The following is a 71,635-nucleotide window of genomic DNA, read 5'->3' as shown; positions in this document are numbered from 1 at the left end:
AAGGTCTCTTCCAACTCAGTAATTCTGTGATTCTGTGTGAATTCTGTATTTACATTCTGGTGATAAGGGGTAGATATCAGGGATATGCACAGGGAGCCCTCACACCACCCATGTGAAGAGCTGAGGTCCTGCACCCAAGGCCAGCCCTCTGCCAGCAAACAGCAATTAAACAAATGTACAATTAAGATGTGCACATCTTCCCCTGCCTTCAAAAACTGGATTTTACAGAGTGCTGCAGCCTGCAGTGTCTCCTGATAAAACACACAGAAAAACCCAGGCAAGAAAGTGTAACACTCACAAGAACTGAACCCAAATGAACTCATGGAAGCTGAACTTGTGCACAGAAAATAAATCAGGGTTGAGGTTGGACAGGGCAGCCCAAAATGCTGGCAAGAGCTGCAGTACTTGGCCAAGGAGGTGGCAGAGAGGGATGCTGGTGTCACCATCAGCAGACACCGTGGCCAGCTGTCCCCTCCACCAGCAGGGTCAGGAATTGCACACCCAGATGTTCACTTCTTCCTCTCAGTGCTCTGTTTCAGCTCCACCAGCTGCATTCACCCACCTTTCCCCTCAAGAGCCACACCTGCTGCTGCAGCAGGCAGTCTGAGAACCCACTCACCTCCATAATTCCTCTCAACTTGAAACCCAGAAATAAAACTTGTGGTGCCTTCAGGCTGCCCTGCCTATGGTCAGAGTTCACATTTGCTATATCTGGCTATAAAAATGACCCTTTCTTTCCACTGGAAAAACAGTTCAGCTGTCAGATACGATGACCAAAGACAAGCACTGCTTTTTGTAAACACAAAAGCTTTTAAAACCTGGCCCGTGGTTTAGGTTCCTGAGTCAGTGTGAACCCCAGGGACGACGGGGGAATTACAAATATTTTATGAACTCTGGTGAACTCACACTGTGTACATTCCTTATTCATTCCTCTTGACAGAGTACTGCTCAAAACTTTTGAAAAGGTACATTTAACTTACCTGAAACTCCAAGCTCTTACAAAGAAACAAGAATGGGGCAGATTTCAAGGGCTCAGTCTGGAGGATGTTGACTCTAATGAACAATCAGAAGGTCTGCTAGCCAACCTGGACCTTGGTCAAGGGGAGGCAGTGCCAGAGGGCAGGGATGGATGGGATATTGGGAAGGAATTGTTCCCTGGGAGGGTGGGCAGGCCCTGGAACAGGGTGCCCAGAGCAGCTGTGGCTGCCCCTGGATCCCTGGAAGTGTCCAAGGCCAGGTTGGACAGGGCTTGGAGCAGCCTGGGATGGTGGAAGGTGTCCCTGCCATGGCAGAGAGTTAGAAAAAGATGAGCTTTAAGGGTCCTTCCGACCCAAAATATTCTGATTCAATGCACTGAGACACATAGGCAGGCAGAAATTCAGTTCAGCTGATGTTGCCCCCCCTTGATGCCCTGTGAAGGCTGACCTAGAACAGAGACTAGACAGAGTTGAAGAATAAAGCAGGGATTTATGAAAAGGACCTCATCAATGGATCCACCTTGGGCAGCACAAGAGCCTGGGCAGGGCTACACCCAAAGTGAACCAAAATGGTCACAAAATGGACAACCAGTCACAGGGTCTCTTACTTTTATAAGTTTTGGTCCATTTGCATCTTGAAGTTCATTGTCCAATTACAGCTTTAGGTTATGAAGTCCCACCCTGCTTGTTTTTCTCTCTTCAGCCCAACTTGTTTATGCTCTTGGGTCTGAGATTTGGATCATTTGTCCTTGGTGCCCAGCTAGAGAATGAATTGTTTTGTCTCCCTGCTCTGTTAAAAAGAGGAGAGACAACACAGAGAGAGAGCTTACCAACACTTAATGTGAAGCTCAGAAGTACACACTAAAGCAGCACAGAATCTGAAAAATATAAAAGCTCAAACCTGAGGCATCATGCTGGCCAGGCCACATCAGTTTACAGGCAAATTGTCATCCATGCACTTTGAGAACCTCGGTGCTGAAATGTGATCCAATCCCTGAGGAAAGCACTGATCTGCAGGACGAGAGGGAAGTGACACTGGCCCATGGCAAAGAGAACACAGAGCCAGTGTCACTCAGTCCTGCCACAATCACAGCACAGCCACCACGCTGGCATGGAATCCTCACACACAAATGGCAATTCCTTCATGCCAATTAAATTTGGGATTAGATTCCACCCCCCCCCCCTCTATTTTGCCTTTCTCCAGGATCTCTTGAGGCTTCAAAGGCACCTTCTGCATCACACCAGGATGTTTTCTCATTACAAGGAGCAAGCTTATCAAACAAGTGCTGCTTAATTCCACCCTTCAGCCCATAGGCAGTGACCCAGATTCCTGATCTCCATCAGGAGAAGTTGGCCCCTGAGAATTTCAGGCTGGATAAGCAGACAGGGAGGCTGCCAAAACAAGGACATGACGCAGTGAGAGGCAGAACGAGCCAAAGCAGGGCTGGAGTTTGGCCTTCCCAGTGGTCACAGCCAGGTCACTTGCACAGAGATGGGCTCATTCCCTGAACTCCAAGCCCAGGGAAGGGATATCCCACCCTCACAGGCTGCTGCAGGCACACACCCAGCTGGAGGGCTGCAGTAAGAGCAGAGGGATCAGCAGAATACCCAAAATGACCCAGGAATGGCACCAGTTGACTCTGGTTGGCCAAGCCCTCTCAGAGCCTTGTTTCCAGACTGGCAGGCTCAACAGGGGGAGGTGGAATGTGAAATAAAACATGGAGAAGTTACAAAGAAACCCAGAGAGGCGGCCAAATGCTGCAGTCACACTGGGCTGCGAGGCTTCATCATAAATCACAATTCCTCCCCCAAATGTGTTTTACACACTCCAGCCAGCCCCTGAACTGTTCCTCTCTGCTGTGTCACACCAAGAGAGTCAGGCTACTGCTGTCAAGCTGTGCCCCACACCTGTCCCCAAAGAGGATTTGGGATTAAATCCCCATGTAATGGATGCTCCTGTCAGGAGGGTTTGCAAGCTGTACCTCCTGAGCCAGGTGAGAGAAGCACAGCTGGGTGTCCCAGCGGAAGCAACTTCACCCCGATGTAGGAGTGCCCAAAAGATAGGGACAAATTTTTTAGGTGGATCTGTTGCCATGGGACAAGAGCTAAGAGACAAATCTGTCCAACAGCACCTTCAGGAGGGTAGAATCACAGAATAGTTTAGGCTGGAAGGGATCTAAAAACTCATCCTATTCCAGCCTCTACCATGGGCAGGGACACCTTCCACTATCCCAGGCTGCTCCAAGCCCCATCCAGCCTGGCCTTGGGCATTTCCAGCTGTGTTTCCTTTCCAAGTACCAGGCATACCTGATTTTGCAGCCAGCTGTGAGGCGCATCTCACACAGAATTAAAAGCAAACCCCTTTTGCCCAGACAGGATGGTGTCCACAGGGAATAACTCACACCAAACACAGAGTGTGATGCTCCTGGCTGTGACTCTGCATCCAGAGAGCTCTGTCTGGGCTACCAGAGCAGCCACCAGCACCCAGGCTGGTGCTCATCCTGACTCCAATAGATCATGGCAGCCCAGAGGGACCAAACAGAGTCAGATTTGGCAGCCTGAGTGTGCATGGAGGATCAGAGCTTGGCCCTGCAGCCAAACAGATGTGCAAAGCTCGGTGCAAGGACAGGCAAGGCACAACAAAGCTTTAAACAGCTTTTTTGCTATTGCTTTTTTGGGCTTTTTTATAAACCCAGTCAGCTGCTTAATACCTCAGTATCCCATCTGAAGCACAGGCAGGGAAATCCCTCTCTCCAGAGCCAGCAGATTCAATCCTCTCCATCCTACATCCCTGTCACTGCTCACACTCAAAGGCACAATCAGTGGGGGAAATCATGCTCCTTTTCAAGGTCAGGCCAAAATTTGGGGTGAAATGTTGGAACATCATGGCAAACAGAGAGGCAGGTCTCCACCTGGCCTCAGCAGCTCCAATTGGACGCACCCAGGTGTATTTCCAACCAACAAACCTTGGAGCCCTGCTTCATGGAGAGCTTCCAATCTACCCCAGCCACTCCAGAAAGGCACAAATGCCAGCTTCTGACACCTGATGGGCAATTTTATAGGAAAACTTGATTTCCCTGTGGAAGAGGAATTGCAGGATTGGTCCCTTCCCAGCTATCTGAGCCCCAGAGTATTTCATCTGCTTCCCTAATGGCTTGTCTGCAGCAACATTTTCTTTGAAGGCTGCTCGCTGAAAGAAGCTAATTGCTTTAGAGCAGCCAGAATTATTCATTTTGAATCCTCCAGTGCATACACACCCTTTAAAATTCAGAAAATAAACCACCACCCTGCTCGTGACTGGCTCACAGAACGCACACGGCAGCGAGCGATCATCTCAAGCGCTGCAATCCCTGGGGATGTAAAACTGGGATGTGTGGAAATCTGTTATCCTGAGGGAACACAGAGCTGCTTCTGGGGGAGGAACAGGCTGGCTCTGGAGGTTCTGCCTGTGGATCCATGCCTTGGCTGAGGCCAGTGCCCCTGCCCTTCTCTAGGCTGCAGGGACACCCTGCCAGAGGCCCTCCTCCCTGCACCACCATGCATTCCCAAAAAGTCAAAATTCCCTCTGGGAGGAAGCCTCAGTCTGTCTCCCTTCCCTCGCCAGGAAGAGATGCCACTCCCCAGGCCAAGGCAAACCCCCAGTTTCCTTCTGGAGGCCACCCACACCCTTCTCAAGAAGGCGCTTGAGAAGCAGCAAGTTGGACAGAACTCACAGCAGCAACAAATTTGGGCAATTCCCAGTGGTGCAAGACAAGTTTCTAGAGGAATCCATAGAAATTTCAAAATGACTTGGATTGGAAGGGATACAAAAGACCACATAGTTCCAACTAGGGACATCTTCCACTAGCCCAGGCTGCTCCAAGCCCTGTTCAATTCAGCCTTGGATATTTCCAGGGATGGGGCAGCCACAGCTCCTCTGGGAAACCTGTGCCAGGGCCTCACCATGCCTGCCAGAAACAAAAACAGACATGCCAGATCCATGCCAGGATGTGTCCTTCCAAATAAGTGTCCCAGAGAGCAGGAAAGGATTGGAGCAAGGAACAAGCATCATTGATGGGAGAGGATCAGATCAAGGAATGCTTAAGCCAACCAGGTGTACATTTGTCCATTGCCACCAATAAAAAGACAAAAATATTCAAAACAGAGGTGACACTTCATGCCTAGAGACTGGAGTGAGCCAGGACATCAGAATTCCCCTGAGCAGCTGATTTCCCACGTTTTCAATGGCTGTGCTAAATCATTAATAGAGGTTAGTGCTGAACTCACCCCAGGAACGCTGAGCTGACTCATTGCTGTTCTCCAACTCCAGTTTATCCTTGCAAATCAGCTCGAGATGAATGGCTCCCTTATTCTGCACCCAAAAATAGAACACATGCCGAGGCTCACTGCCGAGCAGGTGCTGATTTGTGGGATCAAGCACGTTCAAACGGATCTGATGCATTCAGCCCTGCACAGGCAAAACACTCCATGAGAACCAAGGCTTCCCAAGCCACAGAGGAGGCTTCTCATTGGGAATCAACTCCAGCCTCTGCAATTCACCTAGTGAGCCACACAGCTCCCTCCCATCTGTCTTAGGCTGGAAGATGTGGCTGGGGGTGTGTGTTCTATCCCCATCTGTTAGAGGGGGGGCAGTTCTCTGCTCTTCATTGGGCAGTTTTCTTTATCTCTCCCACAAACCAGTCCTCCCTGGGGGAAATATCTTCTGTTCATGGGCCAGTGAGTGTCACTGCATGACTGATAAAATTACATCATCCCATTGGGAGAAGCTCCACCCAGGGGGAGGAGCCAAGCATTCCTTCCTGGGTATAATCTGAGGGTTGGAACACCAAAGCACCTTTCCCACTGGACTCCCAGAGGAGCAGCCCTTTCCCACTGGATTCCCAGAGGAAGACCAGACCAATCTACACCAGCACTGGATCTTCAGAGGAAAACTCCACCCTTCTACAGGATCAGTGCTTCAGCAGAACCACACCTGTCTCTGCAGGAGCACTGCAGCCACCATTTAATGGGACTCTACCAACAGCCTGACACACAGGGAGCCAGGCCATATTCTGACTCTGGCAGTGTTGTTTTGTGTTCCTGCATTGTTTTTGGGTTTCTTTTCCTTCCCTACTAAAGAGCTGTTATTCCTGCTCCCATATCTTTGGCTGAGAGCCCCTTAATTTCGAATTTACAACAATTCAGAGGGAGGGGCTTCACATTTCCCATTTCAGGGGAGGCTCCTGCCTTCCTTAGCAGACACCTGTCTTTCCAAACCAAGACACAGTCCCACTGGTGTCCATGAATGAATGATTCCCTCTTTAAGGGGCTCTCCAAAGGGTTTGGTGTCACCCATCCACATGTCATGGGTGACAAAGGAGGCCCCTTCTATGGCAAATCCATTCCAGAGGGTGAAAAACAGGATGTGTCCCATCAGCCATTATTGATAGCCAAGTCAACCACATGTGTGGGGACAGGAAAGCTGACCTGGAGAAATCAGCCTTAGATAGGAAAGGAGATACGAGCTGAGGGCCTATAAAGCCAAAAATTGCTGATGCACAGGCTCTGCCCCCCATTTACACCTCCCTCCCTGCCCCAAAGTAACAACGCAACACTCCAAAAGGAAAAAATTACAGTAAGGATTTTACAGTCTCTCCAAGGGCAGTGGATTGCTTTGGAAACAAAAGCAACTTCTCAGTTCTGCAGCTGGAAAAGTTGTCCCACCATACACTGAAGATTAGGAAGAAATTCTTCCCTGAGAGGGTGGGCAAGCACTGGCACAGGGTGCCCAGAGCAGCTGTGGCTGCCCCTGGATCCCTGGAAGTGTCCAAGGCCAGGTTGGACAGGGCTTGGAGCAATCTGGGACAGTGGAAGGTGTCCCTGCCCATGGGAGGGGGTGGAATAAAATGGGCTTTAAGGTCCATTCCAACCCAAACCAGTCTGTGGTCCCATGATTTGTCCCAGAAATAAATGTGGTTGCATGGATCACATCAGAACAGCATCACTTTCACAGAGCCTTTGGGTAAGAAAAGAAAAAAGTCTTAATAGTCCCCAGAAAAATATCTGCTGTGAAATCATTCCCTCTGAGGATGATATTATGGAATAAGTGATCATCAGCCAAAATTACTGCATGGAAGTCATCGATTACAGAAATACCCTGACATTCTCCAGCAGTGGCTGCGCAGATGTTACACCAGAGCTGCTCCACAGGCTCCTCTCTGAGGGAAAGCTCTGCTGTTGTCATGGTTGCTTCATTATCTCAAGTCTTGGGTGAGTATCAGAGCAAAAGTCACAGGATCTGACTCCTAAACACTTGTAAGAGCAGCAAAAAGCCCAGCACTGGGGTAGATTCTGGTTGCTGATAAGCAAACAATCCTGCAAATTGCTTGCACTGCCAGTCTGACTCATGCTTCTGTAAGCACAGCTTATTTTTCACTCCTCTAAATGAAAAATGAATACCCAAACCAAACAAAACACACAAAAAACCCCAAACAAACAAAACACCCCCCAAAAAACCCCCCAAATAAAACCAAACCAACCCCCTCCAAAAATCCCCCCAAACCCCTCCCCCCCAAAACTGCCCAAAACCAAACCAAAACAAAAAAACACCCACAAAAAAATCAAAACTTCCCCAAAATCCCCCCCCAAAAAAAAAACCAAAAACAAAACAAACAAAAAAACTACACACAAAAATACCCACACAAAAAACCCCAAAACAACAACAACAGCAACAAATTTTAAAAAAACCTAAACAAGCAACCTCCAAGTGGTTTTTCCATCAGGCAAAAGGTCTTGGGACACTTGAGGAATTGCCAAGATGGAGCTGGTGGCTCTGTGAGAGATTCCTGCTTCTGGAAGGACAAGAACTTGCAGAGAACCATCCCCAAAGAGATGGAGTTCAGCTCCAGCCCCATCCCTGCACTCCAGGCAAACAGGCACTGCTGGAGGCACAGGACAAAGGCTTTTCCTGCCTCTCCACATCCTGGTTCCTGCATGTCCAGCACCATCTGCTGGCATTCTCTCCAGGAGCCAGCTCCTCACAGGCTGAGCAGCTGCCACCCAGGGTCAGGGAGTCAGGCACATCCTGAGACACGGCCCTGGTGCAGCACAGCTCCAGGATTTCCCAGGAAAAAGCCCGTTCCAAAGCAGCTTTCCAGCAGCTGAGACTCACCTGCTGTGGGTCCATGTCCACCACAGCCTCGTGGTGCAGAGCACCCAACAGCAGATGGGAGCAGGGCCCCAGGGGAGTCCCAGCAGGATAAAGAAATCCCACACAGGAATCCCAAATCCCAGTGATTTTGGCTCAACTTTTTCATCAGGCTCGGCGAGATCTCAGTTACATTCATTTGAAAATCAGCCCATCATTAATTGGGAAGAGAAAGAGCAGCAGGACCTAATTCCTGCTTTGGAAGGCACGAGTGATCCCTCCAGAGAATCCCAGAATAGTTTGGATGGGAAGAGACCTTAAATCCCATCTCATTCCACCCCTGCCATTGGCAGGGACACCTTCCGCTCACCCAGGTTGCCCCAAGCCCAACCTAACCTTGAGCAATTCCAGGAATGGAACATCACCACCTCTCTGCTGGATGATTGCAGGAGCAAAAGATGAAAAAACCCAAACCCTGTGCTCAGCCAGAAACAGGCTGAGGGTGGGGTGGAATTATCACTGAGCTGCTGCTCTGCACAGAGGGGGAGTTAAAGCACGACCTGGCACTTCCCTGCCCCAGCCAAAGCTGCTTTCCACCCAAAGGAACTGCATTTATTTGTATTTTCTTTGAGAGTGACACTCAGAATTAAGTGCACCGTGCAGATAAAGAACATTCTGCACCATTACACACGGGGGTCTGAACCAGACAGAAATCCTGGGATATTCAATCTGTGCAATTAACCAAAACAGCCTGAGAGAACACCAAAACACACACATATTCCTTTTGGGAACAGGTGTTTCAGGAACAAAACATGTTTGAAATGTCACACTGAAAGGAAGAGGAGGAAAAAGGGCAAGCATGCTGCTTTTCCTGGTTATCCTGAATATTTTAACTGTGATCCCACAGAGATAATTCAGAACTCCACATTAGGATATTCTGGGACTGCAGCTTGCACTGGGCTGGGGTTTTCAATGACTTTTCGGTTCCCCACATCCAGCCTCTTCCTTTTACACACCCACCCAAGGTTTTTGTTGGAAGAGGAGAAGAGAAACTCAGCAGGATTCCGTCCATGGGATTATTTTGGAACAAGCCAAGCATCACTTGCTGTCCACTGATGGGCTTTTAGGTCCCTCCTAAACCAAAATATTCTACATGTTGAAAAGACACACAAATGTGCTATCATGAGGAAGAACCCAAACAAATCCCAGATCCTGTATTTTTTTTTTCCCTACTATTATTCTAATTCTCCAGGCATTTACTATGCTAACCATGGCCAACACAGTTTTATATTCCAGTTCTTGTCAACTCTTGGTGTTGACTCGAGGCAAACCCACGTGTGAATGGATGTAAAGTGAAATTCCCTGCTCTCCCTGGCAATGACTTCCACAAGATATCTCTGAACTCCCATAAAAATGATAAATGAGTTTAAAACTGCAGCCATTCAAATGGAAAATCCTGCTGCAGGCCTGGTAGAACAGAAATAAAGACAGCAGAATTACAGCTGCAGAGCAGAAAACCCTGCAAAAGAGAGCTCTGGAAGCATTAAAGCAACTCTAGAAACCAAAATAAAATAAATATTGCCATGCAAATGGTTGCACCAGTCAAACCTGAGCCACATTTACTGGGTGCTTGTCCTTCTGCTGGGCCAAAGGCAAATGGGAAAACCATATCCAGAGCTGTCAGGGTGTGACAAAGCTGGGAAAAGACCCTGGGAAGTGCTCCCTGATTAAACAGCGGCCCTGAGCAAACAGCCCCAGCCTTGCCTGCTCTGTGATACATCTTCTTCTCCAAATGGGAAGAGGACAGGAGAGAAAACATTGCTTCCAGCTCGTTATTTCCAGGCTGTTTCAGCTGTCAAAACACTGCACTAGATCCCTGTCACCTGGGAAAAAAAGCTGGAGGGCTCAGATCCAAGGGCCAGGTGTGGTAATCACGCAGAGCTGGAGCTCAGGATGTTGGGATGTCCCATCTCCTGTGCCTCCATAGTCAACAAGGATGGACATTCCTACATCCACTGAAGCTCTGGGAATGCTTCTTCAGTGGGATGCTTGATTTCCTGCCCCTGAGGTCACTGCTCCAACATCTCCCGAGGTCTCAGCAGAAAGAGATCTCAACAAGGGAAAAAAAACCCCAGAAACAAGACAAAAAATCCAAACAAAAAAAAACCCCAAAAAACAACAACAAAAAAACAACCCCCCCCAAAAAACCCAAACAACATCCCCCAAAATACAACAAAAAAAAAACCACCCCAAAAATTTAAAAAACAAAACAAAAAAAAGACCAAAAAAACAAACAAACAAAAAACCCACAAAACAGCCCCCCGAAAACCCAACCCCCAGGAAAAAAAACCCAAACAAAAACACTCCCGAAAAACAACAAAATAACCCCAAAAAAGAAAAAAAAAAACCAACTAAAAATTAAGAAAAAAACAAACAAACCCCCCCCCCAAAAAACCAACCCAATCCACAAAAAAAACCCCAAAAACCAAAACAAAACAAAAAATAAAAATAAACAAAACAAAACACCAAAAAAACCCCTATCCTGAGATAAAGAGACATCAAAAGATGCTTCAGCAACATAGGATATTCCACAACTCCTCCAAGCTATTTTTAGTCTCTTTTTCATGGTGAGAACACAACATCCAGTTTCACCACTGCCCCATGTCCTCCACCTCCTCTGGGAGTAGACCTGCAATAGGGCAAGGTAAGGGCAGGTAAAAGTTCTGTGAGCTGAGAGCTAAAAATGAAATTTGGGCTCTGATAGAGGGGTTTTCATGGCTGATTACAGCTCCATGGGGATGGGGTGCTCCTGACCCCTGATCTGCATGGAATGGTGGGAAGAGTGGAGGCAGAAGGAAGTCAGGGAAGGATTTATTCAAGCATGGCTAAGACAAGCAGCATGTTTGTAGTGAGCTGGTTTATTCCAACTCTTTCAGCTGTGAAATGCTCTGGACTGGTGTTCAGGACTCAGGATGAAGCCCACAGCCTTCCCAGGCCTGCAGGCACACAGTGGGAATTCTTGGGTTGTGGCATTCATATTGTCTGGAAAAATCCCTTCACCCAGGATTGTTCTCCTGGGAAGCTGAGGAGCCTCAGAGAAAAGGAAAACAATTCTGATCTCATTTGCTTCTCCTGTGCTGTGCTCATGTGGAATGTGTTTGGAGATTGTTCACCCACAGGTGATTGTTTCAGTGCATTCTGCTGGGAGTTGTTTTGGCTCTTTGGCCAGTCAGGGCCAAGCTGGGTCAGGACTCTGGAGAGAGTCACCAGTTTTCATTGTTATCTTTTAGCATTCAGTAAGTGTCTTTTCTGCATTCTTTAGTATAGTATAGCATTCTTTAACATAATATAGTATCATAAAGTAATAAAATAGCCTTCTGATGAGATGGAGTCAGATCCATCATTCCTGCCTTCATCAGGGCACCTTGTTTACAATATTGGGGATGTCCTGTGCAGGGCCAGAAGCTGGGTTTCAATCCTTCTAACTCAGGATATTCCATATGGTGTTATTCCTGGAGCTTCTCCATCCTCCCCTGCAGCTGGACACCAAGGGGGGCATGAACAAGGTGATATTCAAGAGGTACCTGGCTCAAAGACAGATGCTCTTCCCAGCTCCCAGAACTCCTGCAACACACCTGGGGCTGCACATGGATCTGCTCTGCTTCTCCTGCTTCCTGCTGAAAGGCACATCTTCTGGGATCAGTGCTGAGCACATCTCTTCCCAAAGCTGTAGGTGTCAATCATCTCTGCGTTATCGTTGTCTGAGGGAATCAAAGGTGCTCATCTGGAATTTATGTCCCCAGATCCCTGTGCCAGGAGGGCTCTGACTGCCACAGTACCAGCTAGGAATAAAAACCAGACTTAAAAGATACAGGAGGGATTGTGTTGGACCAGTTGGGTCTTCTCCAGAGGCAGTAAGGCTGGAAAAGGATCAGGGATATCTCCAAGGAATCTGCAATGCAGCAGGATGCTGACTCCAGCCCTCTGATGGACACGAGGCCATAAAAGCAGAAATTGCAGACACTGACTTTTTCCCACTGGGTGAGAAGGGCAATCCGAGGTGGAATATCTGGAGAGGGACTTTTTAAATTTGTGGTTTTAGCTCAGAAGAAACCAGTTCAGGGGGTGTCCAGACTTGCTCAGTGGATGTGCCTGACATTCACACCCAGATGTTGAGATCCCAGTGCAGCTGACAAGGCTTGTATTAACTCAAGACTAATCTGCACCATCTGTCAAAGTCTAAGGGGAAAAGAGCAACTTTTCCAGTGTGGGGTGAGATTCTCTTACTGCTGCTCTGGCTGGAGTCATTTGCAGAAGAGAAAATCTTGGTTTTTATGAAGTCTTCCACAAAAAAGTATCCTCCACTAAAGGAGCCACTCCATGTTTTGAGCAGCCTTCCAGGGCTCCATCCCCTGCACGTGGCTACTTTAGAAGGCAGGAACAGAGCAGAGATCCCCTGGGCACAGCAGCATTTACAGATTCCTAATCCCAAGTTTTTGGGAGGGACAGGAGCAGCTGTTCCAGGCTTTTCTATGGTGTAGAAGAACCATTCTGCCCACTGAGGTGGAGGACCAGAATTCCAGACTCAAGGATACAAGCTCTTCACCTGCATCTTCAGGAGGTCTAGAAGGGTTTGTTTTAGGGCTGCCTGGAAGTTTTTCACCCCACAGGACCTAGACAAACATCCCAGGCCCACCTTATTTGGTTTTCTGCCAAAGACACTGAACTCTAGAAAAATTCCAGCCCCAGAGAGAAAAGCAAGCAGAAGAAAAGGTCAGGTATCAGCAAAAAAATAGTCTTTCTTTTCTGACAAGCATTCCTTGCATGGAAAAAACAGCAAAACTTATTCATCCCCTATGGAGCCTGAGATATTCTCCCCTTCCTGAGGGCTCTGGACCCAGGATCTCCTTGTCTGTCAGAGTTTTACATCTCCTCCAGACAAATCTCAAGAAAATTTTCATCTACCCAAACAAATCCATGTATTAACAGGGGCTATGCTGGGTTCTTCCACCTTGGATTGGAATGCTTCCACCTCCCTTCCCTCACCAATCTGTCCTTCCCTGAATACTTGAACTGGAAAGCACCAGACCAAGGGATCTGCAGGCCCTGCCTGTCAGTGATCCCTGCTCACAGTGGGGCACCAGAGAGACCCTTCAGGCATCACTCAGCAGGATTCTCATCTCTGCACTCAGACCTGCCCAGCATTCCAAGCAAGGCAGCCTCCAGCTGGGCTCTGCATTCCCTGGCCGGAGCCACAGCTCCTATTTCCATGCCTGCCCTAGTTTCTGGTCATAATTCTGTGGTGCATTAAGATCAAGGCTGCTCTGACTACCTGTGTGCATTTAGAGAGAGAGAAATTTTACCCAGGGGGAGCTTTTAAAAGCAACAGTTCACCTGGATCAGGAGCCAGCCCAGGTATTAAAACTTAAAAAAAACCAAAAAAAACCTCTCCACCACTAAGTTACAAAGAGAAAAAAAAAAATCTGATTTGTAAACAGCAACAAGCAACAGAAAGAACTCCAATATTGGTCAAGGTGTCTCTGGACTTAAGGAGTCCCTGCTCATGGATGGGGTTGGATTTATGATCCTGAAAGGTCCCTTGCACCTCAAACCATTGAATGGCTCTATGATAATCACGACAGGGTACCCCATCCTACATGGAGCATCCTGGATAGTGATAAAAAAAGGAGGACGTTTCAGACAACTTGCTGCTGCAGAAAAGGGTCGTGGGGAACAGGCTGGGTTAGTGGCTCCTCTGGGAGCCTGTGGGAGGGAAAAGGGAAGATTTCAAACAGGAGAAGCAAAAATGAAAGGAGAAAGAGGGGAGGGGAAGGAGGAGGAAGAGAAGAGACAACAAATGACTCTTCATTTAGCACAAAGAAACCAAGATGTCAAGAACAACATTAATCAAGTCACCAAGGGATGAGACAAAATTCTGTAATTGCCTCTACCCTGATGTGAGAAACCTGGGTAATAAACAAGAGAAATGGGAATTGCTCATTTACAGAGCATAAATTTGACCTAGTTGGTATCACAGAAACCTTCTGGGAGGCATTTGCATGATTGGAATGTGTAAAGAAGAGTCAGTGCTCATAACCTGTGTGGGAAGGGGGAAAGCCCTGGCATGGCCTGGAAGGAGAATATCTCCAGTGCTCCTGAGCTTTGGGATTGTCACTAAGCTCCTTCCCCACTAAACCCTCACCAGGGGAGCAGTGCCAGACATCCACACTGACATTTCCAAAGCTTCCCCAGCAAAGTCTTATCTAATTTTTTTTTTTTTTTTTTTTTGGTCAGAATTTACCAAAAATGGCTCTAAAGCTGCTTCCCCCTCCCCATGCACAGACTTTTGTCTGGGCAGGGAAATCAGGAGCGACAGCTGAACTGGAAGGCAGCCTCTGCTTCAGAGCAAGCAATCCCACTAATCTTTTAATGCACAGACAAAGCAAATGCCAAACTAATGAAATACCGGCTTATGCCTTCAAAGGGGAACATTTCAGACCCAGCAGAGCCAAGGGAACAAAGTTACCAGAAGTTAACAAAAGTCAGAGCAAGAATATTCCCCCCCCCCCCCCCAAAAAAAAAAGCAAGTGCTAGACAACCACAAATACCATGATTCAAGGAAGGCTCTTTTGAAGGGCCCGGGGATGAAAGCCCAGAGTGAGTGATGTGAGCTGTGTAATCTTCACCAAGGGGAGAAGGAAAAGCAAGGAGGGATTTGATGCAAATCAGCTCTATCATTCCTAGTTTGTATTCATTGGGAAGGGAGGGGGGGGTGACTCCAATAATTCAACATCCAGACAACTTCACAAGAGCTTAAGGAATCTTTGCAAGAGCTATGCTATTTCTGGTATGCCAGGAATAATCCAGACATTAATTATTTTTCCTGGGTTTAGGCAGGCACAGGCACTGCCTTCCACCTTACCTCCTTGGGGGTGACATCCCTGGGAATATCCTCCGTGCTCCTTTGCACCTCCAAAGAAAGAGTCATGGATTTTCCACTTCTTTTGGGGGCCATTCATTTCAAATAACACACAGGATCTTCTTGGGAGTCAGACTGCCCCAGCAGCAGGCACATCACATAAACCCTCCCAGATCTTTCACTCCCTGCAGCCATTTCAATGAATCCCACAGGGAAACACCCCAGTATTGACAGGGCTGTGTCTCAAGCCCTCCATCAAAGTCCTATTTCCCAACATTTCACTGCTATCTCCATCAGAAGCACCCAAAGGTCTCCACTACAAAAGTGATTTTTCTGGCCACAGCAGCTCCAATTTATTTTAATTTATTTTCCCCCTCCTTTTTATAGAGAAAAAAAATAGCTGGAAGGGTGTCCCAACAATATCATATCTCAGTTTTTGCTGTGGCTTAAAAGTCAGCAAACCACCTCCTCTTGGAATTATTTAGGCTGGAAAAGGCCCCTAAAATCAGAGTCCAGCCATTGCCACAGCACCTCCAATGCCACCAATAAACTGTGTCCCCAGATGCCACATCAGCTTTTAAATACATTCATGCCCTCTGCTGCCTCACAAAGGTCACCAGGCAAGTCTGCTCCAGCTCCACACCCCCCTAAAACCCTTGCAGCTCTCCAGTGATCTCTTATCTCCCCACAGAAATATCCCACTGCTTCCTCCCTTTTCATCCAGTCTCCAGCTCAATATCTTACAGACCTTCAGAATCAATCCTAGATGCACTGCAGAGGTCAGGGTGAAACCAAATTAAGAAACATTTAAAGGATGGCAGTATTTATTGATATTAATAAATATCAATAAAGATTAATATTTCATTAAGATAACATGGGTTTTATTTGTAAGTTGGATGGAGAGATCTGAGTTGTTCTGAGCACCAGAGGTCTTGGGAAGCAACAGAGTCAGGTGCCACCATTTCAGGTGATTTGTAATAATAACATTAACATAAGCTATAAAACAAGCTTAAATTGGTTTATTAATAGCTCTCAAAATTTCATTATCAATAGGGAACCAGCATTTGAAGGGGAAATGTCCAGGGAATCACAGAATCATGGAGTGGTTTGGGTTGGAAGGAGCTTTAAAGCTCATCTCATTCCACTATCCCAGGTTGCTCCAAGCCCTGTCCAGCCTGGCCTTGAACATTTCCAGGAAATCTGAGGGTTGTTTATCCAAATCTTATACCCCAATATTTTGGAGTTAACCTGTTTTGTGATAACTGAAACTAAGCTATGATTAAATTTGCAGGCAATGAAAAATGTTGGAGAAGGCTAAATAGAGAAAATCTCAAGGAGATCAAGCTGCTAGACAGAGACATATCCAAATAAAGCCAAATAAGGTCACATCTAGGAACCAGGAAAGCAGGTCAGACCCACAAAATGAGACTGTCCCAGCCATTCTTACAGAGGAATGAGCAAGATACAAATTGTCAGCTAAAAGCACTTTCTAGCTAAGAAAACTTTCAGTCATTTCTTGCTTAACCTCGGGACAATGAGGGGACAGTCCTCTTTTTTTTGAGCACAACTCATAACTGTCCCAAAAGTGAAGCAAAATCCGCCAAAAAACAAATTCACTGGAGGAAGGACTTGTGCATTCACCACACGAATGTGAAGCTTCCCAGATTTTCACTAAATCCAGGGCAGCAGATCAGGGAAACCCATCACTGCCACGGGGGGTTCAAACTTGGAGCTTGCCACGTGCAGCATCAACTTTTTAACTACAAACACCCCTGTGAAGCTGCCTCTGAAGTTTAAGAGAAATCCCAGCAAGATAACACTGTGCCATGCTTAAATAATCCCAGTGATCAGAAATCCTTTGATGCTTAATGCTCAAGTTGGAATATTTTTAGAGAAGTGCTGGCTTTAGCTAAAAAAAGAGCCCACTCCACACACTATCAGTCAACTGATCAGCAGATAGTATCTAATCTCTAAATAATGCTGATCTGGAGAGAGGCTCCAGCTTTATGAAAAGACACTTGCCAGCTGATTTAAAGGTGCAGAAGAGAACACAAGTAGCAGCAGCTTGAGGGAAGATGACTACAGGAGCTCAAAGAATCAACATCTTGAAAAGAAAGCTGAAGTCCTGGATGTCAGAGAATAATTTAAGAAGGGATATTAAGGCTAATAAAGGCAGCAAGCTTGTACAGTGCAGTGGAGGAGGTTATCCTGTCTCACAGCAGGCATGTCCATGTTGTCCATGTCATCCTGGAACAGGGTTCACCACAAGCAGAGGAAAACACATTTGCCTTCCAATATGGGTTTTTCTGGGTCTGGACTGAAGGCACTTGAGAACATAGTTCGTGTTCAGACTCGGGTGTTTATTATTTCTTATCAGTAAAATAGACTCACAACCATGAGTTCTGAAGCATTTCATCAGCAAGGCACAAATGGCCAACAATCTCTTGTTACAAGGTCTTTTAAGACTAAACTATCCAATTAAGAGCTGACACCTAGATTATTTTCCCTTTTACCCCAATAACTGATCACTCGAAGTCCACAGTGCAGACTTTTCTGCCCAATTACAAAATGCCACCCAAACCCATGGAGAAGAAGGAAGAAGAAGGTGAAGAACAATCTGCCTCTGCTTCATATTTATTGCTATATTCTAAAATCCCGTACTTTAAGTTTTCCACCCTGTGATGTTACACATTTCTAACTACACACCTGTAATCTCAGTGCTATCAATCAATTTTGGAGGCCTTCTCCACAGCCTCAGGTCAAATGCAGTGTTCTCTTGTGGGTCCATGCCTTTAAGCAGAGAAAGTTTAAAATTCTCAGCATCTAGGATTCCAACACTCCAAAACCAGCAGATTTTGGAGCCTACTTAAGATCTCTCTCAGCCCCAACACCCCTGAGGATCCCTCACTGCAGACTTTGCTTGTTGACAGCAGCTCTGCACCTCCTGTGGTCCAGGGGATCACACCAGGTAACGTCAGAGCTGCAACCTAAACATCCTCCTGGCCTGGAAATAACTTTGATTTTAAAGAAGAGACTTTTCTGTCTTCTTTTTCTTTATTCTTCCCTCATGATCCTGTTAATGCAGCTTCAGGGCTCAGTGCTGCATTGTTCACCTCCAGAAGCACTACCTGCTGTCTCTTCACATAAAGAGCTGATGACAGGAGGAGGTTTATTACTCTAATCACTTGCAGAAAAAAAGTTACTGCACATGCACTTGACTACTCAATTTCCTTTATGCATGTTGTCCATGAACGTGATCATTTCTTTCAGCTATAAGATTGTTTAAAGTGCTCTTATCTCTTCTTCACTTTTTTTTTTTTTTAATTCTATTTCAGTAGCATTAAGAAAGAGCCCAGAGAAGCTGTGGCTACCCCTGGATCCCTGGAAGTGTCCAAGGCCAGGCTGGAAAGGCTTGGAGCCCCCTGGGACAGTGGGAGGTGTCCCAGCCCAGGCCAGGGGGTGGGAATTGGATGAGTTTAAGGTCCCTTCCCACCCAGGACATGCTGGGATCCTGTGACCAGCCCTGGGCAGGAGGCTGCAGGGCAGCCAGAGGATGACACAGGATTTCAAGTGGAAACACAGAGTCACTGGGAGCTGACTTGTGGCACAGAAACCCCAAAGCTTGAGGCAACTGATTCAGTGCAGTGAGCTTGTCAAGGCTGTAACAGCTCTGATTAAAGGCGTCAGCAATGCCACATCAAGTGCCTCATGAGCTGCAGCACCAGGGCAGCCAGGAGGCAACAAGAAATCCATGCTGCTCATGAGCTGCAATTAAGGCTACCACTGACTAACAAAATGAGCAAAAAAAAAAAACCCCAAAACTAAAAGCAAACCACAGCAGGGAGGTGATGAGAGGGAACAGAAAACCAAAACCATTCAGGATACAGAGTGGCTTTAGGTAGAAGGCCCAGAGAGCCATAAAATGATCACCAAGGAGCTGTACCTACAGCAAACTTCCCAGGAACAGCCTGCTCCTTCCCAATGGCTTTAAGATGAAGGAAGGTAGATTTAGACTGGGTATTGGGAAGAAATTCTTCCCTGTGAGGGTGGGCAGGCCCTGGCACAGGGTGCCCAGAGAAGCTGTAGCTGCCCCTGGATCCCTGGAAGTGTCCAAGGCTAGGCTGGACAGGGCTTGGAGCACCCTGGGATAGTGGAAGAGGTAGGATGAAATGAGATGAACTGTAGGGTTTTCTTCCAACCCAGATAATTTTGGGATCCTATGATTCCCTAAAGAGTTGTTTTCAAGAGTGCTTTGCAAAGAGAAAGATCAAGCACCTCTAGCAAGAGGAACATAACCCTGCTCACCCATGCTCAGTTTTCATTTAGACCAAAGTCCAGCTGCAAGGCAAGAGCAGAGCAGGGTTTCCTGTGACCACTGCTCAGAGCCAGCACCTGATCTCATCTCTGGAGGCAGGTTCCAGCTGTCCTGGAGCGTGCAGCACATCCAGCACGCCTCGGACGGGGCACCTGTCAGGAAGGATTCAGCTGATGGGTTTGAGGGCCCTGCTGTAATTATCTCATCACAGTGACACACACCCTGAGATGCAATCAGCTGCCAGCTAATTGCACAACATCCCCAGTGCACTCAGAAACAGCACAGGAGCCACATCAGCTGGAGGAATCCCATTAAACCCTCGGGAAGCACAAGCCCACCCACATTTGAGCAGGTCCTTGAGGTAGAGGCAGAGGTTGGAAAGGTCCCAGTGGGAAGGACAGAGCCTTGGGAAAGCCCAACAGGTGCTTCAAGAAGGAGGTTTTGAGGCACACACACTTCTTTGGTGTTTTTTTTGGGAGGGAACACTGGCTCTTCCCATCCCTGCTCCCAGTCAACTCCATCCTTGGTTGTGGCAGCTCCCTCAAGGCAACAAAGAGCAGCAATCCCAAGAGAGCAGCAGCTTTTTGTGGAGATTGGACCAGAAAGACAGCAAAGAGGATGGAACCTGAACTACTGTCCCTGCTACCCTACTTGTCCTGGGGGTACTTTACAATCCCTACAGACAGATCCCTCAGCCTGGCAGTTTATCATCAGCATCCTGGCTGCTCAGGGCCTGACAGGTAAATAAACACACAGCTACACTGATGCCTTCTGCCAGCAACTCAGAACAGACACAGGGACAAGGCAACTCTTTATTACAGCCTTTAGGCAGCAAGTCCCATTCATTCCCTGAGAATCCTGCACAAAAGATGTGCAGATTCCCACCTCCATCGAGGCACCTTTAAACATCACCATTCCATGCTGTAATTAAGGCACCTTGAGAGTTCGTCCCTGAAATTCACAGCTCCCCATCCCCACCACTGTGGGGGTTTTTGGGGCACTTGCTTAGAGACACAGCAGCATAGAACCCCCAGAAGTTTTAGCAAGCACAGCAGTACAGCAAGGCTTAGAAAGAATTAAAAAATAAAGTCTCAACAAGAAAGCTCCTTAGAGGAATGCAATTGATTTTCCAAGTCTTTCAGACCACGTATTTTAATTAATATTTATCCTACCTACTTAAATGCCATAATCTGCACCGTGTTAGAACTGCAGCATTCAACAATTGATGCTATTAATTCTGCCCACCATGGCATCTCCTTCTTCCAGATGCAAAGGGAAGCACTCAGCAGAGAACAGAGGGATTCTTGCAGCCTTCCACGTGTGCTGGGAAAGCAGCAGCAGCTGCAATAATGTGCTCAAGCAGATAAACATTCCAACAACACTGCTTAAAGCATCAATTTTGTCTTCCCCTCGTTTGCAAGAAGCTCCTGTTGTCAGCTTAACTCAACAACTATTTCCACACAGCAAAAAGCTAATGGGCCACTGAGAAAAGCTCCTAAAAATTCAGCCTGTGCTGCTCCAGAGCTGAGCTGAAGCTGTGTAACCCATGGAAATAAGGGGCTGGAATGATGGGCCATAGCAAGTGTCAGAGCACTGGCACAGGGGAAAAAAAATAAATATAGAAAACAGAAATTCTGCTGCCACAGGAGAAGCTTGGGTGGAGAACCAGCTCATCTGGGAGCTGTTAAGGACCAAGAACACTGAATTTGCTTTTGGGGAAGGAGGCAGCTTTCCACACAGCCAGAGCAGGTGTGGGAGGCGGGAGGGCATCACCACGCTTAGTGCATGCAGGGAGACCCGTGAGAGCTGACAGGAGACATCAAAACCACCATTTCTGGCAGAAATCCTCTTCCCCAAGCTCCCTTAAATTTGGTATGAAATGCAAACCAGCCATAATTCCTTGGGGAAGGAGGAGAGAAGCTATAAAGGGCAGAGCCTCTTGGGGCGGATTCCCAGCTGCATCCCATGGGGAGGAATTTTGCTCCTCCATAACATTTTACAGAACTTTCCACCTCAGCCAGGTCACCAAACTAAGCAGTGCTTGGACCTGTGGCATGTCCACCACTGGCTCCTCTCTGGCACAGATTTAGGGAGAGTGAAGGGTTCAACTTCCCCAGCACTGCACCACAATTTTTACAGCAAACCCACCCTGAAGAAGACACAGTTTGTCTCAAATTCAATTGCACTGCACCAAAAGGTGGTCACAGCACTTGGGAGAAAAATTAAAATAATCCCCAAAACCCAAACACCCCCAAGTTCCAAACTCCAAAGCATCAGAAGTAGAAGACTCCTGATCTGTATCAGGGGGCCCTATTAAGATCATTATTTGCTGTCAGAGTCTTTAAGCAGCCTGATCTAAATATAGACCCATTTAAAGCTTTTCTAGGGGAAAAAATAATTTAGAAAAAATCTAAGTGACTTAGAATCAAGAGTGACACCAAGACAGAGCCACAGCAGTGCAGACAGACTGCAGCAAGGTGATTTTTAAAGGCAAACCTGTGCACCTGCACTCCCTGGAGAGATTTTCAGTGCAGAGCTGCATCCTCAGTGCTCTGCTGCATTTGGCGCTGCAGCACCATAAGCGATTCCTCCTCCCTGTTCTGGGAGCTGCCTAAACCCATTCCCAGGAGGGAACTTGCCTTTGTTAGGGGCTTTACAGGTGATGTGCACCTTGGCCAAAAGCAGATTTCCCTGCCAGGATCTCTGCACTGTAGTCCCCAGGCACGCGTGGGTCTGCCAAAGCACGAGCAGTTAAAGCTGGCAGAGCCCCAGACAAGAAGGTTTATATCCTTTTCAAAACTCCACTTCAACTTTACGTACTCCAGGGAATTTTGTCGTCTGTGCACATAATCCCCTTGGGAATCCTGAAGTCTTGGTGATAAATCCCTGGAGCTGGCTATAAAACACAAACGTGCTTTTGATCACAGGGCAAATGCCAGCGTGAAGTGGTGTTTGTTCCCTCTTTGTTCTCCTGGCAGAAGGGAGTGCAAACACGGGGCTGTCTTCCCCTTTCTCCCTGCTGGTGTTGGAGCCTTCTCCCTCACAGTTCTCTCCATTTCCATGGAATAATGGTGCCAACAGAACTGCCCCATTCCCAGGCAAACCCAAATGCAGAGGGAAGGGTTTGCTGGGAGCACTCGCTTCCACAGACAGCGTGGGCACCAACACCCTTCAGAGAGCAGCCTCTCTGTCAGCCAATTAAAACAGACCAAACACAGAGCTCCTCTGCTTCCAAAAGGACTGATTGTCATTGTGTTTATTCTCTTAAATTAATCCAGATTAATTTCTACTGCACACATAAGATACAGTATTCTCACATCAGTGTACTGCCCCAGCTGAAGATCTTTATTTCTGTAGCATTTTTTTCCTGCAGCCACATCACATTTAAGCCTTTCCTGCCTGTAAGGTGACTCCAACCTCTTCCCTACCACACATCCAACCAATTTCCCAGCAGACCAAGCCACGTGGCAGCAGGAAAGACTTGCAGCAGGATTGGGATGCTCTGTAGGGATGCAGGAAAACAGCTCCTTTTTCTCCTGAGAGAAACAAACAATTCTAATTTGGAAGCTGCTTTTTAATGCAGTTGGTGGGGCTGGGTTTTTTTTTCCCCTCCTCCTGCTTTTTAGAAAGCTGTTTTGAGCATAGATTGGGAGGTTTGAAGCAGCACTGAATCTTAATGGGCCTCTCACGTGCACAGGCAGCTGCTCCCTGCCAGACTGGAGCTGCTCAGAAACATGTACAGAAACATGTACAGACTCTTCTCCACAAAAGAAAGTGGAAGCAGCCTTAAATGCTTCTCTTTTTCTGTTGTGTTTGAAACAACTGACTCCACCAGCCAAAGAACATCCCCTCCATTGCAATCCACCTCCCTAAAGGGGAATAAAACCACTGGATGGAAAGGAAAGGCTCTGAACCCCTGGCAGAGGAAACCCCCGTCGCCTTTGTGGCAGAGACAAAAGCAGGGACACAAAAGCTCAGCCCTGCTCCCTCCCTCCAGGAGGGTCACAACCAACGGGATCTCTTTCCCAGGGAGATGTTAGCGCTGTGTCCTGCACCCAGAGCCAGGGAGCCGCCTCTCCCAGGTGGGGTCACAGTGAAGGGAGGAGCACACGAGCAGTGAAGCCCCTGGTCCGGATCTGCCGGCAGCAGCGGGGGAGAGATGGAGCAAAGCTCCCAGGAGAGCAATCAGAGCTGCCGAGCAAATCATGGAAGCATTTCCTCTTAAAGAGCTGCTCCCTTCCCAGCAGCTGGCACACTTCTCCCTGTGCTAGCTGCACTGCCTACAACATCAGTTCCCAGGGGAGCCAAGGTCAGGCATGGCCAGGGAGCTTGGCTGGGTCACCACCCCTGCAGAGCTCACCTTGTCTCCATCCCATTCTGTGAGCTCAGCCTTCAGCCACCCTCACTCTCTGTCCTGTTTGGGTGAGGAGGGACTTTAAAGCCCATCCCATGCCACCCTGCCATGGGCAGGGACACCTTCCACTATCCCAGGCTGTTCCCGCCTGGCCTTGGGCACTCCCAGGGATCCAGGGGCAGCCACAGCTGCTCTGGGCACCCTGTGCCAGGGTCTGCCCACCCTCCTAGGGAACAATCCCTTCCCAATATCCCATCCAGCCCTGCCCTCTGGCAGTGGGAGCCATTCCCTGTGTCCTGTCCCTCCATCCCTTGTCCCCAGTCCCTCTCCAGCTCTCCTGGAGCCCCTCCAGTCACTGGAAGGGCTCTGAGCTCTCCCTGGAGCCTTCTCTTCTCCAGGCTGAATCAACATGCTAAAAGTTAATATACCAAAGACTTCCACACATCTTTCAGGACACTCAGTGGCAGTAAGAGAACCTCCCCTTCCTCCCTAGACCTCCTTTCCTCCAAATAACCCCAGGAAGTCAAATGTGACACCATGAAGGATTTGCCTCCTTTGGGACCAATATCCTGAATTTTGTGCTGACAGTTCACAAGAGGGAAATCTGCTGACACAGAGGCTGTGATGCTGCACGTGCACTTTTGCACAGCAGCTGTTTAAGGGCATCGTTTGGAATGCAGGGATCACCTCAGAAGGTCTCTCTTGAGGGAGAGACCTCAAGCAGCCTGAACGAATAAGAAAAAATATCAGCAGAAAGACTGCTGGGACACTTGATGCTACTCTATGCCAGTCAGAGATCACTGGCTTCTTCTGCTTTACAAAGGAATTAGAAACTTCAGTCTCAGGCAGAGCTATTTGATTACAGAGCAGATCTGGTTTAGCAGATAACAGCTGGAGTGGAGGAAGAGAGCCAAGCCAGGGCTCTGAGCCCAAACAGCCCTGCTACAACAAACTGCAAAGGGGAGAGGAACTGCTCTGACACACAACCCAGGACACAGCATTGCTCCTCACAGCTGTGAGAAACCCCAGCCCGCAGCCTGTCACTGCTTTTCACTTCCCATTTGCTAAGCACATCCCACCCTTCAACCGGGCAGAGCATTTCCAGGAACACCCGGGAGAGTCAGCATTCCTGGGAGCTCAGCATCCCTCAGGGAGGTGAGCACGGGGGTGGAACAGGCAGGACAGAGCAGAGCAGCCACAGCACTGCCCAGAGGGATGGAAAATGGGGATCTGCCCTCTCTGAACCTCAGCCAAGCCTAGAATGGCAGGTTTGAACCAAAGAAGGAAAGTACATTTGTATTTTTGGCTTGTGATATCAAGGTCTGGGAGGGGCCACAGGATGCTGCCCAGCCCCACAGCAGGGTATTTTAGGGCAGTGTTTTAATGGGATCAGAGCCCCTCTGCTCTGGAGCCAGGCTGGGGGAGCTGGGAATGTTCACCTGGAGAAGAAAAGGATCCAGGGAGAGCTCAGAGCCCTTTCCAGAGCCTGAAGGGGCTCCAGGAGAGCTGCAGAGGGACTGGGGACAAGGGATGGAGGGACAGGACACAGGGAATGGCTCCCACAGCCAGAGGGCAGGGATGGATGGGATATTGGGAATTAGGAATTGTTCCCTGGGAGGGTGGGCAGGCCCTGGCACAGGGTGTCCAGAGCAGCTGTGACTGCCCCTGGCAGTGCCCAAGGCCAGGTTGGATGGGGCTTGGAGCAGCCTGGGATAGTGGAAGGTGAGCTCTGCCATGGAATGAAACGATCTTTAAGGTCCCTTCCAACCCAATCCATTCTGGGATTCTATCTCAGGGCCATCACACAGGTACAGGGGACATTCATGGCTCAGCCCCTTGTCACTGGTACAACCTGAGCTAAACAAGTTCACAGACACAAAAAGCAGTCTGAGGCACATCTTGGTTTCAAGCAAAACACTCAGAGGAGAGAGATAAGGTGGTCCAAGAAACCATTAAGCAAACTCTTCATGCTGAACATGAGTGTCAAGGTTTTGAGGAGCTCAAGGGCTCAAAGCCCCTTGCAAGTCATTTGTGACTCAACCATGTGTAAACCATGCTAAGCCAAATCCCAGAGCTGGCTCTGATGACATCCAATCCACCCAGAGATCAAGAGTCTAATGCCACATTTCAAACCCCCCAAAACATGAGAGGAGCTGAGTATTTTCTTACACTTGTACACAATAGAATTTATGAAACAGATAGCAAAAGCCATCCATCTTCATTTATAAGTCATGGCTTTTGCCTTTGTTAAATTTAATTGCTTCCCCTGTGGCTTCAAATCAAGGGCAGATTCTATTAAAAGTAATTACTTTGCTGTGCAGCTGGCATAGCAAAGTTGCTTGATAAAGGTTAATCTACTAAGTGATGGCAGCTTCCAAATGAGGGTGATGATTTTCATTAATAACTTCATGGGGAAGATGATGCTGGAATTTACACGTGCATTGACATGATAGCCACAGCTCCAGAGGCTTCTGTGTCCCCATCCATGGCCCAGGACAAGCATGACCCTGGGGCCATGGGGTCTTGCTGCAGGCGCCAGGCACCGCTCCCTGTGTCACCCACAAGGCTTCCACTCACACTCATCCTCAGGGATGTGCAGGCTGTGGTCTGCTCCATCCCTGGAAGTGTCCAAGGACACTTTGGAGCAGCCTGACCTCGTGGAAGGCGTCCCTGGCCACTGCTGAGGGTTGGATGTGATGGGCTTTGAAGACCCTTCCAACCCAAACCCTTTTAGGCCAGTGTAGAATCGGCACCGCCCTGTGAGGAGCTCACTCCAAGTCTTTTGCTCTTCAGGATCCTTTTTGTTTTCCACAGTCTCAGCAGAAGGGAAGGCAGGGGCAGGAGCCCCCTAATAATCACCAGACAAAGTGGGACCTTCCTCAGGAGGAAGGCTTCAGACAAACTCCTCATTTTTCTTTCTTTTCTCCCCGCAGAGCAGCAGCCCAGAAATGCAGCCCATCCACGAGGGCTGCAGCATTCTGTGCGAAAGGCCACTTGTGCCACAAAAATAATTGGAGAAAGGATAGAAGATATAAAAAATACATTTTCTCCACCCCATTGATGCCATCTTTTAGCTGCACTGGAGGATTTTACTCCTCCCACTCATGACCAGAACGTTCAGTTATGCACTAACAGCACGGCTGCTCTCTCCAGACTAACTAAAGCTGGTCTAATGGTCTTTTGTGGATCTCTTCCAACTCAAGATATTCTATGAATCCTGTGGGTTTAGGCACCAGGACATGGCAATCCAGTGCCTACTGTGGCAGATTTACAAAAAAAACCCCAAGCATTTTCATCTTTTTAACCATGAGAACCCAGTTTTATAAGCAAGCTGTAGATATTTCATGGAAAATTAGACCAGCTCTCTCAACCACAAGTTTTACACCATAAATCACAAATGCCTCTGAAATCAGGAGCTTGAGGAAAAAAAAAAAGGTTAAGAATTAGAAGCTTAGCACCAGCTATTTTTAACATAATACTGAGAGTAACACCCTGCAAGCAACACACACACATGCTCTATGAATAAAGTAAAAATTCAGCCTTCTGCACACGCCTGCCCCTCCGTGAAGGGAGCTGCCATCTGCATGTTGAAAGGATTATTTTCCACGTGGGAGGCCAGAGAAAGGGGGAAAAAAAATCCCAGAAACCTGCTAGGAAATGCAGTCAAGAGGGCAAGTTGTCTCCTGTTTCAGCAAGCAGAGGTGGTCCACGTGGAATGGCTCTGGCAGAGGGGAGTGCTGGCTTTCCAGCCTTGCACCATTAACTGCCCTTCAGGGAATTAATTAGGGAATTAGGTAACTTCAGGGAGAGGGTTGAGACTGAGAGTTCTGAAAGGGGTGACCTGCTGGATATTGACCTTGGAACCATCTTCCTGTAAGGTGGAAACACCTCTTGGCGCCTCTCTTCCAACCCAGCTGCACGGTTTTCACCCCGTTAACCACAGTCATGTAAAGTTTCAGCTGCCAGGGCTCAGCCCCTGGCTCTGCCCAGTCCCAGATGGGACACCCCAGCTCCAGTTTTTCCTCTCAATAGTGAAAAGCCACCATGAGCACCTCTGTTCCTGCTCCTCCAGTACTAAAAAAGCCCTTTCAGAGCAGCAGGTTTGCTGCTCCTTCCTTGCCTTCTGCACTTCATGAAAGCACCTGTGGCCATTCCCATCTCCCCAGTCCTTGGTTTCCCAGTGGTTTCCCCTTGGTTTCCCAAGCTCTGCCTTTCCTTGTGTCTGTGACAAGGATTTGTACTCTGGGGGTTCCAATTTCCCCTCAGTAGTTATCACTCCAGAGCAATAAAAACCTCCTTGGGTCAGATGCAAACAACACGTGGCTCCAACTCCCCCTAAATCAAAATTTACTGGAAAGTCACGGGAAGCTCAAACATTCCCAGGACTAGAAAGAGAAAGGAGCTATTTATTCTTGCAGTTACACCAAGCAAGAGCTGAAAAGGTGTTACATTGCTGCCAGCTTAGCTACACAGTCAAAAATAAATGTGTTTTCTTGGTGATGGTGAGAGTGCAAATCTCCAGGGAAAGCAAAATCAGAATGGAAAGGCAGCAAAGCAAAGTTATTTATTCAGACTACGGCTGTCAGAAGGGTCTGTTCTGATCAAAGGCTGTTCTGCTGCCTAGGGGGAAAGGTGAGCAGCCCTACCTGCAACTGGCAAAGGCGAGAAAAACAAAGAATTCCTCGCTGGGAGCGGGTGAAGCAGCCCAGCAGGGACACGGGGGATACCCAAGGGATGAGGATCCAGTGCCACCTGTGTGACCCAGCAGGGCAGGGCAGCACGGCGAGGCTGTGCTAGGCTCTCCACGGACAGCTTTTCCTGTGGTTAGGTGGGGGAGCAAGCAGCCATGCCAGCAGAGTCCTCTCGAGTTCCATCGAGCCTTCTGCAGACAAATGGAGCAGTCAGAACCATCCTGCCACGGGGCCACTGCTCCAGAGCAGAGGAGCGACCCCTCGGGGACATGGGCAGGCCCCTTGGGGACACAGGACAGGCCTCAGGGACATGAGCCACCCCTCAGGGACACGGGCCACCCCTTGGGGACATAAGCAGTCCCTCAGGGACACGGGACAGCCTTTGGGGACATGAGCAGTCCCTCGGGGACACGGGCCACAACCTCAGGGACATGAGCCACCCCTCGGGGACACGGGCCAGCCCTTGGGGACATGAGCAGTCCCTCGGGGACATGAGCCACCCCTCGGGGACATGAGCAGGCCCCCTGGGGACACAGGACAGGCCTCAGGGACAGGGCCACAACCTCAGGGACACGGGCCACAACCTCAGGGACACGGGCCAGCCCTTGGGGACATGAAGAGTCCTCAGGGACATTGGCCACAACCTCAGGGACACAGGCCAGCCCTTGGGGACATGAACAGTTCACAGGGACACGGGTCACCCTTCAGGGACATGAGCCACCCCTCAGGGACACGGGCTACCTCTGGAGGATATGAACAGTCCTCAGGGACATGGGCCACAACCTCAGGGACACAGGCCAGCCCTTGGGGACATGAACAGTTCACAGGGACACGGGTCACCCTTCAGGGACATGAGCCACCCCTCAGGGACACGGGCTACCTCTGGAGGATATGAACAGTCCTCAGGGACATGGGCCACAACCTCAGGGACACAGGCCAGCCCTTGGGGACATGAAGAGTCCTCAGGGACATGGGCCACAACCTCAGGGACACGAGCCACACCTTGGGGACAGGAGCACTCCCTCAGGGACAGGAGCACTCCCTCAGGGACAGGAGCCACCCCTTGGGGACAGGAGCACTCCCTCAGGGACACGAGCCACCCCTCAGGGGACATGAGCCACCCCTCGGGGACAGGAGCACTCCCTCAGGGACATGGGCCACCCCTCGGGGACATGAGCCACCCCTCGGGGACACAGGCTACCTCTGGAGGACATGAGCAGTGCCTCAGGGACACAAATCATCCCTCAGAGACACAGGCCACCCCTCAGGGATGTATGCCATCCCTCAGAGACACGGGCCAGCCCCCTCAGGGACATGAGCCACCCCTCAGGGACATGAGCCACCCCTCAGGGATGTGAGCCACCGCTCAGGGACGTGAGCCACCCCTCAGGGACAGGCCAGGCCAGGACGGTGCTTACCGGGGAAAGGACCAGGCCTCATGGCGGGGCTCAGCAGCTGCAGCACAATGGCGCAGGGACCGAGGTCAGCACCAGTCAGGATGGACTGCTGAGTGAAATTGCACTCCCTGAAAGAACAAGGAGATTTTAGGGCAGTGTTTTAAACATGGCCATAGGCCCTGTGCTCTGGGAGAGCCAGGCTGGGAGGGCTGGGGGTGCTCACCTGGAGAGGAGAAGGCTCCAGGGAGAGCTCAGAGCCCCTGGCAGGGCCTGAAGGGGCTCCAGCAGAGCTGGAGAGGGACTGGGGACAAGGGATGGAGGGACAGGACACAGGGAATGGCTCCCACTGCCAAAGGGCAGGGATGGATGGGATATTGGGAATTGGGAATTGTTCCCTGAGGGTGGGCAGGCCCTGGCACAGGGTGCCCAGAGCAGCTGGGGCTGCCCCTGGATCCCTGAAAGTGTCCAAGGCCAGGTTGGACACTGGGGCTGGAGCAGCCTGGGACAGTGGGAGGTGTCCCTGCCCTTGGGAAGAAATGGGCTTTAAGGTGACAGAATCACAGAACAATGAGGTTGGAAGAGACCTCTACGATCATCGAGTCCAACCTGTGCCCTCACACCTCAGCCAGATTATAGCACCAAGTGCCATGTTCAGTCTTTTGTAAACACATCCAGAGATGGTGATTCTGCCACCTCCCTGGGAAGGGCATTCCAGTACTTTATTATTCTTTTGGTGAAATTTTTTTTTCCTAATATCCAACTTATGCCTTCCCTGACATAGCTGGAGGCTGTGTCCTCTGCTTCTGTCAGTGCTGCCTGGTGGAAGAGACCAACCCCACCTGTCACAATCTCCCTTCAGGAAGCTGTAGAGAGCAACAAGGTCACCTCTAAGCCTCCTCTTCTCCAGGCTAAACAACCCCAGCTCCTTCAAACATTCCTCTCAGGGTTTGTGTTCCCAGCCCCTCACCAGCCTTGTTGCCCCCTCTGGATGAGCTCAAGCATCTCAATATCCTTCCCAAACTGAGAGGCCAGAACTGGACACAGCACTGTCCTCCCAAACCATCCAGTGGAATAATTTGGAAGTAGGATCCATGCTCCCAAATGATGCCAGCTCAGCCCAAGAGCCCTGGGTACTTTTGATGGGCAGAAATGGGAGATGCAGCTCTAGGATTTGTGTAAAGCTCAGTAAAACCCAGCCCTGAGCACGCCTAGGAGCGTGTGACCCTCCCTGGGTATTTTTGGTAATTTTTGGGTAACAATGTGTACATTACACTGCAAGTCACACCACACATGGTGGAATGCTGCCAAATCCAAGGCAGGAGCTATTCCTGGTGCCTCCAACCTGAGGAGATGTTTCATTTTCCAGAGCAATTTGATATTAATATAAAAGGAGAAAAGAGGAGCTAAAAGTGAGTTATTTGTTTCTTATTTTTATGGCCACTTTGATTCTTTAGCAATATTTACCACAAAAGGGGGAAACAAAACCCTCACCACAACCCTAAAAAAAACAACTACCCTTCAGATTTTTAGCTAAAAACAGGTTATTGGATGCCCCAGAGCTCCCTCTTCATCATTCTCTGTATAAATCAGACTGAGAAAGAGCACAGCCAACCCTCACAGTCACCTGCAGAGTGGGATGCTCATGCACACAAAGCCAAGATTTAGAGCTAACCCAAAGGCAGAGCCTCTAATTCATCACAGTTTTAATTGGTTTCAGTCCCCAAAGAAATACTTCAGTAGACATGAACTGAACCTGGCAGCCACGCAGGGATGGGAGGGAGGCACACACTGATTCTAGAGAGAGATCTTTAAACCACAAGACCAAGCCTTGGACATTCAAATTGGTTTCTGTGGAAAAGCTGTAATGAAATTTTATGGCTCCTTCAGAGGCACAATAGAACTGGTTGAATTTTAGCAACCTTCTGTGAAAAACATACATAAAACAAACCTTTTCTTCCCTTCTTTTTGAAAAAGAAAAACCTTGCTGGTTTAAAAAAAAAAAAAATGAGGCAGGAAGGAGAAGCTAAAGAGAAACTGGATAAAAAATGCCCCCCTTTTTCCCCCCTCTTTAAAATCAAAGGTATTTTACCTCCCCTAAGGCGCCAGAATGTAATCATGAAAAAGCTGAATGAAGCAAAAGTTTTGTGGAGGTTCACATGTGGATTTGACCTAGATACAGTGAACATTCTTGTGATTAATACAGAGGTTATAATTTTATACCAGAGCACTCCAACTCCAGCTCTAAAACAAATTGGACAGAGTGTCTTATTACTCCCTCATTCCCCTTGATAGATCACTAAATAGCTGCGTGCTTTAATTATTTGAAAGAGACCACAATTCGTTATTTCCCCTTTGAATTCTGGTGCAGAGTTGGATTTTCTTTCATGCCCTGCAAACTGCTATAAAGGGACTGGGATACTAAAGGAATAATTAAACCCTTTGCCACATGCCAAAATCTGTAGGAGATACCAAATGCTCATAACACTGCCCACACTGCACACTCCACTCCACCTGAGAGATTGTTTAAAGCTCATAAAGATTAAAAAAAAAAAGCAGGTGAAAAAGAAAATTTGAAAGGCCAAATAAAAGCAGGTTTCCTGGGTTTTAGAGTAACTGGGTTTGTTTGACATCACAAAGCAGGATGTTCTGGAATGGTTTGGGTTGCAAGGGACCTTAAAGATAATCTAGTTCCAAGACCCAGAAGTTCAAAAACTCTTTAAAAACTCCAAATCAGCATTACTTTTCCACTTGTGCTGCCATCCAGAGCAGTGTTTCTGACTTTCAACAGGGTTTGTAGCCAATCACCACTTCACTGATCCACATGTGATGCCCTCAGGGCCTCCCAGTCCCGAGAGCTCAGCTCCCTGTCCTGGCCTGACCCCACCTGGGCTCAGGTACTGCAATTAAGTGACCATGGATATCTTCACAGATCAGCTGGCACCTGCACCCACCCACCCTCAATTTAGTGGCAACCACACAAAACTCACAGCCAGCTCCCTCTTAACAAACCAACAGCAGGGCAAATGTTTGCAGTAGGAAAAAAAAAATTGAGAAAAAAATTTTCTAATTTATTAGAAAAATTAAACCTCCTTAGACATATATTAAATTTCCTATGAGACACAGTGTCCAAGATCTGGGAGGAGGGAAATCACTGTGGCCTCCCTGACAGGACACATCCCTGGGGGATACTTTCTCACCACATCTCATGCAATTAGATGAAAATTTATAAACTACCACATCTCTGCCAGGGCAGAGCTAATCTAAGGCTGGTTTGATGACTACTGCTCTGGCTTGTCAGGTGTGAGCATCTAATCACACCTCCATTCTTAACCTACTCCAGCTGGCTGCTGAGCTTTCCTTCATTTCCCACCAATTAAGCCTCCCCAGACCACCTTTACTCAGCTTTAATTCACCTGGTTACCTGAGTAGCCAGGGCTGATTTATAATGTTCTGCAGGTAATTAATCCACTGATGCCAGCCTGAACAATCACAGAACAGGTTGGGCTGGAAGAGACCTTGAACTCCATCTCATTACAGCTCCCTCTTTCCCAGCCCAGTTTTCTCCATTTGCAGGGACAAAAAAATCTTTGGGGAGAAGGAGGCAACACAGACACATCAATAGCTAAACAAATATCTGTAATATCTGCCAGGAACTTTGCAGCACCTGGTTGAAGAAGCACAACCACCACCTCCAGTGACTCCTTCCTCATCCTCCAAGCCCACCACTTGCACTGTTATCTGGCTACGAGATGTCCCCAGGCCAGCCAGAGAAAAAGTCATTGGATGCTCCCTCCAGGGGAGAGGAGGGCAATGAGAGGGAAACAGGGAAAGCAAAGAATACAGCCAGCTCACTCAGGCATCTCCATCCATTTCATACTTTCAGCATTCATCCCATAAAAATTCATCTTGCCCTACAGACAGCATTTTAGAGAGAATAAAGTTTCTCTTCTTCCTACTTTGTGCCCAGAAGGCCAAAATCAACACATCCCTGCAAACAGACTGGGACAGGTACTAAACAGCTGAAGAATGCACTTTCTCCCCGGGCTACATATGTCTAAGTGACATTTGATTCCACTGAAAGGCAGATTCGTTTGTATCTGGGAAAAAGGCAAGCATGGAATGCGAGCTTATTTTGAACAGAATCAGCATTGTGGTAGCCAAAGCTCATTAATTATGAATTTTATCAACTGTTCACTGAAATTTGTTCTGCTAGCACAGTGTAACTGCCTGCAAAAGCAGTGCTTTCAAAGGAGAAAACGCCAAGCTATGAAATAACCCACATCCTTCCTTTTCCAGGAGCTATCCCTTACTTGTTCCAGAACAATTACAACGCTGGGAGAATCCTTGAGGTTCTCCAAGCATCTCAGCAGGGCATTCATTGCCAGGAAAAAGTGCTGAAGGGCATAATGGGGTGAAACATGAATGTGGAGCACAGGAAGGAGCTCTCCTGCTTGCACTGCTGGGGTCCTAGCAGGGTGCTTAAGAAATTTGTCACTGAACATTCCCATGTTTGAAGCATATTTTCTGCTCTTCAGCTGGGCTGTGAAAAAAGGAGTAAAAGCAACAACCACCCCACAACCCCCGGGCTCAGAGAGTGAGTCAGCCCCACTCAAACACTCACTCCCAAGGATCCCATTAAGTGCTGAACCAAGAGAAAACATCACAGGGCAGCTCTGCAGGGCACAGGCAGCACTTAACATTACAATTATTTAGAGACACTGATTTTAATCAGCAAGCAGAGCCTCTCGACTTAATTTCATTTTACATGCACACACAGAGGCCTATCTTGGCAAAGGCAGAGCAGTGGTTTGGAGGTGAGGAAGAGGATCATCCTCCACAGAACAGCACCTTTGTGAACATGCAGAAACAGCCCTGCTCCTGGAGGAACTGGGTTTGAACTGAGCCTTCCAGCCCAACAAACCCTGCACTACCACTCTTCCACTAACAGCAACTTTCCCCCTACTACTCCCTGCACTCTTTGCCTTCCTTAACACCATTTTTGCAGAGTTGCCCCACCTGTGGCTGATGGACCAGCTGTGACTCCTGGGGAGCCCACTGGAAGCAGCTGGGACCTTCCCTGGGATCTTCCCCGGGACTTCCAGGAGAACTCCTGCATGGAAACACTGCCCCCATATCCATCACTCAGCACACAGGGATCAACAACTGATTTGTCTGTGTTTTTTGGCACTAGGTGCTCTTCAAGGCCCCTCATAAACCAAACCGGCCTGGGATTCCACGTTTCTGCATGTTCAAAGAGCAGCTGTCGGGCTAAAACACAAAATTATTTCCCTTCCACCAGGGAAGTAATGAAGGACATGAGATGCTCCCCCAGCAATTAAAATAAACCTGGGGAACAAAGATGTGGGAGTTGTGCAGGAGCTGAGATCTTCACAGTCCATTTCGGGTCTCAGCAGCAGGGAAGCTCGAAGTGCCCAGCTGAGGCGAGAGCAACATCCTCAAAACTGCGGGGTGACCTTCAGGGCTCCATTTCTGTCACCAGAGCCACTGGAAATGAGGTCTGACTTGTCCCCTTTGTCACCCTGGTGAAAGCATTAACTCAGCTGGTAATTAGAGAGGCCTCAGCCAGGTATGTTAATGACTACGTGAAGAGTTTCTGTTAATCAGCTGTCAGTGAACAATGGTATTTCTCAGATCGTTTCCAGATGCAAAGCTGTTAGAGGGTATTTTCATCAATGATCTGCATTACATTTCCTCCTCATCAAGTTCCCAGTGATCTTTTGATTGGGATGAAAGGAGATACAGAAATATTACTCAAGTCTAGAGCGATCTATTTCTCCTGTTAACCCCTTCAGGTAAAAGCCATTTAAACAAGCAGGAGATGCTGGCCACTGGTTTTACCAAATTTTTGGTAACACTAATGCTGCCCCAGCATGGCAAAACTGGTGGTGTCACTGCAGAGGAAGACTCCAGCAGCCCCTGCCTGGTGAGAGCACAAGCCATAAAATGTGCTAAAACGAGATAGATTCACAAAATACCAGTGAGCTACAAGGACTTGGAGGGAGGCAGTGCAGCCATCTGTGCCTGGCTCCCAGAGCCAGCCTGGCAGAGACTGTGATTAGCACTGTCCAGACAGATCTTCTCCTGTCTGCTGTCAGCAGCCCTGTCTGCTCCAGAGCCTGCCCATGGCACTAACAGATGTCCCAGGCAGCTCCAGCCCTTGCACAGAGCTCTGAGATTGCACTTCAATTCCCCCAGTGTGAGCTCTGGTGCTGGAAGACACGGAAAAGGTGCAAATTAAAATACAAATTTTTTAAAATCCTCTTCCTAGGGGTTCAGTGAAGAATCTAAAAATGCCCACTTGGCAACTTCTGGCCTTTAGAGGGAACCTCAGCAGAGGTACCAGGAGGTGGGAGGCAGCACAGGCAGGGCCAGAGCTGAGCTGCCTACCCCCAGCAACACTCCCAGTTGCTGCTTGGGTAAGATAACAAAGGTTTTACCTCTTATTTTCAATCTAGGATGTCTTGCAGTTATTGCTACAAGGTGCATTGCTGTTAAAACATCCTGGAAAGTGTCCCAGGATGCATTTTTCTAAGTACAGAGGTCTCAATTAGTGCTTTTCAATCTCTTGACACAGCCTCAAGCCCAGCCAGGTTAGACAATCTGAGCCCACGTATCAAGCCAGAATTGAAATTCAGCTCTGCTCTCCACTTGCACTTCCCAACGAGAATTTATCTCCAAATAAAATAAAAACCCTCTGAATAAATTTAAAAATAAAAAAAAGAGTGAGAGAGAAAACAAAGAAAAACAAAATCCATCACAAACCAGGCAGCTGAGTAGGAAATAAATAGCCCAGAAATACAGCAATAGCTTATGTATATTTGAAATACCCCAGAGCTACAGGGTGTAAGCTGCATGAAGAGGTCTGAGCAAAGCCTTTGGGGAGCAGTTTGAGTTGTGGTAGCTCAAAAAAGCAATCACTGGAGCAGTGTGACAACAACCCTGCCTAGGAAAAGCCTCTCCAAAGACACTGAGAGCTGTCAGCTTTGAAAGGAAGCAGCAGGAAAGCCAGGGGCAAGCTGGAGTTGCTGGAAAAGTGGAGTCTCCCTGGCAAGCGTTCTGTTATTAGGCAAAATAATTATCTTACAAGGCAATGGTTATTGTTGCTAATTAATAAGTGGTGTGCTTAATATAAAGCTCTAATTTGAGTGGCGAGGCAGAGCATTAAAGAGGGATTTGGCAAGCGGAAAAGCACCTCCAGCTCCATGGGTTGTGGGGGATCACTCTCCAGGTGCACACAGACGGGTGGCCACATTAGTCTCATCCCAAGTCATGGAATCCAGAATCCCAGAATGGATTGGGTTGGAAAGGACATTAAAGCTCTTCTTGTTCCACCCTTGCCATGGGCTGGGACACCTTCAACTAGACTAGGTTGCTCCAAGACCCATCCAACCTGGCCTGGGGATGCCCATGAGACAATATCATTTGGGTGGAAAATAATTTAAAGGGACACCCAGAGTGCCAGGGATGCTGAGTTTTGCTCCTTCCTTCACGGTGTCTCTCAGAAATCTGCTGCAAACCATACCAAAGGTGATTTCAAGACTCATTTCAGGCTGCTCAGCATCTGCAGAATCCAAGTTCCCACAATTACTGCTGCAAAGAGAGCTTTCAAAACCCTCCTCCAAAGGCATTTTTATCACCTTGGCTGAGCAGTGAGAGGCAGCAAAGCTGGTCCTGAATTTGGGACTCCTGGTCAAGTTTAATGTGTAAAACTTCAGGGAAGTTTAATGTGTGAAACTTCAGGGAAGTTTTTTTCCACTTTTTTCTTTGCAAGTTACTGGAAAACCAGCGGGAGTCACGTAACCCAAAATAGAGTTTACATGTGACACAAAGCTGTTTGCTTTCCAAAAGCTGAAGTGGGATTGGGACTGTAGGTGTGACAGGACATTTGACAGTCACTCCTCAGTGGCACGAGTAATGACAGGTCCTGGAGCTTGGCTTGACTCATTCCTCACAGACAGGAGCCAGGAATGCCTGCAGGGCATGGTGCGAGGTTTGCCCCTGGGAATTAACTTCAAACATTCCCTGCCCATGGCAGGGGGTTGGAACCAGATGATCCTTAAGGTTCCCTCCAACCCAAACAGGTCTGGGACTCAAACTCTACCACCACCACAGCATCACTGACTTACATTTAAGTCATAGCTCTTCTTGCATGGTACCAAGGTTGGACTCGATGGTCTTGGAGGTCATCTCCAACCTAAATTATCCTGTGATTCTGTGCCCTACAGGGAACCCAGTCTGGGGTTTGCAGAGGTCAGTTGTAACTGATGCATGACTGGGTGGCAGAAACACTCCTGGGAACCAAGCTCATTAAAGGGTAAAACAGGAATTGCCAGAAGCTTATGTATGCATGGTCATGTTCTAAATGATCTCAACACTTCACAGAAAGGCTCCTGCCAGGAAGGCAGGAAGCCCTGGATAGGAGCAGTGTCCCCTTCTTCCCAGCTGGAGTGTGTAGATCCAAGTAATGTTTTACCCCAAACTTATGCTGGCTTCACCAGGATTTGCCTGAACGCAAAGAGCAATGAGTCAGATTTTGTGGCTTTGCTTGCTTTTTTAAGGACACAGCTGATTCATACTACAAGATAAAAATTAATCTTGGGGCCAAAAAATAATACTGAAGGCTGCTGAAGGCAGACAACCTGACTACTTGATAGCTCCAGTGGAATTCTGGCATCCAGCCCTGCTCTGTCCCAGCCCTTTGCTGAAGTCACACCATTTGTGGTTGGACTTCAAAGGTCTTCTCCAAGCTGAATGATTCTGTGATCTCCAGCAGCATCACCATCCACCCCCAAAAATCTGAGACACAAACACCATTTAAACAGACTGGAAATGCTGTGAAGGATCAGCTACTGCAGGAACCTTCTTGGGGGTGCAGTAGGTCAGCCCCAAGATCATCCACTGCTGCCCACATTTGCTGTGAGAGGGCCAGGAATAGGAAAAGCTGTCACTGTGAGGCAGGAGACCAGCACCTGATGCTCTGTGCCATCTGTCACCCTCACCAAGTGGCACTTTTCCAGAGCCACATCCCACCCCCTCGTGCCACCAAGGTCAGCTGCTCCTGCTGAAGGGTGGAGACCCCCTCCCTCCGCAGGGCCCAGCTCCTGCTGCCAGCACAGCAAAGCCCTTCTCCTCTCACATGTCACACAAGAGCTAAATGCTGGAAAATGTGGCTCCCCAGCAGCCCTGGTGGAAGGTGCCAACACTCACACTGTGACACTTACAGTCTGTCATCGACAGCTACAGAAGGATGAGGAGGAGACAGGTTCTTCTTCTCCACTCCTGACTCTGGCAATCAACAAATTTCCCACTTCCATGCAGAGAATGTTCAGCTTTTCACGCTGATGAGAGCAGGGCAGGTTAAAATACACACCTTTAAGCTCATTCACTTCTCAAGTTTCTGAGCCATGGGGTGAATTTTAGTGTCTGCTGAAGTCATTCTCAGGCTAAGGAAACAGGAGCCCTTTCTGGATGTGCAGGAGTGCCAGCACTGCAGCAGGACAGTTCCAAATGGAAAAAGGCTGGGCCAAGGAAGTGGCCACACTTGGACTTCCACTTTTCCACCCCGTCTTTGTATCAAGGCTAGGAACAAAGCCCATTTAAGGAGCCCCCACAGCTCCAGGAGCCCTCTGCCTCTTCCACACACAGATCCCGCTCTCTAACAGGTTCCTGGTTCAACAAGCTGCCGTCCCCTTCTGCCTGAATAATTTAAAATCAGGGAACACAAGCAGCAGCAAACAGGCACAAGCAGGGTAGGACACTCACCCCAAGCCCCTCGAATGCAGCAATGGCTTTGCGACCGTGCTCAAAAGCTCAGAGAGGAGGAACTCCTGAAATCCCAGCTCACTTCAATTCCCAGCCCTGCCCCGTTAGCTGCCTGGGATCCACCACTATGGCATTCCTGCATGCCCCATTAGCTCCAGCGTCTCATCAGCTCCCTCCTTTCCGCTTTTTATCTGGATGCCAGTGATATGGAGTGCTCACATTTACACTTGGCACCACTACAGGCTGTGACTAAAGGGTATTCTGAGCTTGCTCTCATCCTCCACAGCTGCTGGCTTCGCCTTCCCTTGTCTTGCTCTGCCCTCGCACTGTGAACTCCAGGAGCCTCCAGGGGCACTGCCAGCTCAGAGCAGCTGTTCCCATCCTCCTTATGCATTATCAGGGAGAATTTTCCTACTGAAATCCTAAGAAATCTCCTTCCTCACAGCTCCTGCCAAGTGGAAGTGTCAATTTCCCACGTGACATAAAGCAAATCCTCCACCCAAAACTTGTGGAGTATTGGATCTGGTATTGGCTCAACAGTCAGATATTCTGAGGTCCAGTATTCAAGCAGAGTGTCTCCAGAAATAAAAGAAGATGTTTTAAGAGAGCTCTCAGAAAGATGGGGGGATTATCAGAGAGCAAGACTGCAAATGGGCTCTATCAATGGTGTTTTGCTGCTTCCTAGAAATAAGCCAGGAACTGGAAGAGTTGAAGGAATCTCCCTCATAGAAGAAAAATACCTATATATTAACACTGATATACCAACTAAAAATGCTTAATGTAGATTTTAGAACAATCCAGATGAGGCCTGATACATCACTAGCAGTGCGGGGTAGGAAGAGGTGACAGTGACAAGGGGAAACAGAGCATTATTTACAATTGTAAAGATCGTGGCCAGTTAGTCAGGGGCTTGGGGAAGAAGTTCTCCTCTAAGATTCAGAAGCTGGATTACAGAGACCATTTCAGGGCAGTTACAGGTGGCAAATCTATATAACCAGGAGCTCAACACACATTTCAGCATCTTTCAGCAGGCAGGAGCATCTGGAGTTCTGTGAACTGCTCCTGCCTCATCGTTTGGAGTTCAGCTTCTTCTGGAGCCCAGCTACACAGCCCTGGTTACCCTGCTTATTTACAAGTCTCTTGGAAAAGGAACCTCAGGCAGCTCTGGCTGGCATAGCCAAAAAAAACTCCTTCTAAACAAAAAGCTGGGTCCACATCCAACACATTGCAGGCTGGGCGCTCAAAACACATTTCCCCAGGAAAAAAAGTGATGGCTCACAGGGGAAAACAAAGCCAGGAGAAGGGTAGAAAGGTTCTTTCCTCCAGATATCCAGCTGAAGTCCTGGCAGCTTCCAGGGATTTGGGGGTTTTGCTCAATGAGGCATCCAGCTCAGCTCACAGTGACGTGACATGGGGGCATTTAGCAGAGATGATGAGTTGGGCCCAGGCTTCTCTGTTCTGGAAGAAGAGCTCAGCTGCCTGGGCTGAGGAAGCAGCTGCTGCTGCTGGAGTATCTGCCAGAGAAAAAGAGAAGTGGGAGGACCACAGACTTCACATGCTCTAGGCTGGCTCAACTGGAAGCTGCCTATTTTTGCCAGAACATTCCTGCCCACCCCAGAGGAAAGCCAACCCTTGTGATCTTTCCCCAGCCCTGCTTCCTCTTGCTGGGAGAGCCAAGGAGCTCAAATGTCTGTGGTGGCTTAGAGTGAAGTGTCACTGTCATATTTTCTGAAAAACCCCTTCGCCAGGATTTCTTCTCCTGGGAAGCTGAGAAGCCTCAGAGAAAAATGAAAACAATAATTATCTGATTGCTTCTCCCTGTTTTGCTGTTTTGGAATGTGGTCTTGAGATATTTTTTATCCAACAGGTGAATGTTTGATTGGTTTTATGTGAATTGTTTTGACTTAATGACCAATCACCATCAGCTGTGTTGGGACTCTGGAAGCAGTCATGAGTTTCCATTATAATTCCTTGTAAACTTCTGTCTGTATCCTTTCTCTATTCTTTAGTATAGTTTTAGTATAGCATTCTTTAATATAATATAAGTACTTAAAATAATAAATTAGCCTTCTAAGAACATGGAGTTAGATTCTCAATTCCTCCTTCGTCCTGGGGACCCTGCAAATACCACAGTGAAGTGCCAAAATCGTGAATGCACTTATGTAAATGCTGAAATAACACAAACCTGAAGTGACAATCTATTAAGCAGCCTTTAATGCTCAGCATTGTAAAGGATTTATTAAACACTTGCAAGGCCAGGACAAACAGGGAAGTGGGAATTTGAGAAAACTTTGCAATCTCATTCCACCCTGAAGTTGCACAGACATCAACTGCACCCCAAATATTTCACAAGACAAGGTCAGTGCTGTTTCCAGCACTGGACTTAAAAAGGAAAGCCTCAAGGATAAATCCATGTGCCCACAGTCCAGATTTTGGATGTCTTGGCCCATGTCCTCCACTGCTGTAGCTGCTCTGTTGCCTCTGCCCAGTACATCCTGGGGAAAAGTGGGAAGAAGGAGGAATGGCAGAGATGTTATGGGCTGACTGCAACCATTCCCAGTCCCTCAGGGGACAGGGACAGAAGAGCTGGGAATGAAGCCCAGCTTGGGCAAAAAGGGTTGGAGAGAAAGTGTTGGTTTAATTTTTGTATTTGCTTTTCACTGTCCAAATCTATTTTAATCATAGAATCATGTGGCTTGGAAAGGGACCTGCAAGGATCATGGAGCCCAAGCCCTGGCCCTGCCCAGGCACCCCAACAATCCCACCCTGGAGCATTGTCCAAATGCTCCTTGGGCTCTGTCAGCCTGGGGCTGTGCCCATTCCCTGGGGAGCCTGGGCAATGCCCCAGCACCCTCTGGGGAAGAACCTTTTCCTGATCTCCCACCTGACCCTGCCCTGACACAGCTGCAGCCATTCCCTCAGGTGCTGTCCCTGTCACAGGGAGCAGAAAGTGGAGCTGTCCCTCGGGAGGAAGCTGAATTCTGCTCTCAGATCTCCCTCCAGTCTCCTCCTCTCCAGGCTGCACAAATTTTAGCAATAAATTAAATTAATTTCTCCCAAGGCAAGTCTGTTTGGCTCATGATAGTAACTGATGAATGATCTCCCTGCCTTTCTCTTGATCGAGGAGATTTTCCACTTTATTTTCTCCCTCTGTCCTGCCAAGGAGGAGCAGTGAGAGAGCATCCAGGAGGGCATCTGGCAGCTGCCCAAGGCCAGCCCACCCCATGTGGAGAGAGAGAGACCTCTGGAACAGAAAACTGCTTTCAGAGGCAGACCTAATTTGGCTTGGAGTTCAGTTTTTGGCTGTCTTATCCTCTCCCCACCCCTTGGATCTCATTTCACATTAAGGTGAAAGCAATGACAGCTGATTTTTCAAGTCTGGAGACACTCCTCTGACATTTGCACAATGCTTTTACCTGGGAATGTGCCTGCAGCAAACTGGCTGCCACTGGCAGAGGAGCATCAAGCACTGCCTTCCACTCACACCAAGAGCAGACAAGGTGCAGCATGAAGATACTTGGAAAAGTGGAGATTTTTGTGGGATTTTTTGGGTTGGTTTGGGGTTTTTTGTTTGCATGTTTGTTTTTGGGTTTTTTTGTTTGGTTTGGTTTGGGGAGGGGTTTGGAGTTTTCTTTGGTTGTGGGGTTTTTTTTGTTTTGTTTTTATTTTTGCTCTTTGGTTTTCTTTTTTATAAAAAAGTATATGGTTACTGTGAGAGCAAGCAGCTGATGAAACCACCCTGTCAATCTCTTTCAGCCTTCCATCTTGTTCTGTGCCGTTTTCTTCTTTTGGCCCATTTTTTTTTTTTTTTTTTTTTTAATGATTTGTTTCTTCTCCTCCACTAGACTCAAAGGAACCTCAAATCATCACAAATACAACCTGGCTTCTGAAACAGACTTCAGCAACTGTCAGGATTCCTAACACCCTGAGAACTGTGTGTCACATCCAGCAGAAGGGAAGGAGGACAGGTGGGAAAAGAGCATGGCAAGAGCTGAGAGTTCCCCCCTGTACTCCCAGCATCCCAGGGAGCCTGCAAGATGTGCCCTTGCAGAAGCCAGGGAAGTGTTGTGGAGCAGTCTGAGGGTGAGGGATGGGGCTGTGACATTTCTCCTGAGGCTTTTCAGCTCCCAAGACCTTAGAGGGAAGCAGTGAGAGCTCGCCTTGAGTGCTGAGCTCTGGGGCTGCCAGCGCAGGAAGGACATGGAGCTGCTGGAGAGAGTCCACAGGGAGGATCTGAGGGATGGAGCCCTCTGCTCTGGAGAGAGACTGGGAGAGCTGGGGGGGTTCACCTGGAGGAGAAAAGGCTCTGGGATGATGAAATTGCAGCCTTTCAGTGCCTGAAGGGAACCTGCAAGAAGGGCAGAGAGAGACTTTTTGTAAGGGCCTGGAGTGCCAGGACAAGGGGAATGGCTTCAGACTTACACAAAGAAGGTTTAGATTTGATATTGGGAAGGAGTTCCTCCCTGGGAGGGTGAGGAGGCCCTGGTACAGGGTGCCCAGAGCAGCTGTGGCTGCCCCTGGATCCCTGCAAGTGTCCAAGGAGAGGCTGGATGGGGCTTGGAGCCACCCAGGATAGTGAAAGGTGTCCCTGAACTGGATGCTCTTCAAGGTCCTTTTCAACACAAGCCATTTTATGTTTCTATGAACACAAGAAAAATTAATTCCTTGCAGCACAAAATCTCAACCAGTCCCATCCCAGAAGAGACCAGAGCACCTGGCTCTTGTACAGCTCTTTTTTCCCCATCTCATGAGGATGACACATCTTAGAGACCTTTATTCTCAAAGGCTTCCATCCAGCTCAGCAGCAATCCAATGTGAGGGGCTGGTTTTGCCAACATGACCCTTGGTAGTGTTCCATGCCCTGGAGGCTTCAGCTGGAGAAAAAAAATCTTTGGTTAATTCAGCAGGAGCCACCTTTGCAGCCAAGGAAGGTCTGCAAGGTCAGTTTTTCCTGGGGTCACACAACTCTGCAGCCTCGAGGAGAGCACGCAGCGATCACACAGAGATCCCATTTATGCTTTCTTGTTTTAATCCCTCCATTTAAAAAAGATTTAGATGGCACAGAAAGGAAGGGAAAAAACCACCCCAAAAACCTGACATTTGGCTGCCTGCCTCTTGATGTTCAGCCAAAAAGAGGCCCAGCTGCTGTGCCACACTGGCATTTCACCATCACAGAGCCCAAGCACGTGGCAAAGCCAAATTAGGATGGGTGATGGCTCCCAGGAGCCCCAGGAGGAGCCACCCAACAGCCTTGCTGTCAGCAGGAGTGAGGCAAAGGATGGCTCCTGTGGTTTCCTGAGAGCTCCTTATCTCCTGATGTCAAGGCCCTGCAGGAGGTCAGCCAAACCCACTGGCTGATGACCTTGTGCTCAGGGAACTGCCACACACCTGAAAGTCACCTCAGCATTTACAGGGTGGTGGCACCCAGCCCAAGGGCTCCACCCCAGCCTTGAGAGAGCACACCCTCCCCAAAACACGGTTCTAATGTTGCCAAGGAGGTGCAAAGAATGACCAAAACATAGAAATACGTTGGATTTTCCCCCCTTAACCTTTCTCCAAGTCATCCCAGAGCTTGCATCCAGCCTAGCGAGTAACCAACACAGTTACAGGGGTAAATTCAGAACTGCTTAAAAATCCAACATTTTAGTTCTAGTGGCATTTTATTGCCCTTGGGGAAATGAATGACCTTGACACAGAGCTGGTTTTCCCTGTGCAGCTCCCTGACTCTATTTAGCAGCAGGAAAAGCAGGAACAGAGCCCAGACTGGTGTTACTCAGAATACCAGCTCAGCTTCCAGGATTCTCAAAGCAGTCACTCAGGGAAAGGGAGAGGTGAAGAAATATGGCATTTCTGTACTGTATGGCTTCTATACATCAACATCCCACTAATCAACAACAGCTGAAGAACTGCAGAGTGCAGGGGGAGAAGAAAATCCTGTAGATATTGAAGAAACTTTTATAACTATAAATACACACATGCACATCCAGACTTAGTCTCCAGCCAGCCCAGCCAGCTGGCATTGACTAACCAGGAGATGCTGTAATTTTTGGGACAAACAGCATCTCCTGGGTGCAGATTTTGCTCTAATTGTGCTGGCATGATTGTTTTTTTCCTCACGAACAGGATGGGACTGCTGGGGTATGTTCTTTGAGCTTTATTTGCAGCATCAGCCTCACCACATGGTTGAGACAATGGGAAGATGGCAAAGCTCACGTACAGCCAGCAGCAGCCAAAGATTTCTTTGTCAGAAATCACTTTAAAAACTTTATAGCCAATTGCTAAAGCTTACAGACAATTGTTCTAGCTAATTACTAAAAGTATACATACTTCACACAATGCTTGCTTGTCTTCTTTCCATTAACAATACACAATACTCCATTATTAAGCTTAAAACCTTCTACTATCTTGCTAAGTATATTTTCCTGCAGTTTTAAGGTCTATCTTAGCTAAGCCTAAACCTCAAGCTATTGTTCAATGTCTTTCCTTGCTATACCATTGCAACTTCTGCTGCTTTCAGACTTTGCAGCTGCAGCTAGTTCCAAGTTTCTCTGCTCTCTTTATTTCTAAGGCTGCCTTTGAAAATCTTCTTACCTTTGCTATTTCCCACACCAATCTCAGTGTTTTATTTTGGAGGGCACAGCCACTTGTTAGGCCATGGAAAGCCAGCATCTGTGTCTGTCTTGTGGAAAGAAAAAGGTTCTTCATTGGTCCAGAGAGGAAGGTTCTCCAAGCCACCTCCTAATGGACAGGTTGGAATGGCACTGCTGTGTGCTGCAAGCACATTTGGGTCTGAGCAGCAGGGATCACACGGAATCACACAATGAGGCATTTGTCCTCTGAGCTGGCAAAGAACCCCAAACCCTCCAGGGCATGGTTATGTCATTCCAAGGGCTGACTCTATTAATCTAACAGCAGATGCAACCAGTTCCCACAAGCACTCCCCTGGTTCCAAAATCTTCCAAGGAGTTGGTGGGAGGGGGGATAAGCACGCATCGATCTCTTATTTAGACTCCACTGACACAGCTATCAGTGTGACAGATTAGCTGTTATTGGAACACCCTGCTTTCCTGAAAGAAATATCTGCCAGGAAAAAGCAGAATGGGACCTGAACACACACCTCCCACCCCAAGGTTACTACTATCCCCACATAAACAGCCCCTGGAAGCCCAGGAGACACAAAATTCCTGATACACCAAAAAAACCAAAAAAAACCTGCTCTGCCCAGGTGTTCAGTGGATGGCAGAGAAGGTAAGAGAAAAACCAATGTGTAAAATGAGATTCAAATGAAATTCTTTCTATTTGAGCTGCCTGAACAGAGAGAGGGCTGTGCAGATGGCAAATCCTGTACCAAATGATGAGTCAACCCTCCAAACAGGGGGGCATATTTTAGACCCCAGGGGGTGCAATAAAGCCAACATGAGGCTGACTTGAGTGATCTCCTTGCCTTCTGGGAGATGCTGCCCTTGCACTTGTTCCTCTGCATCCCTCACACCCACCCAGCTCCTCTTGGCTCGTGTCTTTGGCTCGATCCAAACAGGAACGCAGCCCCGCGCTGGGCTGATCTCGCTATTTCATTAATCATTTATCTCATCAATCATTTTCAGCCATTTCCCTTGGGCCACCCAGCCTTGCCTGCAGCTGCCAAATTTCAGGCTCGTTTCATCTCTAACCTAGTTTCAGAGCTGCCTTGTCTCCCTGCCTTTCATGTTCCCAGCTCGTGTTCCCCTCGCACACTTGAACTGGCTGTCCCTGATCAGCAAAGAGCAGGATGGGGGGGGAGGGACGAGGGGAAGACAGACTTTTTGGGATTGTTGTGTGCTAAAATCAGTGCCTTGGAGCCAGGTGGTGGCTGACTTGTTTAATTCCCCTCTAAAAGTGGACTCAAAAGAGGAAGTAACCTCAAAGTGGGCAGCGCTCCACGCTAGCAAGTGCCTACAGGTCTGGTTTTGGCACAGCAGTCACATCACTCCCTGCTCTCCCAGCGGGGAAGAGATGAGACATCCGAGGAAGGACAAGGCAAAGTGCTCACAAGACCTTCAGCTGAGCCTTTCCTGAGCTCTGCCATACGTCATGGCATGCTAAGGAGTGAATTTGCCGCTCTTGGCAAACCTCACATATGGGCAGAAATGCCTCCCCTTAGCTGAGAGCTGAAAAGCATCCCTTCCATGTAAACACAGATCTCTTCTTCTGTTCCTCCTTCTCTCTAGGAGCAAAGGGGAGGCACAAGCAGGAGAAACTTTTGGCAAACTGGCCCTTGGCTCAGGGAGCTTTGAGGGGAAACCAGCCCAGCTCCTTCCACCGGGCTGTGCCAAGGGTGGCAGGTCTGGGAATGCTTGGGGATGGGAGGAAAACCACTCGCAACAGGTCCCACAGAATGAACAGCCCTGGCATCAAGCAAAGAAAAAGAGAGAGTTTTAAACCCCAGACTTGAGCCTTGCAGTTTCTCTGGCTGCTCAGAGGGGCAGATTCCATAGATCCCACCCAGCTCCTACAAACCAGGTGCTGGAGCCCTGCAGGATCAGAGCATGGCTGTGGATGCAAAACAGGGGCAGCCTCCTGCACCAGCAGCATTCACATTCAAACCCTGGCAGGCTCCAGCCTCCCAGCACATCCCTGTGGAATTCCAGCCCTCTGCTCCCAGCTGAGCTGCTCTTCTCCAGCAGAGCCAAGACTGCAAATGTCAGTGGAAGGCAGGCACGAGCACCACGCTGAGAATCTCTGCTCCTGCTCACCGTGGCATCGGGCAATGCTTCCAATAAACAGCAAGTTGTCTTCAAAAATAGGAGCTTTTAGGGGAACTGGATTGCTGGCAGCTTTATGCAGAGTTGTTTCAGCCAGAGAGAAATGCAGAAGTGTCAGGACACGGCCTGTTGCCCAACAGCAGAGAGGAACTACAGAGTCATTTTGTGATGAAATAGCCACAAGGAACAGTCATTTTAAAGAAAGATACAGTCATACAGTCGTGGCAGAAAACCAGGGCCTGTTATTTCAGCTCCAGGCTTTGGTTCCATCCTCTCTTAGTGAACTGAAATCTCTGACTCTCTCCAAAGAGCACCCAACCCCTCTCTCTTGGTCTTTCCTCTGACACCTCCACTTCAGTGTGTGTATTTTCAAACTTTGGCATGTAAGCTTTTAGGACAAAAAAACGTGTTTTGGTTCACTGAACACATTGCAGATGCACAGATCTTCTGCTCCAACCTTTTAAAAGGGGGTGTGTGTCTTTCTTGTTGCATAAACCTCATGTATTTGAGTTCCTTTCTCTCTGCCAGGAAAGGTGGTGTAGGGCCTGTTCCAGAAAATTCACCAGCAGGACCTGTGAACGCTTTAAAAGAGCTCAAGAAGCTGGAAAAAATTGCATGGACAAGTGGGGTTTTTTTCTGTTCTCTCCAAGAGGATAAAAAGCTGGCAATTAATAAAACACCAGCTTAGAAAACCAAACAACTCAAAGGCTTTTGCAATCAGTTCTAGCATTACCTGTAGTCAGAACTTCTTCCCTTCAAAATACCCTGGAAGACCATTCCACTGAGCAGGAGAGGTATAAAAATATTCCTTAGCAGCCCCTGCATCAGAGACCACCCCAGGGTTTTCTGTCTTGTCTTTTTTATCCAATCTATCTGCTCCCAAAGCCCCTGGCAAGCCTGCCTAATGGAGATCTCTCACCCTTGAACAAGACTGCCTGCAGTATTCAAACACAAAAGGAAATTGAAGACCTTTGAAACACGCACAGAAAAAGTTGGTGGGGTTTTGCTGCCCCATCTTTAGGCTGACAGTTGGACTTGATGATTTTAAAGGTCTTTTCCAACCTAAAAGCTTCAACAAGTCCATCCCAGTAACCCACATGTGGCATGTAGCCCTAGGCTGAAACGTTTCTGGCCCCCATTCTTCTGCACAGGACCTCTTCTTGATGTGATTATGGGGTTTCCTTCACTCTTTAAATCCACAGCCTCCCATTTGGGAGGCTGGGGTCCTTTTCCTCTCCGTTATTCATTCCAGATCAGGAGGCACAGCCAGCAGCATCACCTTCCCTCTGCTCAGAAAAAAATATTCCTTCTCCATGAGCACATAAGATTCTTTTTAAACTGTCATTAATCAAGGCCTGTAATCCCTGGGATCCTGCCAGGCTTTGTGGTTTTCCTGGTGGTCTCCTCCTTCAAGTCTCACAGATAAATAATATCCTAAACCAGTTTGGTCTCTGGAGGCCAACACAAAATCCCAATTTCCTTCTTGGGCTACGTTTCTCCCAGCTTCATCTCCCCCTGATTTAATCTCCAACAAGCATCTAGACAACTTCCAGGAGCTTTACTGCCTTGGAGGAGTTAAGACCCATGTTTTAAGCTCCCCTTTCCAGGTCTAACATTGGTTTCCCAGCCCAGACTCCTTGTTTGTCACGGGGGACAAGCAGTGCCCACAGACACGTCACCACCACCACCACCCTCTCAGAATCCTCCACCACGTGATGATTGCCAAGTGCTGGCACTCCACTTCCTTCAGAGAATTCCCACTGTGCCATGAGACACAGGCAACAATTTGTCCTGGGGAAAAAAAAAAAACAGGGGGGAAAATCAGGATTTTAAAGCCAGCAGGAGGTTTGAAAGGAGCAAACACTGTGGCAGCTGTGAATGTCAGAGAGCAGCAGATTTCTTCCTGGTTGTGGAAGCATTAATTAGCACACCTAATCTTTAAGAGGCATCAGGATGCTCTTGCTAAAGTTTAGCAGCTGCAGTGAATGAGCTGAGCTCCTGAATAAGGGCTGGGATGGGAGCTGGGAACAGGTAGAAGAGTTCAGCTCTGAAATCAAACCCTTTCTGAGACAAGCAGCATTTATTTCTCTAGCTTTCCTCTTACCAAAGGCACAGCCAAGGCTGGGAAATCTGATTTAATGCCATTTTATCAAAAAGGATAAGTCTGTCATGCAGGAGAAAGAAAATTCCACTGTCCACGGAGTAAAAAGCAAAACCATCTTCGTGCCTGGAGCAGAATTTAAGCTCTGGGCTGCCACAGGCAAAACAAGCACTCCAACCTGGCCAGGATTTTTTGTCTCAGTCATTTCTCCTCTGCATCCCCTGTTCTCCTCAACACTTAAACACACCGACCCTCCTTGCACAAAGGTCATCTTATCACACAGCTGGCCAGAAATCAGAGGGAGGGGGGGAAAGGGGAATAATTTGAGAACGGAGCTGCTGCCTCCCCTTGTATTTATTCAATTCTGACATCTAGTGGGCACCAGCACCAGCGGGAAGCAGGAGCAGGAGTGGCCAGGCAGGCTCACCGAGAGCCATGGGAACAGCCACTAGTTCTTGGTGCCACAGAGGATGTTCCCAATCCTGGACAGCCCTGGGATCAGCCCCTGGCTCTTTGTGCCACAGAGGATGTTCCCAATCCTGGACAGCCCTGGGATCAGCCCCTGGATCTTGTGCCACAGGGGATGTTCCCAATCCTGGACAGCCCTGGGATCAGCCCCTGGTTCTTGGTGCCACAGGGGATGTTCCCCACCCTCGGCACAGCTCTGGCTCCTCGGGACCCTCCTGAGTGTCCGTGCTGGACTCGCACTTGCAGACCTGCTCCAACCCCATGCTCCTGGTGTGAAAGCACTCAGGTCCTGCTCCCAGCAGCTCCCCACTCTGAATCAGGACATGGATCTGGCAATTAATGCCTCTTCTTCGTTTCAGAGAGATCATCCAGGGGTCAGGCTGGACGAGCAGCCTGAGCTGAGGTTGCTGACAGCCGAGCGTACGCCCGGAAATCTCCACATTCCTCCAGGATGAGCAACAGCCTTCTCTCTGACATGGGCTGGGCTCCATCCAGCTGATCATCTCTGCTCTTTGGGAACTTTTTTTGGCTAGTTCCATGTAGGACTGGGCCCCTCTTTATTGCTGGTAGCTCTCCCCATTCCCAGTTAGCCCATGTGAGCAGAATTTGATGTACGGCTACCAACACACCAGTGCCAGTCCTGTGGTGGCACAAACCACACCTGTGCCTGGCAGTGACCACAGAGGCACAGACTGGCCTGGAAGGGACCTTAAAGATATTTCAGGGCACCTTCCACTAGACCAGGGTGCTCCAAGCACTGTCCAACCTGGCCTTGAACACTTGCAGGGGAGGCACGTCCATCACGGAGCATCTGTGCCATGATGCCAAAAAGAGGGTCTGGCAAAGGAGATGCTCTGGCAGCCTGGAGCCCAAATTCCACAAGTGCTGACTGAAGGGAGGGAAGGGAACTGAGCCCAGTTTTTCTGCAGTATCACTGCCTGGTGTTGTCCTTCATCCATCCCACACCATGGGAATTTCTGCCCAGACACTGTCAGCATAAAAAGTGTCGGGGTGTACAAAAAAACAAAGAGAGAAAATGAATATGAAAGGAGTGATTCTGCCGTGGATGCAGGTTTTCCTGCTTTTCTCAGAGAGCAGGAAGTCAGCACCTTCCACCCTTCCCTGGGGACAGACTGCAGTGCTGGAGGTCTGGGCAGGGGCCGGGTGTCCTGTGCCATGTGGGCAGCTCCTGTTCATTCCCCAAATCACTCCACAGATCCAAACTCTCACTTCTTTCCTCACTTCTTTCCTGCTTTGCATGGATAGGGTGACAACATTTCACCTTCTGGTAGGGCAACAAAGCTCAAAGTCCCTGTATGCAGCAATGATGAGACCTCAGTCTCACCCCCTGTGGCTTTGCTGTCTCCTTTCCCTTTTTTGCTGCCTCAGAGTTTCTGAACAGCCTCAAAGTCTGCAAGAGGAGAGAATTCCTACTCTGCACATTCCTTCCAGGGCAAGTGGTGCCTCTAAGGGTGAGGGGAAAGCTCCCTCCCTGTCCCTGCTGCTGCATAAATCTCCACTCCCCAAGCAAAATCCAACAACAAAACTCATGGTCTGCTTGCACAGCCCAAACTCTCAGCCAGGGGGGTTGAAAGGGAGCATCCCTAGCAAGGGTCATTGGTATGTTGGAGCACTGAGTGCTTGAGTCAGCAATTTGGGACCAGGAAAGGCTCAGGAAAGTAATGTGGACAAAGGAAATATTGCTCCCTGCTGCCAGATAAACATCTGCACAGCAGATGCCACATCAGCTCCTCCTAGGTGTGAAGGCATTTGCATTCGTGCAGCCAGGAGCTTAAAGTACACTGCAATCATTTTGGCTGGGGGGGAGAAGAAAAAAGAAAAAAGTAAAGGAAAAAAAAAGGTGGGGTTCTTTTTGTGGGTTTTTTTTTTTTTTGGTGTGTGTGAGTGCGTAGAGAACTGAACATTTAATTATCACATATTAGCAAAATATAGAGTCACAGAATACCCTGAGTCAGAGGGGCTCACAAGGATTGTTGAATCCAACTCCTGGCCCTGAGAACTGCCTGTTGGGGAACTGGGAAAAGCAAGAGTGAAACAGGGAGGAGTACAAGCCCAGCTGAAGCTGTTTCCTCTGTCAATCCACCTCATCCCTTCCAGGAAACAAAGCCAGGTCTTGCAGAATCAGGCCACGAAGGTCTTCTGCTCACCTGGGCCAGAAAGACACGTCTAAAAAGACCTAAGCCACAATCTCTTGAGTTCAGGAGTTTCAGAAAGCACCTAGGTTGTTCCTGTCCGATGAAAAGTCCATGGTTTTACCTAAAATCAGCACAGATGGGTGTCATCATCCCTACTGGGAAAGAAGATGCTCAGCAAAAATTTGGAAGAGAGGCAGATCACGGAGGGCTCTGGCACAGGGCATTCAGAGCAAAGGAATCATGGAATGCCAGGCTGGTTTGGGCTGGAAGGGACCTTAAAGCTCATCCCAGGCTGCTCCAAGCCCCATCCAGCCTGGCCTTGAAGGTTCCCAGTCCTGCTCATCCAAGCAAAGCAAATTAAATCAACCACGGGAAAGGGAAACATCAGTGTCTCTGTCACAGCTCTGTCAGCACCCTCTGCTCCCTCCTACCACGGTGCTCATCCAGGGTAGCCCCGACTGCATCTTCTCAAGCTTTTGAGGTGGGAATTCCTGCAAATCAGGTTACCCCGCTGCAGTCAGGAGGGGAAAACAGGTGAGAGTCAAACCGGGTGGGAGAGTGGCTTTGGAGAGAAAAATAAGTCGATTTTGACTGATAAAGCCTTAAAAAAAAAACCAAACCCAAGCTGCACAGCAACCTTCCATTTCCCGGAGAGCCACAGGGTGGGCTCTGTGCAGAGGGTGGAGAGAAGGGGACAGGGTGCTGAGACCTTTCCCAGGTGAGGAACGCCTCAGAGGGGTGCTCTAACCTCCCAAGGCCATTAGTGCCCGACAATCACCGTCATTAGCAGCCCCCAGCTCTCCACATTAGCCATCAAAGCCAAATTCCTGGCGGGCTTCAACTCCAGCCTCTGGATTTGGAGAGAGGCTTCTGCAGCCCGGAGAGGCAGGAACGGAGTGTGGGTGTATTCGTTTGAATAATCGATAATCAGCCGAGAGCATCACAGAAAATTACAGAAAGCAGAAAGAAAGACAGAACAAACAAATGGAATAATGAGGTTTTAATAGCATCATTATGGGATGGTGGAAATGTCCTGGACACAGTTAAGTTGGAGTCCTCCCAGGGATACCTAACACATCAGAAGGGCTATTGATGGATGAGGGGGTATTTAGCATCTCATTCGTGCAGAAAGGGAGTTTGGGGAAAGACTCTCACTCCACGGAAGAAGAGTTTTTTCACCCAAAAGGAAAGGCCAAGGCATCAGGTTCTTTCTTCCCATGCTGGATCTTTGAATCTTGACTCCTCATCCTCCATTCTACTTTAAAAACAGAGAGGAAGGAGAAATGTCTGAGAATTTGTCTCAGATCAGAGCCATCCTTGGGAAAAGTGTATTCAGCTTCAACAAGTTGCTTATTAATTTGCTTCCCACCCTGTGGAATCTTGCAAAAAGAAACCTGCACATGCAGAACATTTCATATGTGCACAAATGTCGTGGCAATGGCTAATTAGGGTAAAAAAAAAAAAGGAATAAAAAGAAGCAGACTGTTAGAAAAATTAACAGCAGTGAAATAAGACCCGTGGGACACAAATCAGCATGTATTGTCAAGTCTCAAAAGCAGGGATGGTCGAGGCTGGAAGCTGATGTATGGTCTGCTCTGGAATGGATCTGAATGGAGAGTGCAACACTCGGAGATGTGCTTCTCCAAGGGAACATGTGACAGCTTCCCCAGCACCCTGTAGCCTCCACTGTGTCTTCAGCAAGTTGGTCACCATGGCAACCTGAAATTTTTTCTGTAAGACAATTTTGTTAGTAAAATTTTAGAGATAGATTCGGGCAAGAAAGGAGAGTCCCCACGTGGGGAAGGGATTAAATATAGTGACTCTCTTAGAACAGCTTGTCCAGGAGCCACTGAATCCTGCCCAGCCCTGGGGATGGGGGATGCAAGAACCAGGGGGACCAAGGGACAACAGGAGAAACAGGAACCAGAGGGAACACGGGGAATTCCAGCTCAGTTGAAGCAGAAAGCCTTCCCCCCAGAGGGCTCCTGTGTGTGGCCCAAAGAGGATGAGGGATCTCTATCCCGTGGCATTCCAACCCCAGCTACACAGCCCTGCTTTGAGAGGGCCTTCCTGCCTGTGTGATCCTTTGATGAGCTCATTTCTAAAGCCCAGCACTGAGAGCTGAGAGCCCTCTCTGTTCCCCCAGGGAAGGAAGTCCTGGTGGTTTTCTCCTGGAATCAGACAAAGGGGCTGTGAAGTGTGAGGGATCATCCAAGCTCTGCGCCCTCCCTGAGTAGGAACAATTTCCTCCATGTGGCTCTGGGTCTAATCCTTCCAAACAGATGGAGAAGAGGGGGAGGACAAAGGGCAAGACCAAACTTGCTGCTGCTCACGGCACCGGGAGGCTGTCACAGCAATTCCCTCTCTGCCCCAGCCCTGCCCTGACCCCAGCAGCAGGAAAGGTCCTGCTTGGCCCTGTTTCCCTCCCAGCCCTGAGAACAGATGAAAGCATGCTGTGCCCTGCCACAGCACATCCCAGCTGCCAGGTTACACCAGGACTGGGCCAGGAGGGATGAAACAGCAGCCTGGCATTTCCCCAGGCGCCAAACTGCTCCCGAAGCTCATCCGACACGGAGCTCACATGCCCTGCCACAGATCCCACCTGCAGGGATCCTCCTCCCCTCTGCTCCTTCACTCTCCTTTCTTTCCCCTTCTTTTTCTCCCACAGAAAGCAATAAGCAGCTTTGTGAGGACCACAGAAAGTGGGTGGGTGAACGGGAAAGGCAAAAACAACGACGTGAGGATATAAAACCGCAGCTAAAATCACCAGCAGCTCTTTAATGAGGGCACTGGGGATTAAAGCTCAGTTTTCCACACCCCAGGAGAGCTGTGAGCCCTGCTCTGCTCTTGTAGTCACAGGAGACAGATAAACAAGCACCCATTTCACTCTGAAGGTCAGGTCCTGGATTTCTTAGGGATGAGAAGAGGCCCAATGCTGCCTGATACTCTTCCATTGGAAAAAAACCCACTCTGATATTTAAGGATGCCACTTCTGCACGTGCAGCGCTGCTCATCAGCTCCTCAGGACTGCCACCATCCCCCTCCTGCCAGCATCGAGCTGTGCCAGGTGACAGAGCCCTCAGCCAGGGAGCAATTGAAAGGAAAATAGGGAAAACTCGAGGAGGAAATCACAGCCCCTTGGCTGGATGCTGAAGGAAGCTGATTTCCTGCTAAAAAACCACTTTCCCGGTGTGATTAACGAGTGGGACACAATCAGCATTCACCATCTACTTGTATTTTGCAAAGGCAGGAACTTGTTTCTTGATTTTCCTGTTGAAGGACGTGAAGCGCTGCTGGGGAGACTCCAGATATAATTCACGGGTCTGCACAAGAAAAAGCTGCCTCAGGCAGGTGATTTTGGAACAGCAAAGCATCAGGGTCCTTTTGCTGCCTGGGAATTAAGGTGGTGGCAAGTTGGAGCCATTTTTAGGCTCCTCTTTGCAATTCAGAGCAGCACCAAGCAGACTCCAGCTCAGGTTGTTAACAGGTGATCAGCTCTTGTACAGCAGCTTTTCCCCCCCCCTCCTGTCACTTCCTTGTGTGCCTGAACTATTTATGGGAAAGGTTGGCCCCAGAGCATGCCACGGGAATTTCACAATCTCCCCAGTTTGGAGATGGAGGAGGAAATAAATCCAGAAAATCTGATTAGGACTTGTCACTGAAGTAAGCTCATTAATCATTGATGGGGTTTTTCATATTCAATTTCTAATTCCTGCAGGCACCAGCAGACTGGTGGGTCTGAAGACTGCAGACTTGAAAATGTTCTTTATATAACAATGGCACTGATTTTTTTTTCCCCCCCCTCCTGAATATTTAGCACACTCTAATAAATAAAAAAGCTACAAAGCACCAGCGAGTTCATTTAGACTAGCTACTTGCACAAAGTCAGGCACAGAATTTTCCTGAAATAATTCCTGAAGCCAAAAAGATAAGAAGGCCTAGCTCAGAAATGTAAAATCCAGCATGAAAAACTGTCAGCCACTTGCCTGAGCAATTTTTGCAGCAGTCAGTTACCCATTCTGGTGTGTAAAAAAGAAAAAAAAAAAAATCACATTTCATTTCTTACCTGGACTTGTCTAGCTTTGCCTGTCAGCACCAGGTTCTTTCAGTGAGAGATGAAAGTCTTCTATTATTAAATTGCTATTTCCCCAGCCTCCCCCAAAATCTTCTCAGCTAAGCCAAGCCAGTCGAGCCTACTGCCATCTCAAAACTCAGCACTCATTTCCCATGCCCCCACCAAACCCTGCATGGCTTGTAATAATGCCAGCCAGGATCACACATATGCCAAAACCCAGGAAAACCAGCAGGGAACAACTTTTCCTGGCCTCAGCCACATAAAATCTGTTTAACTTTTGGCTTCAAATGAAATCCTCTAATTCTGGATACCAGCAAAATCAGGAAGATTCCTCTCCAGACTTTGCAACTAATAAGTCAAATTGATAAAAGCAAGAGAAACAAGGGGGGCTTTGGGGGTAGAGTTGATATTCTCTTTAAATCTCCTGATGTATCTGCCTCTGACACGTCCAAATCCTGGGAAACTCCTCGGAAAAAACCAGCTCCACAGCTGACACTTGCATGAAATACAGCTCCATAAGTGACACTTGCAACCAATTTTTAAAACAAGCAGAAAGTATTAAATTTCAAACTGCTCTGGGTTTCAAGGACCATAAATTTCTCCCCGCTTGGCTTCGCGTTCTGCTCTCAGGAAGGTTTTACATCTTGCTTTGGGTTTGGAGATTTGTTAGAAGTCAGGCACAGGAACACAAAGCATTTCTGGGTGCTGCTGAAAGGGGATAGCTCTTCTGCAGAGCCAGAGAATTAAAGATACCTAGCACTGCCCAAAGGCAAAGAAAAGTCAGAGATTCCTGTCAGTGATTAAAAAGGCCCATTGGCTTTAGTGGCTCGGGGATAAACCAAAACAGCACATGGATTTCATGAAATAATTCTTACAAACACAGCAGAGTGCCCGGGTTTTCCTTTGATATCTCGTTTCCAGGAGAGCAGGAGGCTTGTCTCCTCCAGCACATCGAGGTTTACCACGGATATGCTTATGAGTAACATGTGTTAGCTTTTGGTGAGTCACCGGCGCTAAATTCCATCTAAAACTGTCTCCTTTCCAACGCAGCAGGCTGGAGCTGAGCTCCACACGCAGGGAGCACTCAGTTCTGGCACTGCACAGGGACACAGACCTGCTAATGATATGTACCCCAAGCCTTTTTAATCACAAAGACAGAGCACTAAGTAATTTCCTCTTCCCAGCTACTTCAAAACCTGCTTAGCATGCCAAGGAATGAGCTCATCCCGCGCTGCTGAAACTCCTTCCAACCGCTTCCCTTCAGATTAAGGCCTTAAGAGGGCAGGTAAAGCATCAGCAGCAATTAGAGCTGCTCCCACACAGAGCTGCAGAGGCAGGTCAGCAAAGGTGATTTCTGTAGGATGGGCTCTGCCAGCTCCAATAAATCACGGCTGCCTCTCATTAGCATTCCCGTTAATTGGCTTCCAAACATCTCCTTCACGGATTCTCCGAGCTGCTCCCGTGGCTCTCCCAGGTCCCTTCAGTTTTTGTCTGAGGAGCTGTGTGGCCCTGGGGCACTTGGTTTGGCACAAAGACACAGCCAATTTCTCCAGATCCCTTCTCTGGATGTGCTCCAGCCCCTCGCTGTCCTTGTGTGAAAAACGCATATTTTATGATTGGCTTTTCGCAAATATTGAAATTAATATTATATGTGTTATGTTAGAAAGTGATGCTGTATTAATTTTCTTAAATAGTCTGTTAAATATAGTTTTATCATAATGTTAAAATAGAAACTATGCTATATAAGATATTTTTTTTAAGAGAGGAATGATGTACTCCCACTGAGACAGCAGCCACAGGACACCTGAATCTTTCAGAGAAAGAGAATTTATTGCTCCATTATCAGAACAAACAAACTTCTTCCCACCTGGCTCAGCCCTGAAGAGGATTCAGAGGAAGAAGCTGACACTGCCCAGTCAGAATCCTGTGTTTGAATGGAATTGATGCATCGTGGATGAGGTGTATGAATATGCAACAGGCTGTTGCTTTTAAGGGTGAATCCTCTGTTAACAGGGTCCTTTTTCTGGTTTATTTTGCCCAGAAAAGGTACCTGGACCATCCATAACTCTTTGTTTTTATTGTCTTGTATTATCCTAAATCCCAGTTGTCCAAATTCTTATTACTCTAATTATATTACTATTTTTATAACCATTTTATTACTATTAAACTTTTAAAATTTTAAAAACAGGTGATGGGCATTTTTCACACTTGTCACAAGGAAAATGGGGGTAGAAAGGTCAGAAGCCTACACTAAACTCAAACTCTGAGTTTACAGAAGGATTTTCCTGCATGCTGTTGCACACTACCTGTACCCCAGGAGATGGGTGTGTGTTGGAGGATACAGGATGGACAACTCAAAGGTGAGGCACAGCCACGAGCTCTGGAGCTGGGATGTCTCCCAAGGAGCTAAAAGTCCTTCATCCTGAGCAGTCCCTTCCCACCCTGCCACAAAACCTGCAGACCAAGGGTGTGTAAAAGCCACCCCCAAGTCTACCCTAACCCCAAGCCCATCACCACTGGTGGTGCAGATCAGAAAGATGTAGGAGCAGCAAAGTAGGGATCACCTTTTGCAGCCCCAGTGTTCCTGGAGCTGCAGGTTCTTTGACTCTCCCAGCCCTAACCCTAACCCACACTCACCCAGGCCAGGTTATTCCATCTTGTCAGGGTTGAAGTAGCTGGGTTTGTTCCAGTCTCCAGGGCTGCTGCCTCTCCCCCTTGAAGGGAAGGCTTCAGGAGCAAAGGCATCATCTAAAAAAAGAACAGAGATACATCTGTAAGCATGAGATGCTTTCAGACTTGTGTTGATTGTTGCCCAGAGAAGCTGTGGCTGCCCCTGGATCCCTGCAGCATCCAGGGCCAGGTTGGATGGGGCTTGGAACAACCTGAGATAGTGGAAGGTGTCCCTGTCCACACCAGGGGATGGAATGAGATGATCTTTCAGATCCCTTCCCACCCAAACCACTCTGTGATTCTAGAATAGGAATTATTCAGCACTGCATTCTGCACACAAGTACTCCACATGAGAGCACAAATCTGGCAATCCAAAAAATGGATAAACCTCAGCATGGCCTGGCTTGGCAGCGCAGTGCACCCTAAACTAGACACCCCTCTGCAAGGGAAAAACCAGCTGCCCATGAGCAGGAGCAAACAGCTGATCTTTCACACTGCCTTCTCCCTCAGACAGATGATCCTGAGATGTTCCAAGAGGAGAACACAGCTCAGAGCATTCCAGGATGGCAGAGCTGCCTTACCTTCCCTGAGAGCGCTGCCCCGCCTGTCAGGGCTCCTTATGGGCACGTGCATCATCTGGAAATTAAAGACATTTCTTTGAAAACCTCACCTGGCAAGAAGCCCCACCCCTCCATCCCCTCAGGCACTAAAGTAATTCCAAACCTCATTCTTAATTTCGCTGCTAGCAAGATTACTGCTGGTGCTCCAGCAATCCAGGGGTTGCGCTCCACGATCCCATCAAACTCGGGGTGTGCTGTGATGCCAGCCTCAGTCAATCACAATTCCTCCTCCCATCCAAACAGCACCACAGGTGCACCAACACCACCTCAGCCAAGCTGAGATCCCCTGAGCAGAGTCACAGCTCCACAGCAAGGGCTGCAGTGCACTTGCTGCAGAGGGAAACACTTTACTTTTCGAGTGCAGTAATTCCCTTTGGCATTTATTCCTTATTAACATTGCAGGAAATATATTCCCCAGCAGGAATATGGCAACAGCACTGAATTTTAAGTGATGGTTAAGGAAGACCTGGGGGAAGATGTCTGCTTGTAAAAGCAAGTGTTTGTGCTGAGTGCCCTGTTAAACAATGGTTATGTCAACCCACAGAGGAGTGACTGAGCATCCCAGCCTGTGTTACACATTCCAGAGCTCCACATGCAGCCCTTCTGCCTGCAGAGCCAGGCTTCCTGGGGGGCACTCCTTAGCCAGCTCTGAATGGAGATTTTGAGGAAAAAAAAAAAAGTAAGTGAAGAGCTAATTTGGCAATTCAAGCCAAGGAAAAGTAACAAAGAATCCTATTTGCTTACAAGGAGGCTGAAGAGGGACTTTTCACAAGGGCCTGTAGTGCTGGACAAGGAAGACTGGCCTTAAGCTGAAGGGGAGCAGGGTGAAATGGGATACTGGGGAGAAATCCATCCCTGGGAGGGTGGCAGGCCCTGGCACAGGGTGCCCAGAGCAGCTGTGGCTGCCCCTGGATCCCTGGCAGTGTTCCAGGGCAGGCTGAGTAGGGCTTGGAGCAGCCTGGGACAGTGGAGAGTGTCCCATGGTAGGGGGTGGAACTTTAAAGTCCTTTCCAACCCAAACCATTCTGTGATTCTACAGTTCAACTTCTTCATTTAGCTCCCTGAATTTTCCAAAAATAAAAGCTCCCCATATCCTTGCTTGTTAAATTGTGTTCCCTCAAGCACAACACCCACTGTAGAGCTGTGTTCTAAGTGCAGACACACAAGTTCAAGAGTCAGTTCATGGATAAAGTGGACACTGGCACAGTTTGGAAACAGTCAGTAGGAATTCCCAGGTTAGGTCAGCACTGAATAACACCCCTAAAACCCAAAAAGAGCTCAAAAAGGGGACAAAGATCTCAGCAGACCAAACGTCCTTGGGCTGTGCTGTGATGATGTGCTCAGCTGGGAGCTGGGTTTGGCAACAGAGCCAGAGCCAGAGGGCTCTGTGTGTGTCCAGAAATGCCAGTCACTGCTCTCCAGCCCATACTCAATGAAGGAAGTGCTGGAGGTGACAGATGTGCCAGACTGCCACAGAGTGTCCCACTCTCCCAGGCAAGGGCAGAGCCCTCAGCTGATGGAAAGGGAAGTGTCACACACAGCTGACAGCTGGATTTCAAACAACAGCCACTTTCCTGATCCAAACCTCCTCCTGCAGCAGGAGCACACACAGACACCTGGACTTCTCTTTAAAAGAGGCTAAGCAGAAATGGGTTTTGCCCGTCCTCACCTCCTCGCTGCTCATGGATTCAGAGCTGAACGTGCTGCGATGGCACCGCACGGTGATGTTGGCAATCAGCCCCCCAGAGACCTCCACAACGCTCCTGCAGGAGGCAGTGGGCTGTAAGAGAACAAAACAGAGCCAATCTCACAGAGCAAACATCCAATACCAGCCCTCAGTGGTGGTGGGAACCTGCAGAAGGATTTCAAAAACAAATTCCAAGAGAAAGAAATCAGAGAACAATTATACAACAGCACGTTATGGCTCCCCAGCCATGTGTTTGTTGTACAAACCTCTGAGCCTGCTCGGGGTAGGAGAAAACCTGCACATCCTTTTCACAGCTCAGCACAAAGAGAAGGACAGTGCAGGGCTATGCCAACAGCAGCCCCAGCTCTGGGAGTTAAACTACCCTCAAAGATGTTGTCCCTGCAACTGGACAAAAAACTGCAGCAAAACCTGGAAGTACTCAAGTTTGGAAAACACACCCTCACACTACCATATTGCCCTAAGAAGAAGAGGGGGATGGTGTCACTTTAGGATACAGGGATAACACTGCAGCAGCCAATTTTTGAGTTTTTAAAGGAAAACAGCAAAGCAATAACCAACAACTCTGTGTGGTGCCATCTACACACACACGAGCTGCTTAGCTCCAGAGCAGAGAGGTGACTTGGCTCAAGTAACTGTGCACAGAGAACTCCCAAGCCTGTGCAGAGACTCAAAGACAATGTATTTCCACCAAAGCTGGTGATTTCAGACTCAGAGGAGAGCAAGAGCTGTATCAAGAGCCTTTTTATTTCAGGCTGAGAGTGAAAAATCCAAGAGATCAGCACTGTGAGCACAGAGGGGGGATGGTGCCCAGATAGGTGAAAGCAAGTGAAACATCAGCTCTTAACTTATAAGCCATTCCTTCTAGGATTTGGCCCCAAAAGCACACATTCCTTCACTACACACTGCTCCCAGACACAAATCCTCTTTTCAACTCCCTGCCCTCCCCACTGAGCAGGCAGAAGAGTTTCCCACCACTGACCCTTCCCGCCCACTCCACGCTGCAGGTTGTGCCAAAAGCATGCAGCCACTCCTCACTTCTCAGCACCAGCAGCACTGCAGCCCCTCCTGAGAGGATCCTGCATGGAGGGGAGGGTTCCCAGTGCCAGCAGGGGCACCTACCACGAAAGGGCCAGTTTGGAAGTCACAGGTGGAGGGGTCTCTCCCCGAGGCTTTGGCGCACACGGTCTCACGGATGCTGAAGCGCAGATCCAGCCCGTAAGTGTCGCTGTCCCATGTGTCCACCTGGTGAGAGCAGGGTCAACACAACACAGCAGCAGTCCTTTCTGATTATTCTTTTCCCTTTTCTCACAGTCCAATCAATGCTTTAGTGTCACCCTGATTTTTTAAGATTTTCTAAGCCTTCTGGTGTTTACATTCTACTAACAAACTTTCTCACACACTTTCTGTAAATAACTCATTGTTTTCCACTCTTTTATGGAGAAGGAGAAATTTGATGGACTGTTGGTTTGTCCAGTGCCATTGGAGAGGTGGCACTGTCACCTTCCAACCCACTGTCACTTGGAAATCTATAAATGTTGGAATCAGAAAATAAACTTTCACTTTTTACCTTGAGAACAGCAGCGTGTGCGTGTCGTGTCATTTCGTGTCTTACAGTGACACTTTAGCTCAAGATGGGAAGACTTAAAAAGAAAATAAAAAAGCAACGCCCCAAAAAAACCCCCAACAAACAATAAATTCCCACTACTTCCAAATACTTGGGGGTTTTAATCCAAATTGTATAAATCCATATGTCATCTTGACATTCATTCTCGCAGAGACTTGACACAGGCCACCCATGGGAACCGAAAGGTTCTGAGGGTGTTCAGGAGCGTGGCCATCATAACTTTGAATTAAAAAGTTTTAACAGAAAGGAAGGTTCTGAGGGTGTTCAGGAGTGTGGCCATCATAACTCTGAATTAAGAAGTTTTAATTCCTTAACTTGGGGAATATCCAGTATAATTCTGAGCACCACAAGTTTAAACAGATAGGGGTTTCTTGCTTGCACTTAGCAGATTGAAAGCAGAATTGGTGCCTAGAGACAGATGACATAAATAAAGATCAGAGAAAGAATCCTGAATTGTGGGAGCATTTAATCAGCAAAGAGCTTCAGATGAACCAAGCTGCTTGATGCCCAGAGCAGAGCAGTTTGCTGGAGGTATTTAAAAACATCACTTTTCAACAAAATCCTACAAGACAACTCTCAAGGACTTCTACTCTAAGCGTGAAAAATCTGAATTCCTAAAGTATTTTCATTACAAACTTACATACAAAAGATATTTAGGTTCCTGAAGCTGGAACTACAGATAATGACCCAAACCCACTCTCTTTCAAGCAACACCAACCAACTCCAACTAAACCTGGGTTTCCAGGACTGGGTGAAAAAGAGTTTTCCATCCCAGGAAAGCACATTTCAGGTGAAGGATCTCTGCTGCCTGTGTACTTACTCCCATGACTCGGCTCCTGACAACTTCATACAGGTTTCTGCTCCAGGACTGGGAATTGATCCGGGCAATGGAAGCATTGAGAGCCTCTTCTGTGACAGGGAGGTCGTAGTCATACACTGGGAACCCTGAGAGGGAGGCACAGTTCCATCACTAGTCCATTGCAGGATTTTACTTTTCCCCCCAAAACCACCCCAAAAAGGAGGACAAGGCTCCAGCTCACCTGAACATGAGAAAACACTCAGTGTGAGGAGAAAAATGATGATCCTCATGGTGTGTCCTCCAAAGTCCTCCAGTCTTTTTCCGTTCCAAGCAAGGATTCCCAGGGCATGTATCCCTCTGTCTTTATATAAATGCAGCCTTGATCCTACGCCTGACCTCCCCACAGAGTCCAAGCTCTGCTCCAAACATTGCACTTTACACAGAATTGATCCAAGAGTAAATATTTGTTGTCAGCTTTTCTCCATTTAGCAGTAATTCCCTGATAATCCACAGGCTGCAGTGCCTTTTTCCCAGGACTGAATTCCCCTCTGGGGAGCACTGAATTCCTGAGATGTCTGTGGCCAAAGGCTACTAGAACCTAGTTATTTTGTTCTCTTTTAGCCACTGGGTTTCCATGGGGTGAGTCAACTCTGTCCTTAGCACTGGACACAGGACCTTCATGTCTTGGCAGCACCTGGAAGCACTTCCAAGCTGGCATTCCCTGAGGATTCCCCAGCACCAGAGGGGAATTCAGCCACCAGGAACTGCCACCATCACCCTGCAGACCAAAGCACCCAGGAGAAGCCTCCTAGACACCAGGCATGATCACTGGGACACGCAGTTTCAGCCCAAAAATTAACAGGATTTTTGGATAATTCTGTTGGAAACTGGCCTTCAAGCAAACTCACCTGTTGCTGCCTGTTCACAAGGCAGAGGTGGGTGTAACCATGTCCATTCTGAAGTGAAAATGAGTAAAAATATGTGAAAATATAGGAAAATATGTGAAAATATGAAATATAAATTAAAAATTATATAATTATAAATATAAATATAAATATAAATATAAATATAAATATAAATATAAATATAAATATAAATATAAATATAAATATAAATATAAATATAAATATAAATATAAATCATTTTTAATTTTAAAATATTATATTTTTTAAAACATACATACGTTTAAAAATATATTTATAAAATAGTGAAAATAGTAAAAATATGAAAATGAAAAATATGGGGAAATATGTGAAAATATGAAATATTTTAATAAAAATTAGTAAAAATATGTGAAAATATAGGAAAATATGAAATATAAATTAAAAATGATATAAATGTAAATATAAATATAAATATAAATATAAATATAAATATAAATATAAATATAAATAATTTTTAAAATGTGTATTTTAATTTTAAAATTAAAAAATATAAATATTTTTAAAAACACATAAGTTTAAAAATATATTTATAAAATAGTGAAAATAGTGAAAATAGTGAAAATAGTGAAAATATGAAAATGAAAAATGTGGGGAAATATGTGAAAAGATGAAATGTTTTAATAAAAATTGGTAAAAATATAAATATAAATTCAAATAAATTTTTAAAAATTTAAAATATAAATTTTAAATTTTAAAATATAAATCCTTTTAAAATATACATTAATTAAAAAATATATTTATAAAATAGTGAAGATAGTGAAAATATGAAAATATTCTTCCATATGAGTGAAATTCCTCCATTCACCTTCAAATTGCAGCTCTTGAATTCTGTGGCACGGGGCCATTTTAAGAACTTCCCAAACAGGAGAACTTGCAGGAGGCTCAAATTTGATAAGAAAAATCATAAAGTTCCTCTTGCTTGTAAACAAAAAGGAAAAGGGGTGGGCACTTTTTGCCAGCCAGCTTGGATTTCAGCATTGGGAATGGGGTCAAATACCCTGATTGTAACTTTTCCCAGCAAAAAAGCTGCAGTCTCTCTCTACATCCATTCTCCTTGTTCTGTGCAGCTGAAGATGTTCTCTCCCAGCTCTTGGACTGTGGGAAATGGATTTGTAGAGAATTGTCTACAGTGTGCATCTGCATGCAAACTTTGAGATGTAAATGTTGACTTAGAAACGCCATGGAACAGGACAGATACTGTTGAGAGGGAAATGGAGCTAGAAACAAGTTTCAAAGGATGGCTTTGCAAATAAGACTGGATACTCTGGAGAAATAGAACTATGAAAGATACATTGTAGTGGGAGCCAGGAGGGGGAATTTTAGATTATTGGTGTTAAGGTATCTACAGCATAGTGTGGCAAAAAGCTGACAGGCCAAGAAACGCTTATAGTGTTTTGTAATTAGGAAATTGTTGGCTTCTGATTGTGCTGGTGTGAATTATGACATCTGTATTACAGAATCACAGCATCACAGAATGATGAGGTTGGAAGAGACCTCTGAGATCATTGAGTCCAACCTGTGCCCTAACACCTCAGCCAGACTACAGCACCATGTCCAGCCTTTTTTTAAACACATCCAGAGATGGTGATTCTGCCACCTCCCTGGGAAGGGCATTCCAGTGCTTTATTATTCTTTCTATTCTTTAATTTGTCTCACCCTTCCCATGAGACTGAAAATGGAATAAAAGTTTTTAAAACACCTCTCAGTTGCCCCATCTCTGGGTCAGAAAAGGGAATTTTCTGACACTGGACACCCTCACCTGTAGCCAGGAATGTTCTGTTGTGGCTGTGGCCACGCCAGAGCACCACCATGCAAAGGATTTAGAGTGAGCTGGAGGCTCTCAGGAACAGCCCTTTGTGCCCTGCCCAGCTTTCCTGCTGCCAGAGGCAAGGCCAGGCTGCCTCAGGTCAAGGGAAAGCCTTCAGCTGAGCTCTTTGACCCACTTCTGGTTTCTCTACAATCAGTCAGAGGCGATGTTGAATGAAGTACATACTGTTATAAAGGATACTAAAATGTTGATAAATGGTAATAATTTTCATTCACCAGTGTCTGCATTTGAGCTGATCCAATGTTCTAATATTTTTATATTATTTTTCTGTGCTGCAAAGTTTTCTGTGGCTCAAATGTCCTTTGGAAGAAGGAGTGGTTTTGTTTTGCTTATAGAAGATGGGTCATAGAATTGATTAAAGTATTTTGATTCCTGAATGCTAATCAAAGAAACGGTTTTGATTTTTAAAACTCATCCTTCTCATTTAAGGCAACATCTCAAGTTCTTTTCCTGTGAAAGGTTGGGAATTAGAGACAGAAAGCTCCAAACTCAATGCACCTTTTGTCAGAAATAAGCGTGTGCTGAGGCTGTGACAGATGAGGGAGTGTTTTCCTTTCAGTGTTTTCCTTTCTCCCCACATTCCTTGCCAAAGAGGTGCCTGGGTGGCAGCAGCATTATGTGTTCTGCCTCCCATCTTAGTTCTGAGATGGATGTTTGCACTTCTTTGTGCACTGCTGTTTCAGAAACTGCCCAGTGGAATGAGACCACTCAAACAGAAAGTCCTTGGCATTCAGAGCCCCAAGATCCTTGTTTTTCACTTGCTGCAGTAGTCTGGATAACATTTAGCTTTCCACTTCATCCCTAAAAAGGCGACCATTTGCCTTTTGTGTGCTGGGACCAGTTAATACAACACTAGAGGGTGATTATGTAAAATTCCTTCCCAGCCACTGAGGCACAGTGTTGCAGCCAGTGCAAGAGTAAATTTAAATATTGAGCCAACTGCAGAGTTTAAAGACTGTCCTCTTAGAGCAGCTCTTAAGAAATGCTGCCAGCAGGATGGTCATAATGCTGAGTGGGACTTGGAAATTGTTTAATGAGATCAGAGTTCCTCTGCAGATCCCTGGCTTTACAGCATCTGGACAACAGAGATGTTTGCTATTCCAGCTCCCTGAATCACTGATTTCAGTATATTTAAGTAGTGGAGCCAATTTTACATTTTCAGACTCAAGCTCTGGGTTTCTGGGGAGGTCTGAGACTTTCTCCATGTTCTCTTTGTGCCCAGCTTCCAGCACTTTCCAAAAAGGACTCTGCTAGGAAGCACCAGGTGGAGAGTGGTGCCATGGCACACAGAGAAGTGATGAAAGGTGAGATGGAGAATTGGCAGTTTCAGGACTAAACTTGGACTCTTCCAGCAGCAATTTCCAGATGCCAGGGCAGCTTGGGGCTGCAGAAGGAGGGAATTGTGTCTGATTTAATCTACACACCAAACAGGCATTGGTTAAGAAATGAGGAAATTAAAGTGCCTCTCCTAGATGACTATTTTCAGACTCCTTTCACTCCCAGCAATTAAGTCAGTTCCGTTCCCAAACAACTGGAAAAACAATTTCTCTTTGTGAGTGAAATTTTGATAATTACAAGACGTATTTTCCTCTAAAATGTAAATCATCCAGCATCATCACATGCCTGTATGCTGAAAACAGAGCTATTCCTGATCTCTTGTTTCCTGGACATTCAGATGACAGATGAAAATTAATGGTGTCCCTTCTGATAAAATAAAAACCAAGTAAATTCACAGCAGTACATTCCTCTGTTTTCCCATGACTTTTGTGGTGTGCCATCAACAAAACCAAAAGCTCCCTGAGAAGTTCTTCACCATGGGCATGGCACAGCAGAACAAGGGGGAATGGCTTCCCACTGCCAGGGAGCAGGATTAGACAGGATATTGGGAAGGAATTGTTCCCTGTGACGGTGGCAAGGCCCTGGTACAGGTTGCCCAGAGAAGCTGTGGCTGCTCCATGCTGGGAAGTGTTCCAGGGCAAGGTGGATGGAGCTTGGAGCAACCTGGGAGAGTGGAAGGAGAAGGGCCTTCAGATCCCTTTCAAGCCAAAGTGTTCTATGATTCTCTGAGTAACTTCACCATACCTGCAGAAGACTTAACGTTGACATCAGCTGGTCAGAGGTAGAAGAAAGGCTTCTAAATTTTGCTCAGACTAACAGAGGATTTGAGACCTGATTCATAATTCACAGACACAACAGTCTCAGCTTTGATCCTTTTCCTAAGTGATCTGTGTGTCCCTTGAGATATTGGCAGAAATTCATACAGCCCATGCAGGCACTGCCTGTGGGCTGCTGAATATTCTCCAACCCTTGACCTCCTGGGAGGAAGAAGAAACCTTTCAGATTCCAATTTCTCTAACTGATCACACACTGTCCTAAGCAAGTCCCTTCTGGCACACATTTAAGTCAAATGAGGAGAGGCTGAGGGAGCTGGAAGGGCTCAGCCTGGAAAAAAAGGAGGCTCAGAGGAACCCTTCTCACTCCTACAACTCCTGCCAGGAGGGGACAGCCGGGGGGTCAGGCTGTGCTCCAGGGAACAGGGACAGGAGCAGAGGGAAGGGCCTCAGGCTGGGACAAGGGGTGAGGCTCAGGTTGGACATCAGGAATTTCTGCATGGAAAGGGTGCTCAGGGATTGGAATGAGCTGCCCAGGGTGGTGTGGAATCCCCATCCCAGGAGGTGTCCAAGGAAAACTTGGATGTGGCACTCAGTGCCCTGGGCTGGTGACAAGGTGGGCAGCAGGCACAGGCTGGATTCAAAGGTCTTGGAGACCCTTTCCAAGAGGAACTAAAATGATTCTGTCATTCTATGCAGTGTCTGACCCTCTTGGCAGTTCGGGTCCAATGGACACAACCTCACCCTGTTGCAGGAGACAGACTTTCAGAGTGAAGAAACGAAAAAACACAGGTTGAAGCAAACAAAACCACATTAACGCATCCCAGATGGGTATTCTGAAATATCACAGCCTGCAGCAGAATCTCAGAGTCCTCACTTCACTGCTTTCTGTCGCTATGGAACACGAAAAAACACAGGTGCACACTGCTGCTTTCAAGGTGAAGAGCAAAAGGTGAAGTTTATTTTCTGATTCTAACATTTATAGTCTTCCAAAAGGGACAGTGGATTGGAGGGTGGCAGTGCCACCTCTCCAATGACACTGGACAAACCAACAGTCTATCAAATTTTTCTTCTTCCATAAAAGAATGCAATACAATGTGTTATTTACAGAAAGTGTGTGAGAAAGTTCTTTACAAGAATGTCAACATCAGAAAGTTTAGAAAAATCTTAAAAAATCAGGGCGACAGCTTTCAGCCTTTGAAACTTCAAATATTTGAAGTTCCAGAGGCCTTCCTGTGCCTCTCAGAAAGAAAAGACCTTACAGGGTCATTGCCACAAGAGTGAAACTGATGCAAGGCAAATATTTCCTCCAGACCCAAAGAGTCGTGCCTGAAACGTCACAGGGCTACATCTCTTTTTGGTTGTTTTCTTTTTTAATGTTTTCCAGAGCTGATAATTTTCAAGGTTTTCACCCTATCCCTAGGGCACATTCTCCAGAAGTTCTGCTGTTCCCTCCTTCTGCATTTAGTGAAAGCTGCCTGCAATGACCAGTCGATCAAAGCCCTGGGGAAACCTGAACTCGTGGGTGAAGCTGGGCAAAACATTTCTCTCCCAGATCTGAAGCCATTAAGTTCCAAGTACTGTCCCCAGTGTCATGCCCTGTCCCCTGTAAGTGTGCTGATGCCATTTAAAAGTTGTTTCCAAAGAAAACAACTTTTAACAGTTTTGTAATTTCTGCATTAGCACTGAAATCCTTGACCAGAAGAATCACATGTCAGCATTTCTGGCTGCCGGCACTGCCGTTTCTGGGATTCTTAAAGACCGAAGCTGTCATTTTCACCCTGGATTTCAGAGTCTCTGAACAGTCACAGGAGGGTTTCATTTTAAACACTACCGGAAAAGTCCCTGGTGTTCAGCTATACCTTGACATCGGCATGTGCTCCTGATGATTACTTTAGGCAGGAGCAGCAAACCCAGGAATGAGCCAAACAGGCGTTGATTCCTGTGTTCTCATACCCTGCACAGCACTAACTGGGAATTCAAGAATAGATCCATGTCACTGTTGAGTAAGGAACGGATAAACGAGTGACATACTCCATGCATTTTCAGACGGCATAAAAGTTTGTTTTCTTCCACTCTCCCGATATTTATAACCAATATCATTCACCCAGAACCTGATTGGCTCCTAATAACACCTGTCACCCGTTGATTTATTAGGAACCACCCTTTGGTAAAATCGTCTTATGAGAAAACAAGTCTTGTGCCGCAGGCCTGGGAGACGCTTTGGG

General features: G+C 47.6%; 1 protein-coding gene and 1 long non-coding RNA gene across 2 annotated transcripts; both read right to left on the bottom strand.

Moving 5' to 3' along the window:
- Positions 1 to 28,273: 28,273 nt before the first annotated feature.
- Positions 28,274 to 39,703, bottom strand: LOC311155751. The gene is made up of 3 exons (XR_014616295.1): positions 39,563 to 39,703; positions 29,801 to 29,907; positions 28,274 to 28,573 (listed from the first exon to the last, which is right to left on the bottom strand). It is a non-coding gene; the product is annotated as an uncharacterized lncRNA (long non-coding RNA).
- A 14,366-nt stretch (positions 39,704 to 54,069) lies between these two features.
- On the bottom strand, positions 54,070 to 64,873 carry SPP2 (secreted phosphoprotein 2; the record flags this gene model as incomplete). Its single annotated transcript, XM_084209797.1, is given in 8 exon segments — positions 54,070 to 54,286; positions 59,741 to 59,851; positions 60,355 to 60,409; positions 62,063 to 62,173; positions 63,221 to 63,343; positions 64,546 to 64,670; positions 64,766 to 64,831; positions 64,834 to 64,873. Coding segments are annotated over 7 exon segments (621 nt in total). The 3' UTR covers positions 54,070 to 54,286; positions 59,741 to 59,750.
- Between the last annotated feature and the right edge of the window lie 6,762 nt (positions 64,874 to 71,635).

This window comes from Fringilla coelebs, assembly GCF_963513975.1.
Source record: "Fringilla coelebs genome assembly, chromosome: 7".
Taxonomy (NCBI): domain Eukaryota; kingdom Metazoa; phylum Chordata; class Aves; order Passeriformes; family Fringillidae; genus Fringilla; species Fringilla coelebs.
This window is presented reverse-complemented; position numbering and strand designations above follow the sequence as displayed.